Source organism: Achroia grisella, unplaced genomic scaffold (genome assembly GCF_030625045.1).
Source record: "Achroia grisella isolate CSIRO2021 unplaced genomic scaffold, CSIRO_AGI_Agris_v1 utg3701, whole genome shotgun sequence".
Lineage (NCBI taxonomy): Eukaryota > Metazoa > Arthropoda > Insecta > Lepidoptera > Pyralidae > Achroia > Achroia grisella.
Window position 1 is genome coordinate 210,814 of NW_026712824.1, and position 68,081 is coordinate 278,894.

At 35.4% G+C, this 68,081-nt stretch overlaps 1 protein-coding gene across 1 annotated transcript; it reads left to right on the plus strand.

The window, feature by feature from the left end:
- Positions 1 to 35,434: 35,434 nt before the first annotated feature.
- On the plus strand, positions 35,435 to 40,606 carry LOC131844044 (uncharacterized). Its single transcript, XM_059192829.1, has one exon. It carries the CDS (start codon positions 35,435 to 35,437, stop codon positions 40,604 to 40,606), a length of 5,172 nt encoding a protein of 1,723 aa, XP_059048812.1.
- The last annotated feature ends 27,475 nt before the right edge of the window (positions 40,607 to 68,081 follow it).

Genomic DNA, 68,081 nt, shown 5'->3' on the forward strand with positions numbered 1-68,081 from the left:
TCAAGAAATCTTGTTATATAATAATAATAATAATCCAGGACAATTGAAACAGGGATATCCAAGTCTCAAGCTGAGCAGAGCTTGTATTATGGGTACTAGACAACTGATATATATACATAGATACTTTTTTTTGCTTTATCTTATCTATTAATCAGGTCAGTTAGCTCATCGTCACATATTCACCAGAAATTTATCACTATGGTTTCCAGTTTCCAGGGGCAACCGGGTAGGAAAAGGGGATTCTTAGAATCAAAAAACTTGACTATTCAAAAGTGCTTATATTTATTTGAATAAAGATTATTTCTATTTCTTAGTAATGTAGACTGAATTGCTATTATTATTGAAATTTATTATACCATGTTGACCTCCGGTTACGGTACACCCTGGCAACTATCATCATAAATTCCTGGTGAATGAGTACAGAGTAGACACAATGAGCTAATTGACCTGGCCATTAGTCCTGGTTCAGGTCAAATTCAGATCGGGCATGAGGTCAGACAACCTCCTCGTATGTCCCAGCCATTGGGAGGTTTCCCCATCCTCGTGGATACGTCCGCGGGGAACGGTGGCCGGGCAATGGTTTGGTTCTGGTACGCTCTGGGCGGGATAGTAGTAGTTCCTTCGGGATATTGCTACTATGTCGGCCGATAGACCGGCAAATGGGGGCGGCGCAGGCTGAGATAATGGGTCCAGGTGGGGCCCGCCCCGGCCGTTAAGCATCGCGTTGGTGGCCTGCTTCTGCTATGACTCTACTCTAGTAGAGACACGTGCGAGATTAGACCTTATAGAGACTCTGTGAGGGCGGCAGTCTCAGGGGTTTAGGTCTCACACCAGGAGCTGAAATGGGGGGAAGGTGCATCCCGTATTCCGATACATCTTCCCCACGGTGGGCGAGGGCGGGGAAACTGGAAAGAGTTCCCCCCACGCGTTGAGAAGGGCCGCTTGCGGGCAACCGCCGCTGGAATCGCGGTTGATTGCCAGCTCAATCCCGTGACCCTGGTACTATGGCGGCGAGAAGGAATATCGTGGGTTTTTGTTGAGTAGGAGTCTCACAGTACCCGTCCGTCCAACCCCTGAGACGGGCTCTCGCCCGTCTCAGGGGTTGGACATGAGGGATTTTCCCCGCGTAAAAAAAAGGTCAAATTCAAATATCCTGCGTATTCTAACACTGGTGACCATTACATTATCTTCCATGAAAAAAATATATCGATAGATATGTATATACATATATTGCTAGCAATCCGTTCTCACTATATTAAGAAATAGAAACAACTCAACTCATAAATATTAAGCCGCTCATTACGACAGCTGAGGGTGAAATAACTCATTTGGTTCTACTAAGAAAATAACACGTTTACGGTTTCGTGTTCCCTTTTGGACAATTAGTAGTTTTCCGATCAGATAAATATTGTTATAGCGTTCTTTTTTCTGGTAACTGTAACTCGGCATGGTAACACTCAGACAGAGATAGTACGAATATCATTCTTTCCCTTTAGATTCAAATTCAAATTCAAAATATCTTTATTCATAGATCTACTATTACAGATTATGATATGTCAAATCTACCGTCAGTTCGGAATGATTTCCAGATGAGAAGAACTGACAAGAAACTTAGCGAATTCTTTTCAGATAAATATTGTACATGTCTACATTATAATATAACTAGGTACTCGTCCCGGTTTCGCCCGGGTGTATATGTATTATATAATACTAGCTGTCCCGGTTTTGCCTTAAAATAAAAAAAAATGAGGGGTGGACTACCCCTAACATTTAGGGGGATGAAAAATAGATGTTGGCCGATTCTCAGACCTACTCAATACGCTCACAAAATTTCATGAGAATCGGTCAAGCCGTTTCGGAGGAGTATGGGAACGAAAACTGTAACACGAGAATTTTATGTATAAGATAAACCTTCCTCTTGAATCATTTATAATAACCATCTATAATATTTAAAAAAACCGCTTCAAAATCCGTTGCATAGTTTTAAAAATTTAAGCATAGCATAGCGACGGAAGGTCAGCGACAGCGACTTTATTTTATACTATGTCATAATGATAATGTCCAAATTTATAATTTAAATTAATTAACATCGAAATTCCACTACTGGCTGACCACTACTAATGTAACAACCAATACATTGATGAGTAACGTAATTCTATATTTGTAACAATACTATATAGGCATCGTTACTTCAGGGTAAAACTGTATAAAAGCAAGAGCCACTTTCACTAAGAGTTAATAGGACTCTAAATAGTGGTACTTACAGCAAATGTGTAGTTTTTCGGTTGGTTGTTAATGGACGAGAGCGGCTGTAATTCTCATGGACGGTTGGCTAAGTATTTTAGATAGGAACCAACATTGTTAATACTGATATATGCTGATTTATTGTATACTATCTGACCCACGAACTCTTTTCCGTCTCAAAATTAAATATATAAAAGTTTTGTTGAAGTATAACTACGCAATAAATTTCTGAACGCACCCTGTTTGACAGTTTGTATGAGAAAATAAAATTGTTGTTTTTACTATTCTCCAAGCAATTTCTTCATATTTTATCACTGTTTAAACCTTTCCTGGATTTCCATGTATATTTCAAGATTAAAATTAGCCAAATCGGTTCAGCAGTTCTCGACTTTAAGTGAGACTAACGAACAGCAAATCATTTTTATATATATATATATATAAGATATGTAGCGCTAATTTGAATTATTATAAATTTTAATTAATGAGATGTTTTTATAACATAGTACTAATTATGTTATAGATAGATATGTGGTACAGCGGTTGCACTTCTCATCTCACGGCCGCTTACATTTAATAATCAGTGTGCTTTATAGCAGTAATTGGTTTCACTTATACCTCAGCTCATCCGATCGATCCCCCGTCAAATTAAAACGGGGATCGATATTACGACGGCCTGAGCCGAGGTTCGAACCCCTTGCGGGGCCTTCAGACTAAAGTCGTATCTATCATCATCATCATCGCAGCCCGGAAGACGTCCACTGCTGGACATAGGCCTCCCACAAAGATCTCCACGACGATCGGTCCTACGCTGCTCGCATCCAATGCCTTCCAGCGATCTTGACTAGATCGTCGGTCTACCTTGCTGGAGGCCACGCTGCGTCTTATCCGTCAGGCAGGAATTGGCCTTCAGCCGCTCCGTAAGCCCTTCCGCGGGTTTGGAGTGCCATCTGCACTTGCCCCCTATCGTCCGGTGAAGCTGTAAAGGCCAACTGCGGCCAACAGCATTAGAGTAGTCCGAAAAAAAATGTCCCTCGCATACACAACAAATTATAAATTTTATTAAATGTTTTAATTGATTGGTAGTAAGGTGTTTTATAGCATAATAAATAGGCGAGCCTGCAATATTGAAAAAGAGCAAAGAGAAAAGAGCTTATTCCTTATTAAAACGCCGGCAATGCACTTGCAATTCCCCAGGTATTGCGGGTGCTTATGGGCGACGGTAATCATTTAGCATCACATGAGCTGCAAGATTTCTCCCGTAAGCTAAATTTTTGGCAGTGTTCTGACCCGCTATAACATTGAGGTTATTAAACAATACAATTTCAATAATTAAATTATAAAGTAATATGTTACGATTTCAATAATCGCCCTTTTCCAATATCACGTCGCGATTCTGGTGATGCAAGTGATAATGGGCGACGATAATTACTTACCATAACATAAGCCGCAAGATTTGTACCCTAAGTTAGAAAAAAACTGTAGAAAATATCATTGAAAGTTTTGGTAGTGTACTGTGACTTGGGGGAAGAGGCTTGATAGGGCAGTAATGTGGACTAACTATTCCATTGCTAGCAATGTCCATATCAGCTCGAGCTTCACGTGTTTCTCCCTGGAAACCATCGTGATAAATTCTTGGTGAATTTTTACAATGGGTTAACTAACCTGACTGCAATAATCGCCCTTTTCCAATATCACGTTGCGACGCCGGTGATGCAAGTGCTGATGGGCGACGGTAATCATCCTCCACTGGTACCCGGCCAGTGTAAACCGTTAGCGCAGGAGAGTGCACCATTCCATTATCATCCTCTAAAAGAAATATAACTTCAATAATTAAATTATAAAGTAATACATCTGTTGCGATTTCAATAATCGCCCTTTTCCAATATCACGTAGCGGCGCCGGTGATGCAAGTGATATTGGGCGACGGTAATCAACCTCCACTGGTGCCCGGCCAGTGTAAACCGTTAGCGCAGGCGATTGCAGCATTCCATTATCATCATCTAAAAGTAATATAACTTCAATAATTAAATTATAAAGTAATACATCTGTTGCGATTTCAATAAACGCCCTTTTCCAATATCACGTAGCGGCGCCCCGGGGCAGATCAAGCGTGAATTCTTTGTTAGTGCCTTATAATATTTTATATCTATTGAGCGGGTTTTGCTTGCATAATATTTCAATCTTTTTAGTTCAATAGCTCTCAGATTAATTTCTTAAGCAATAATATTATTATCTACGACCGTTTACGTTCAATAAGTTTTTTCTTTCTTATTGCTCGTATATACCCGTGTCTTAATATTAAATTGTGACTTAAATTTATTCAAGTTCGATTCTTAACGGAGGTTTTTTGTTTCGTTTCTGTTGGCTGGCCTTCCCATTTTGTTTGGGGTCGGCCTATCTAGTCAATCCTCTAATATCTAGAAACATGAACAAGGATTAGGCATGCGAATCCACCGCCTTACTTCCGATGGTTGCAGGTTCGATTCCTCGCACAAGCATTTGTATTCATGAGTATGATTGTTTGCGTCGGTCTAGGTGTTTTCTATATGTAATATGTATGTATTTACAACAAAAATATCTATGTATGTATTTGTATCAGTTATCTAGTACTTATAAGACAAGCTTTATCTAGCTTCTTGGGTCTGGATGGCGCTGTGTGAATTGTCCTGAGATTATCCTTTTATTTTATTTTATTTTCTCTGTTTATTTTATTTAATTTTTATGTAATCAACAATTGTGTTTTTATGAAATCAAACTAAAATATCTTAATTATGTCAAATCTACTCTACACACTGATCTGTAATAGTTAATAAAAATAATAATAATCTCAGGACAATTCACACAGCGCCATCTAGACCCAAGTTAAACTAAAGCTTGTGTTATGGGTACTAGACAACTGATACAAATACATAGAATTTTTTTTCGTAAATACATACATTATATATTATACATAGAAAACACCGAGACCGATACAAACAATCATACTCATTCATGAATACAAATGTGTGTGCAGTGCGAGGAATCAAACTCGCGACCATCGGAAGTAAAGCGGTATGCTAGACCGCTAGACCACCGAGGTCGTCAATGGTTATTAATCATCTGGAAATTCTTTTGTGGACTCCCTCGATACAGATTCGCCTAGTGCGTGGTCCAATGTATAATCAACTTTATAATATTTATACGTATGAAAATAAATAAATAAATATAATATATTATATTATAATCAAAACAAAAACCGCTACGCACTCAATCTTTGTGCATTATAATTAACATATCAGATCGTAGTTATTCTAAGCACTGTTAATGTAGATGCACTTCGCTTTCTTTAACTGCATTAGTGCTAACTTATTCCTTTAATTAATAGTCTGGTAAACTGCAGTTTATAGTAACTTGATCTTTCAAACTTTTAAATTAATTGGATACAAAGTTCCTGTTAATTGGTACTAAACAAAAGCTTCCACGTATACATTTTGTGCTTTTTATTACAGGTTTTTGATCCTGTATGAATTTTTATGAACTATTTGACAGTTTTTTTTATATGGTTTAAATTTATACTAATTGTTGTCAAATGTTTGCCTCGACTTATTTGACAGTTCTTTATCTCAGACTTTACATATAGACAGACTTGTAACTTAAAATTGACAGCGCTGAAAATATTATCTGATTGAACAAAATTGGGTGCGTAGCGGTTTCTATGTTGATTATCGCATGCCTAATCCTTGTTAATGTGTATTTACATACAACAACTTTTATTTAAAAGAGCAATGCGTAAGTTTCTGCTCGTTCTTCTCGTGATGAGTCTGCGTTCCTGAATGAGTGGTAGAATAAAAAAATGTGACTATTCAAACATGCTTATTATTAAGTTTAATTGATTAAAGATTATTTCTATTTCTAATGTAATGAAATTAACAAATATTAAAATATAATAATTAAATATTATTATCATATATACGCTATATGATTCATTCATTATATTATAATTATATATTTTTATCATATTATCATTATCATATATAATCATAATAAAATTTCTATATATATACTATAATAGTTGTGCTCGCGGTTTTACCTGCATTAAATTTCGTTAAAAAAACAGCCAATATATTATTCTGATGCATAACCTACATTACTGTAAAGTTTCTTCAAAATCCGTTCAGTAGTTTTTACATGAAAGTAATAATAATAATAATGTCAGGACAACTCACACAGCGCCATCTAGTCCCAAGTTAAGCTAACTAAAGCTTGTGTTATGGGTACTAGATAACTGATACAAATACATAGATATTTTTTGTCGTAAATACATACATATTATACATAGAAAACACCCAAACCGATACAAACAATCATACTCATATCCTCATGAATCGAACCCGCGACCATCGGACGTAAAGCGGTGTGCTAAACCACTAGACCGCCGAGGTCGTCAAAAGTGTAATAAAAATCCGTACTTACAAACTTTCAAGTTTATAATATTATAAAAATATATTTATAAAAAAAAAATATGTAGATAAGTATTCTATCAGTTGTTTAGTTCAAAATTAAACATAGCTTGTTATGTTTAACTTGGGACTAGATGGCGCTGTGTGAATTGCGTAGGATTTTAATTAATACTAGTTGTTCCTGCGACTTCGAATGCGTAGAATTTAACTCAATTTTTCTAAAATAAAAGTATCCTAAGTTACTCCTTATTACATGAGCTAACTGCCAATAAAAGTCCCAGTAATATAGGTCCAAGGTCCAGCCATTCCAGAGATTAGCCGGAACAAACAGACAGACAGATAGACAAAAATTGTAAAAAATATTACTTTGGTGTATGTAACCCCCATATGTATTGTTAGCCCCGTTCATATCATAAAAATATTCAAACATCTAAATTTAAAAAATACAGAAGACCTTTGGGGCATGTCTGTAAAAGTAGTTAGTTCTTTCATAGATATTGTTGCTCCATATCTAGCTACTATTTTTAATAAATGTATTGATAATGGGACTTTTCCACAATTAATGAAATTTAGCAAATTAATCCCACTATTTAAATCAGGAGATAAATTTGAGCCAGGGAACTATAGACCTATATCTATTTTGCCAGTTCTAAGTAAGGTGTTTGAAAAGATAATGTTAAATCAAATGTTACAACACTTCAGGGATAACCGACTGCTTCACAGTCAACAATATGGTTTCACCGCCGGCAAGTCTACCACTGACGCAGGTGTAGCGCTGATAACACATATTTTCCAATCATGGGAGAAGTCACAGGATGCACTCGGAGTTTTTTGTGACCTATCAAAGGCATTTGATTGCGTGGATCATAAAACACTTTTGTACAAGCTCGAACATTATGGTATAAAAGATAATGATCTAAAATTAATGAGAACTTATTTAGAGGATAGGGTCCAAACTGTAGATATTGACGGTATAAAATCTAAGGGAGCTAATATTGGAATGGGCGTTCCACAAGGGTCAATCTTAGGCCCCTTTCTCTTTTTAATTTACATAAATGACCTTCCCTTTATGGTAGAGAAAATTGCAGATATAGTGCTGTTTGCGGATGATACTTCGTTAGTGTTTAAAATTGGACGTCAAACTAATCAATTAGACGATGTAAATTGTGCTATGTCTGCTATATTAAATTGGTTTACATGTAATAACCTATTATTAAATTCCAGCAAAACAAAGTGTATAAAATTTACACTTCCTAATGTAAGACCAATAAATACACAGTTATTGCTTAATAACGAAATAGTAAATTTTGTTAATGATACAGTTTTTTTAGGTATAACAGTGGACTCGAAATTACAATGGGGGCCCCATATTTCAAAATTGGCCAATAGACTCAGTTCAGCTGCATATGCAATTAGAAGAATTAGGCAATTAACAGACGTGGCGACGGCTAAACTTGTATACTTTAGTTATTTCCATAGCATTATGTCATATGGTATACTACTGTGGGGTAAAGCAGCCGATATAAATACTATATTTATTTTAAGAACAGAACAAAAGAGAGCCATACGTTTTATTTATGGTATGGGTTCAAGAGAGTCATTACGTCAGTGTTTTAAAGATTCAAATATCCTCACCGTTACTTCACAATACATTTATGAGAATATCATGTATACACGGAAGAATTTAGACAGTTTTAGAAAACTTAAAGACTGTACAAATAGAAACTTACGCAATAAAAATAAGCTAATTTTACCTAAATGCCGCCTGCACAAAGTCAGTAATTCATTCTATGGTAATTGCGTAAGATTTTATAATAAACTGCCAGAATCTGCACTAAATCTGACAGAGAGGCAATTCAAATCTTATATTAAACAATTTTTATGTAAGAAAGCCTATTACAGGATAGACGAATTCATAGAAGACAACATATCAAGTAAATAATTAGTTTATTAGCATACAACGTTATAATTTGTTTATCTCATTGCTTTCTTGATTCAATTATTTTAGAAATATGAAAGCGTAGCGGGTTTTGTATTAATTGCCGCATGCATTCTTATGTGAAATGTGAATACTATAAACATCAGATGGCAATTGTGAGTAGCTATGACGTGGTCTGGTGTTTTGAGTAGTCATGCTCACTAAAATGTCCAGACTTGTGGCGGCGTGGTGGGCCGGGTCATTGGGCTCCCTAAAATATGGTCGAGCGCAGTGATGGCTGGCTCATCCGTCATACTCGTGAACGGGTGCTGCTTGTAGGGACTGGTCTGCTCTAATCACTATGACTGATTTCCTCTTATTAATTGTTTAACCAGTTGGTTATGTATTCAATGTTTTTTTCTTTTTGAGTATTTAATTGAATTAGTGCTAATCGGTGGTTTGTATTCACACACTTAAACTTAAATTGTAAGTAAGAATAAATTATTTAAAAGAGCAACACACAAGTTTCTTGCTTGTTCTTCTTGTGATGAGACAGCATTCCGAATGAGCGGTAGATTAAAAAAAAAATGTTATGACTATTCAAAAGTGCTTCAATGTAAGTTTATTTGAATACATGATTTTCTATTCTATTCTATTCTATTCTATTCTAACATTTTTATATTCATATGCATGTAGTAAAAAACGGTTGTTTCAATATTACAAACAGACACTCCAATTTTATTTAGGGGATGGTGAGGTATTAAGATTGTATAAATTTGTAATAAATATTGGCCGTAATAATTTACAGTATGAAATACTAGATGGCGGTGTGTCAATTCCAAAACGCGCTATAGTTTCGTTTTGATCATTACATTTATTCATTGTAATGCAGAAATTTAATTGTAACCCCTCCGAGCGATCCCGCGTCCAATTCAAACGGGGATCGAAATTACGACGGCCTGAGCCGAGGTTCGAACCCCTACCTGTGCCCTCATACTAAAGTTTTATCCGTCAGGAGCGAGTTGGCCTTCAGCCGCTCCATAAGTCCTTCCGCGGTTTGGAGTGCCATCTGCACTCGCCCCCTAACGTCCGGTGAAGCTGTAAAGGCCAGCTACGGCCAACAGCATTAGAGTAGTCCGAAAAAAAAATTAAATTGTCAATTAACCTTGGTACGTCTTTTATTTGTATAATATTTCTAGAATCTTAAACAAAGATATTAAGGGAAAAACTTAACTGTGGCTAAAGTTGAAGGCAAAATCGCAAAATTTCTATTGTCGTAGGTAGTGAATTTACTTAACTTTGTAACTGCATACTTATTTTTTATATATGTATACATTATTTAATTTGTAAAGGCGACAGATGAAAGACGACTGCATGCAACTGACATGAGAATGTTGAGGTGGATGTGTGGTGTGACAAGAATGGATAAGATAAAGAATGAATACATTAGAGGAAGTATGAAAGTGGCGCCGGTGTCGGAGAGGTTGAAGAGTAATCGTCTATCATGGTATGGACATGTAATGCGTAGGAACGAGGATAAGATTGTAAGGAAGATGTTACAAATGAACGTGGATGGTTATAAGGGTAGAGGAAGGCCAAAAAAGAGATGGATGGACTGTGTGAAAGATGATATGGTAAGAAAGGAAGTAAATAACGCGATGACTGCGAACAGGGATGAATGGAAGAGAAAAACATATTACGCCGACCCCAAATAAATGGGATAAGGAAGAAGCTGATGATGATGTATACATTATTTAATTAAATGTTGCTTTTATTATTGTTTAATTATAATAAGTCGAACAGATAGTACTCGTATATACCGTAATTGAATTACAAACGTAATAATGTACGATGGGGCTTGAAAAATATTCATTGTGTACCACCGGCGAGCGTTTTATATGGAATTCGCGGCATGTGAACGATAAACTTAGCGTCAGATTATAGGCTCGGTCTACACACGCCAATATATAATAATAATAATCTCAGGACAATTCACACAGCGCCATCTAGATCCAAGTTAAGCTAGCTAAAGCTTGTGTTATGGGTACTAGATAACTGATACAAATACGTACATATTTTTTTTGTAAATAAATACATATTATACATAGAAAACACCCAGATCGAAACAAACAATCATACTCATGAATTGAAATGTTTGTGCCGTGCGAGGAATCGAACCCGCGACCATCGGTCGTAAAGCGGTTTGCTAGACCGCTAGACCACCGAGGTCGTAATATACTTGTAAATTTGAAAAAAAAAATTATGTAATAAAATTTTTCATACTAGCCCCGGTTTCATACGGTTCAATACTGATACTAAATATACCTAATTACCTATATTTATCAGTATTTCTATACAATATTATGCATGTATTATACATATAAACCTTCCTCTTGAATCACTCTACCTATTAAAAAAACCGCTTCAAAATCCATTGCGCAATTTTGAAGATCTAAGCATACATAGGGACGGACAGACAGCGACAGCAACTTTGTTTTATACTAGGTAATGATTTCTGTAGAGGAAACATTTATAATCTACACATTCTTCTATTCCAGAGATATATTTTTGTATTTATTTGTAGAATTTTAAGCATGTAATGTGTACCCACCTTTACAAGCAGCACTCAGTGCCCAGCCGAGCGGTGCAGCGCTTTCAGCAATTTGCTGCAATTCCAAGCGACCGTATTCTAGCCGCAATATCTACCACAGAACAATTAATTCAGCGCTACGAATATCTGATTGCTTGATTTAACAATAGGTGTGATTGTGATCGCCTTTGAAATTATGATATAGATGCATTCACGTATCATTGTGTAAATTGAATTTTATGGCCATTAACATATAGTTTATTTTTAAATCTTCTAGTTAATGTTTAACAGTATTTAATAGAAATTATGCGATAGATGCATCCTCGTATCATTGTGTAAATTGAATTTTATGTCCACTGTGATATGGTTTATTTTTAAATTTTCTAGATAATGTTTAACAGTATTTAATAGAAATTATGCGATAGATGCATCCTCGTATCATTGTGTAAATTGAATTTTATGTCCACTGTGATATAGTTTATTTTTAAATCTTCTAGATAATGTTTAACAGTATTTAATAGAAATTATGCGATAGATGCATCCTCGTATCATTGTGTAAATTGAATTTTATGTCCACTGTGATATAGTTTATTTTTAAATCTTCTAGATAATGTTTAACAGTATTTAATAGAAATTATGCGATAAATGCATCCTCGTATCATTGTGTAAATTGAATTTTATGTCCACTGTGATATAGTTTATTTTTAAATCTTCTAGCTAATGTTCAACAGTGTTTCAATTGAAATTATGCGATAGATGCATCCTCGTATCATTGTGTAAATTGAATTTTATGTCCACTGTGATATGGTTCATTTTTAAATCTTCTAGCTAATGTTTAACAGTATTTAATAGAAATTATGCGATAGATGCATCCTCGTATCATTGTGTAAATTGAATTTTATGTCCACTGTGATATGGTTTATTTTTAAATCTTCTAGATAATGTTTAACAGTTTTTCAATTAAAATTATGCGATAGATGCATCCTCGAATCATTGTGTAAATTGAATTTTATGTCCACTGTGATATAGTTTATTTTTAAATCTTCTAGATTTATGTTTGACATAATTTCAATTTATATAATATTATGTTTTCTTATGGAAATTTGTTATTTCTATACATTTATTATAATTACCATCATGATACTGTAGTTTACGAAGCTCATATATAAACTTTTAACTAATTTCGAACTTTCTAACCTCTAGCGAATCGATATCTATACATAGAAATAAAATTGGAGTGTCTGTTTGTAATATTGAAATAACCATTTTTTACTACATGCATATGAATATAAATGCAGTACATACACCAAAATAACATTTTTTACAAATTTTGTCTGTCTGTTTGTTCCTCCTAATCTCTGAAATGGCTGGACCGATTTTGACGGAACTTTTATTGGCAGGTAGCTGATATAATAAGGAGTAACTTAGGATACTTTTATTTATATACGCGGACGAAGTCGCGGGTACAGCTAGTCATATATAAAAAAATATGTAAATAGTAGTCGCACTACTGCGTTTATTTACTCTATGGTCTAATGGCATGTGACGGAACGCTGACGAGCTTTTAAACTTCCGCTGTCTATGGTTTCGCGTTACGTGCGCCAGTTGTAGAGTTTTTTGCATTACGTATGTCTCCCATTGTCTATTATTTAATAGAGTTGAATTTATGTACTAACTAATGTTAGTAATATGAAAGTGGCTTGTTTGTTACAACATTAATTATTATCTATACATTTATTTATATAAATAAAATTGGAGTGTTTGTTTGTAATACTGAAATAATTAATACATGCATATGAATATAAATATATATATGGTACATATACCAAAATAACACTTTTTACAATTTTTGTCTGTCTGTCTGTTTGTTTCGGATAATCTCTGAAATGGCTAGACCGAATTTAACGGGACTTTTTTTGGCGGGTAGCTGATATAATAAGGAGTAACTTAGGCTTCTTTTACTTTAGAAAAATAAAGTTAAATTCTAATAATAATATATAATAATAATATGTTTGGATATTCATACAGAGCCATTTAGTCCCAAGTTAAGGGACAACATAAATAGACCTCAGTGGTCTAGCGGTTTTTTTTTATTCCTATTTGGCCTACCTCCTACCTCTATGTCAGGGTGGGCCATCGTCTAGTCAGGGGTTTTAAATATATATAGGTACAAATAAGTGTCTGCGTCGAGCCACTGGTGCGCCGTGGTTAGTTCGCAGCGTAGATCTCCACCGCAACCTTAATCTGCCCTCAATCAAGCAGTTTATGAAGGAAGCGTCTCGACGATACTTCGACTCTGCCCTAACCCGCTTATAGTCAGTGCGGTCGACTACGCACCGAGTAGTAATATCCGACATACGTGACAACGTCGCCCGAGGCATGTTCTCATTGACCCCGACGACCCCATAACGGCAGGTAACCTCCCCACGGGCCCACCCGTTCCACCCCGACCACACTTTTACACACACACACGACACCGTCCTCGCCGGCGAAGACGACGACCCCAAACACACCATATCGCGCAATCAACCGGGCGCATTCGCGGACCGGGCGCTCCACGCCATCCAATTCAAACAGGGATCGGAATTACGACAGCCTGAGCCGAGGTTCGAACCGCTAGTGGTGCCCTCAGACTAAAGTCGTATACGTCAGGCAGGATGGCCTTCAGCCGCTCCATAAGTCCTTCCGCGGGTTTGGAGTGCCATCTGCACTCGCCCCCTATCGTCCGTTGTAGCTGTAAATGCCAGCTGCGGCCAACAACATTAGAGTAGTCCGAAAAAAAAACAAATAAATGCCCTGATATTAAGTTCTAGGTTTTCCACTACTACATTCTTAGACGCATATTCACTTAATTACATTTTAGTCTTAACCCTCGGTTTAGCGGTTTTCTTTTACTTTACCTTCGATGGTCACCAGTTCGATATTTCGCAGGATGCAAACATTTGTATTCACGAGTATGATTGTTTATATCGGGCAGGGTGCACCCGTAACACAATCTCTACTTAGCTTGGTGGGGCTTGATTGGGGCGTTGTGTGATTTTTTTTTAATAGAATCTGTATACAATCAAAAACATTTAAACACACTTTTGTAACTACGCCTATGATGGCATGAATAATAATTTAATCTAAATATATATATAACTCAAAGGTGACTGACATAGTGATCTATCAATACACAGCCCAAACCACTGGACGAATCGGGCTGAAATTTTGGCATACAAGTAGATGTTATGACGTAAGCATCCGCTAAGAAAGGATTTTGATTAATTCTACCCCCAAGGGGATAAAATAGGGGATGAAAGTTTATATGAAACTTTGTCAATTTTAAACCGATCGGGCTGAGACTTTGCATGCATAAATCTACTATGACGTAGGCATCCCTAAGAAAGGATTTTGATAAATTCCACCCCTGAGGAGATAAATTAACGCGAACGAAGCCGCGGGCAAAAGTTAATTTAAACATAGTTTTGTAACTACGCCTAGGATGGTATGAATAATAATTTAAAACTACCTGATGAATTATAGAATGATATTAACAAAATTCAAAAGCAGAAATTAGGTACAGTGAGCGAAATAGTGATAAATATCAAGTAAGTGAGATGCAGACGGAGTTGCGCGGGTCTACTAGTAATGTATGTAGATATTTTTTTTCGTAAATAATATATTATACATAGAAAACACCCTGACCGATATAAACAATCATACTTATGAATATAAATGTTTATGTCGTGCAAGGAATCGAACCCGCGACCATCGGATAAAGCGGTGTGCTAAACCGCTAGACCACCGAGTAAATTTGTACATATATCACTATACAAGTTCAACATAAACTCCCATACCTCAGACAATACATAAAACTGAAGCAAAACATAATACAACGTGATCACGCGTTAGTAATTCATAGGTAAGTTCGCTTTACATCGCCTCGCGCTCGTAAACACGTTTTATTGAGTTGTGTTGTGAGCGAGCGATGAATATTAAATGGACAAGCGAACTGGCGATGCATATTGAATTTTAATGTACCGTTGTGAGATCTGTTATATTTTGGTGTCAAATAATTTGTAGAATTGTATACATTTTTAATTATTTCAGTGTTCCATTCGAGATTGGATGGAAACTGTGATTGGTACAGCCTACGCTGTAAATAATGTAAATGACGTAGTGTAGTAACTTGAAACAGTCATGCTCGCTATAAAGTTCAAACTTGTGGCGGCGTGGTGGGCCGGGTCGATGTGCTCCCTCAAATATGGTTGAGTGCCAGTGGTTATGTGGTGGTGGTATGGTTCTTAACCCGTGATTTCTACTAATTATACGTATTTCTTTTTCTTTCTTCTTCTTTTATAAATTAAAAAAAAAAGTAATACATATAAATGGCCGCGTTAAATTTATAACAGTATATAAGAGAAAGAAATGATAATAATAATCTCAGGACAATTATCACAGCGCCATCTAGACCCAAGTCAAGGAAGCTAAAACTTATGTTATGTGGATAACTGATACAAATATATAGATATATATTTATTCGTAAATACATATATAGAAAATACTCAGACCGATACAAACAAACTCATGAATACAAATCGTCGGTTAAATACAGAAGATACAGTATTCAAAATGTACATTTTTGTCTTGTCTTGTAGATAAGCATTGAAAGTTTTTAAATTTATTTCAATTATTTTTCCCTTCAAATTTTTAAATTTTCACAGAAGTATTATATAACTATTTTGAGTAGAATAGAAAATCATTTATTCAAATAAACTTACATTGAAGCAATTTTGAATAGTCATCACATTTTTTTTAATCTACCGCTCATTTGGAAAGTTGTTTCATCACAAGAAGAACGAGTAAAAACTTGTGTGTTGCTCTTTTAAATAATTTTATTCTTACTTCACAATTTAAGTTTAAATGCGTGAATACAAACTACCGATTAGCACTAATTCAATTAAATAATCAAATAGAAAAAAATATTGAATACACATCAACTGGTTAAACAATTAATAAGAGGAAATCAGTCATAGTGATTAGAGCAGACCAGTCCCTACCAGCAGCACCCGTTCACGAGTATGACGGATGAGCCAGCCATCACTGCGCTCGACCATATTTTAGGGAGCCCAATGACCCGGCCCACCACGCCGCCACAAGTCTGGACATTTTAGTGAGCATGACTACTCAAAACACAAGACCATGTCATAGCTACTCACAATTGCCATCTGATAGTTATAGTATTCACATTTTACATAAGTATAATTTAAAAGTATAGTATATATATATATATATATATATAGCATCTAATTTTGAAAAATGACATTTTTCTATTCAATCGACGAAATGTTTGAACCGTGCGTAATCGAACCATCAACCATCGAAAGGCGTGAAACCGCTAGACCACCGAGGCCGTCAAAGAGAAAAATAACAAAAACATTGTTATTCAATTGTTTTTCTTGTAGCGCAGAATCTGTACGATTTGGAATTGATCCACTTCGGAAATCCGAACATGTTCTACATCTCATAAAATTCTAATCCTCTAAAAGGGCATACACATTACTAGAACAAGGACGAAGGAAAGGCTATTAATCCCTGGAGTATGAGTCCACAAACAAGCCAGTTAATTGCAAACATCGACTTAATTAACACTTGATTAATAGGGCCCCGGAAATTTACTCATTCAATTTTTAAATGAAATAAATTTACATATTAACGAGTGCCCATATATGTTTTATACGTCCATCCTTTTAACGAGCAAGCTCTGATAATGTATCTAAAAATATAACGAAAAAGATAAGATATTCATTATTATCCGGGGGCGAGTAGCTAGTATAATATAAATAATGATTTGTTACCAATATGGTAACAATTCATTATTTATATTATGCTTATTTATATATAGTGCGAATACTGTAACTACCATATAGTAATTTTTGTAGCTGTGACGTGGTCGTGTGGAATGAGTAGTCATGCTCACTAAAATGTCCAGACATGTGGCGGCGTGGTGGGCCGGGTCAATGGGCTCCCTAAAATATGGTCGAGCGCAGTGATGGCTGGCTCATCCGTCATACTGGTGAACGAGTGCTGCTTGTGCTCTGCTCTTACGACTGATTTAATCTTATTGCATGATTATATTTGATTTGAAAAAATTAGTGCTTGTTGGTAGTTTGTATTCACACGTTTCGACTTGTAAATGTAAACTTACAAGGATTATTTAAAAGAGCAACACACAAGTTTCTTGCTCGTTCTTCTTGTGATGAGACAGCTTTCCGAACGAGTGGTAGATAAAAAACAAATTGTTATGACTATTCAAAAGTGCTTAAATTAAGTTTATTTGAATAAATGATTTTCTATTCTATTCTATAGTATATTAGCTACTTGCCCTGGCTTCGCACGGGTGTACATGTATTACACATATAAATCTTCCTCATGAATCACTCTATCTATTATAAAAAAAGCTTTAAAATCCGTTGCGTAGTTTTAAAGATTTAAGCATACATAGTGACGGACAGACAGCGACAGCGACTTTGTTTTATACCATGTAATTCATAATATTAATACTAGATTTAAAAACAAACTTGGAGACAGCCCCAAGTATCGTTTAGAAAAAGTCAATAGGTCTTTTATGGGAATAGGTATAAAAATTTACAATAAGATATCAAAGAATAAAAACCGCAGAGTAAAGACGTGGAGCTGTGGCTAACGAGCCGATGTTATATCGATAACAACTAACCTACCAGGAGATACAAAAAGACATATAACAAATAAGTGAACACTATACTCCCCACTATTTTTGATTAGTAGTTTTGGTTACTTGATAGTGGTAACACTCCTATGCAATAAGTTTATTTTCTCTTTTGTTTTTCATATTTATTTTATTATATGAATTGATAATATATAGGCATAACATATATGGACAACCATATATTTTATGCCTATATGTTATACCTATTTCTAATTTTATCATAGTTTTTTTATTATTATTACTATCTATGATAATGTAATAGGGCTGATTACAAGCTGTGGTCTTGTTACATGCGTCCTCGTGTATGTCTCTAGGCAGTGCCGGAATATCAGTAGTTTGCTGCTTGTATGCAGCAAACAATATACTGAAGTGCTGCTTTTTTGCGTATGAGCTATGCACACACACTACGTTACTCATACCACAGATACACATACATACTATTACATACAGATACCATACAAGAAAACATAATATTACATACAGACACCATACAAGAAAATGGTTCCTTCCTAACTCGGGCTATTCTTCGGGCTATTTCATTTCGCCGCAGTAGGCGCTAGATGTCGCTATATCTGAAGCAGTTCGGATTACTAATGGTTTGGGCTGTGCATTGATAGATCACTATGTCAGTCACCTTTGAGTTATATATATTTAGATTGACTTACTAAGTACCTTCAGTCTCATAATATGAATAAAATTTCTTATCTATCGAATGAGTAAGAAACTTGCGTGTTGCACAATACTGTAAAAAACATTAAATTTATTTTTATATTCAGTTAATTAAAAATAGAATGAATAAATTATAACAATGGATGCATTGATATATGTAACGGTTGCATGTTTCTTTGTTCCCTCATTTCTCCTTAATTACAATAACTTTAATTAAACATGCGATTTTCATTTATATTCCACATAGCAATCCGCCCCGGCTTCGTTCAGGCTCCATATTTGAGTTTCTTCTTTTATAATAATAATAATAATAATTTATTTCATTAACATAGATGTTTTACAATTTTTTTTTTTTACATATCAACAATCACATATTCTTATTTATATATTTCCTTAAGCCGGGGCTGGGATCTCCTTGTAAGCATAATTAAATACTTGTGATAGGAGATCACGCTCTTCTAGGGTTATTTATTATTATATTAAGAATTTGTTTCTACTGTAAAAGACTGTGTGCGTATGTGTGTGTGTGTGTGTGTGTGTGTGTGTGTGTATGTAAGTGTGGAAGGGTGTTGGTTTTATTGACTGAATGACTAGAATGCGTGGACTTAATTACAATTTTAACTTTTGTTATGAGGTATATAACTTTTCCATTGACATAGATAATGTAATAAACACTAAAGAAACTTATTATAAATTTAGTAATGACATATTGTAATTTAAGTGTAATGTAAATTAAATATTGTAATGATTGGAAACTGTGATTGGTACAGTTTATGCTGTAAATAATATAAATGACGTAGTGGAGTAACTTGAAACAGTCATGCTCGCTATAAAGTTCAAACTTGTGGCGGCGTGGTGGGCCGGGTCGATGTGCTCCCTCTAATATGGTTGAGTGCAATGATGGCTGGCTCATCCGTCATACTCGTGAACGGGTGCTGCTTGTGGGGACTGGTCTGTTCAGGTTGCGAACACTGATTAGATTTTTTGATTTTTTTTATATAGCATATGCTGGTGGTCACTCTATTCTCCCAAATTTGAATTTAAATGAAATAGTATTATTGTAAATATGTACAATATAAAAAAAAAATACAAGCTGAGTTTCTTGTCAGTTCTTCTCATCTCGAAATCATTCCGAACTGACGGTAGATTTGACATATCATAAGAGTCTGTAATAGACCTACATGAATAAACATATTTTGAATTTGAATTTATTAAAACTAATTTATCTTCGAAATTGTTCGTTGAAATCGAATTAATGAAATACAATTATGTTCATAACTAAATACTTATAATAAATAACGTATTTATTGGGGAAAGGATTAATATCATGTTTAAAACACCTTCGTAAATAATACAACATTTTAGAAGATATTTAAGTACCATAAAAAACGATACGAGTAAAATTTCTTTCAAGCGAAAATTGCAGAAACATTATCTCAACATGTAACTTTGTATACCGACATATATTATCATTTATACATTTTGCTCTTTAGCCTATTATTATTCTTTAGTGTTATACTAGCTTTTGCCTGCGGCTTCGCTCGCGGTAATTTATCCCCTTAGGGGTGAAATTTATCAAAATCCTTTCTTAGAGGATGCCTACGTCATAGTAGCTTTATGCATGCAAGACTCAGCCCGATCAGTTTAAAATTGACAAAGTTTCATACAAATTTTCATCCCCTATTTTATCTCCTTGGGGGTAGAATTAATCATATACTTTTCTTATCGGATGCCTACGTCATAACATCTATCTGCATGCCAAATTTCATCCCGATCTGTCCAGTGGTTTGGGCTCTGTGTTGATAGATCACTATGTCAGTCACCTTTGAGTTATATATACTAGCTTTAGCCCGCGGCTTCGCTCGCGTTAATTTATCCCTTTGGGGGTAGATTTAATCAAAATCCTTTCTTAGCGGATGCCTACGTCATAACATCTACCTGCATGCCAAATTTCAGCCCGATCCGTCTAGTAGTTTGGGCTGTGTGTTGGTAGATCACTATGTCAGTCACCTTTGAGTTATATATTTTATATTATGTGTTGCTGGCAGCTTGTCTATCATTCTTTTTATAAACTTTATATTTTTATATCAATTTTTTATACGTCACTTTTGACTATAATATATTGTTTTGTTACTTCTCGCTGTGAGCCCTTTTGGGAAGAATACACATTTTTGCTAATATTTGGATTTTATTAAAATAGTAGTTGTGTTCCCGCTCCAGTAACATTATGTATAAACCTATTGAAGATACTGTAAGTACCAACTTGTATTGAATGGAATGGCGTCAAGTGTGTCGAATGCATTCATTCGCTTCCCGATGATTAATGGGAGAAATATCCGGCCGACAGTTAACGACAAATTAAATTAATTGCTTTCTGTCACGCCGCCACTGTAATTCTAGTGTTTGATTTGACAAATAACAGACGACCAAAGGCCAGAGATTTATAGAAGGCCTTTTGATGTATTTCAATTTGGACTTGATCATTTTCTTTGTGTCCGTTCATAAACAATTTAATGATATATTCTTTAAAATGATTACTCTGGTAAATATATTTTTATTGCACTTTGAAATACAGTAGCAAACTTAATTATACACAATGTAAGCAAAGGTTGACTTACCTCTGAAAGAGATCTCTACCAGTCAACCTAACACAGCGTTAGCCTGTCATCTGAGTCGTTGTGTCCTGTAGCCGAGACTACTACCATACACAGTTTTAAAAAACATCACCAAGAATACTTATTAAAAAAAAACAAATTTTAGGCATTCCACAGAAGTTTCTTGGCTAGCGGTTGCAATCTCATGTAATGATTTTTAATATTTTTTTTTCTATGTTACTCTTATTAATATTTTCTTTTTTTTAGTTTAATCGTTACCACTCTGTAAAAATTATATCAAATTATACTCTGAACTATTATATTTACATTATTTTTATTATACACACACCGCACAGACAGTCACCAATAATATTGCTCTTTTTATTATATATTTATTTTAATTATTATTTTCACGTACGTAAATGGGTTAAAGCTGAAAATCAGTATTTTGTTCCCTGAACAATGTTCCAACGACCTTTTTGTATTGCTACAGATCACACATAATAACACAATTTTATAAATCTTATGTTGTATTATGTATTGTCTATTCTTATGAACATGTTGTGTGTGATTAGTAACAAACAAATAAACGATATATCTATCTATCTATGTATCTACTAGAGTAGCCAGTTCCTTTCAGAAGCGCAGAAGCCTCTGGTATTTTCAGAGGTTTCACGGAGCGACAAAGAACTCCAGGATTACGTGAGTGGCCATTTCTTCGACAAAGAGGACTGTCAAGCTAAGAAGAGCTTGTTTTATACTAGGGTACTAGACAACTGATACAAATGTATAGATTTTACATATTTTTACATATAATATAAATACATAGAAAACACTTAGAGCGATACAAATAATCATACTCTTTTTAACTCTCTAAATACAAATATTTGTACCGCAACTTATTGTAAATTTTATTGTGCGAGGAATCGAATCCATGTATATCGGAATTAAAGCGATATGCTAAACCGCCAGATCATCGAGGCCTATTTATTTTTATTCTAATTATATTTATATTATTAATCTGCATACCGAATAAGCAGTAGAACAAAAAAACTTGACTATTCAAAAGTGCTTATATTAAGTTTATTTGGATAAAGATTATTTCTATTTCTATTAATTATCTCATCACAAACTTAGGTGAAACGCAATGATGAAGAAATATCATATGTGTAACTACCCTGTAACATTATAAGCACAGATTACCCTTTAAATATTAAGAAAAATAATCAATCATTTTAGCTTAAAAAGTGACGAATTTATATAGAAATTTTCATCTCCTATTTTATTTTACTCACTTAAGAGAACATTTTTACAAACGTTTAATATTTATTTATATTTAATCACCACCCTAAGAATGAGTTTCTAGCTTCAAATACATTATAGCTGAGGTAACTAAACTGCAGCATGATAAACACATCAGTTAATCTCGGAACACATATGAATGTTCATATTTACCGATACGTTTCTGAATAGCTCTGAACGGAATACAAAGCTTTGAGCTGCAGTCCCACAAACTGAGCAGGACTCTTGCAGAAATAAAACAGGTGAAAATTCAACACAGTTGCCTTGCAATATTCAGTATTTCATGAGACGAACTAGTTAAAAACTTCGAATTTGCGTAATAAAAACACATATATACTGCAAAATATGTATATTTGATGACGGTATTGTTAATAAGATGTACATATATAATATATATGTTGTATGTGGACGTTAATAATATAAATATAATTAGAATAAAAATAAATAGGTCTCGGTGATCTGGTTTAACATACCGTCGGTATGCAGATACATCACAAGAAGAATAAGCAAGAAACTTGTGTGTGTAACTCGTGTGTGTGTAATGATACAATATCAATATTGGCGCAAGGAAAGAATCTTAAAATAAAACTCACCGTTGAGGTAATAATCCTTGCTCTTATAATGACTGATGGTGATAAAGTTGTTGAAATTATGGGAATACAAATATTAAATAAGAGACAACAACGAAAAGGTTAGTCGACAACACAGAAGACCGAAGAGCTGGCAGCTACCTTGGACAAAGAATTAGTCTATCCATTCAAAGAGGGAACGCTGCCAGTACTTTGGAACTTTGCATAAAGGGACTCCTTTTGATAATATAGTTTAGTTATTTTTTAAGCTTTTTAATTTTAGGTTATATAAATAAGAGAAATTATAACCTAATATTACCATAAGTTCATTAAACCATTAAAAAAGGTTTTTCGAGAAGGATATATTAAGGTTTCTTAAGGGTCGGCAACGCGCACGTGACACCCCTGGTGTTTCAGACGTCTATAGGCTACGGTAACCATTTACCATCAGATGGGCCGTATGCCTGTTTACCACCATAGTAGTATAAATAAAAAGAAAAAAATACCTTCCGAAAGAAATCTTAAGTACACCCACCAAAATATTTAAATATTCAGAAAGTAGCTACATGATTTAAAGAAACGCATCTGCTTTGTGAAACTTCAATGTATACTGATAATACTGTAATTATTTATATAAAAAAAAACTTCAGTATCAATGTATACTGATAAAGTAGCTACTTGTGATGATTTAAAGAAACGTATCTGCTTTGTGAGATTACTTCATTTCTATTTCAATCTCAGTTAGCTTCTAGCAATGAAATGAAACTTTAGTTTAATCTTATTCTACATAGTCTATTTAAAGAATTTTAGTTCTGTTCTTAAAAACTGTATCTTCAAATTATGTATGACTTTCATACTTTATTAATAAATAACTATTAACACAGCGCCATCTAGTGTCAGAGTAAGCAGAGTCTGTGTTATGGAACAATTGATATAAATACTAAGTTTTTGTTTGTAAATACATACATAATATATATAGAAAACACCCAGACCAATACAAACGATCATACTCATGAATATAGATATTTGCACCGTACGAGGAATCGAACCTGCGACCATCGCCGTTCTTTGAATGCCTTCTACTTCTTTCTCTGCGTCTCTTCCCGTTACGCAAGGTCGGCTTTCCAAATCTTGAGTCGCCATGCATTTCGCTGGTAAGTATCGTCATCTGTCAGGCCCAACTCCTTCATGTGTCTATGGACATTAGTCTGCCAGGTGCCTGCCCCCCTTGGGGGTACCCAAGGGTATGAAACTTTGTCAATTTTAAACCGATCCGGCTGAGATTTTGCATGCATAAAGCTACCATGACGTAGGCCCATAGAAAGAATTTTGATAAATTCCACCCCTAATGACTTAACTGAACTCGAGCGAAGCCGCGGGCAAAAGCTAATTCTGTTTATAAAATTTAAACTATGTAGATTTAATGTATTCTAGTATGAATATAGATAGAATGTATTTTAACATAATTTGATTTAATGTATTTAATGCTAATGATTACCATCTATATCTTCTCATAACAAAAGAAGCAAGCAGAGCAGTGTTACGAGCTATAGAATTAGTTGAAAGAAAATGGGAGGCGTCACGCAAGTCAGATTGAATTACTTCTAATGCAGCCGACATTGATAGGCTACAACTTTTTAATATCTCGAATAATTCCCGTATTACTGATTCAAAGGCGAAAATATATATTTACAAGAAAGTTTTGTGGCGGGCCAATTTATTTTCTTTTGTCGCATTGAACCACGTTCCGGTAGAGATTTTTTACGAATAAATCCCTTAAGATTCGTTACAAAGAGTTTCATTTGCATCTCGCCTCTGACGGAAATCCCTCAGATTCAGGGTTTTAAATTAGCGGATGCATAAGCTTACCGAGTCAGCTCGTGGCCATGGGTAGTGCAACCTAGGCGAAATGTCTGGCGATGTATTATAATAAAAAACTAACTATCAATGATTTTCAGTTGAGTTTCTTGCCAGTTCTTCGCAATTGAATCTATATATTCAACTATACGGCAGTGAAAAAAATTTAATACAAAACTTGACGTTCATAAGTGGCTAAAATGTTCTAATTGAATAAAATATTTATTATTTGATTCGATTTAAGGGTACATAAATCGCTATTTAAATTCAAAATATGTTTATTCATGTATGATGATGAATGATTTCGAGATGAGAAGAATTGACAAATTTGCTATTTCGCTACTACGAGACACTTTTTCGCTAATATTATTAAACCATCAATGCAGCAAGTTTCCGCTCTCGCTCCCTGCTCAGCGGACTCTATGGCCCGACATTATCTCGCCAGATTTATTAAGGCAATTAAACTTGGCGCAAGTTGACAGTTTTTTCCTTTGTTTCGGGCACTTTAATGAGCGACTCGAGCCTGTGGAATTAACTTCGTACACGGCAACGTGAGCCGAGTCACTCAATGAACCCACGTCAAATGTCGGTGTTACCTTTGTTGATCTGAAACCCATCAAACTGCACTATATAGTACTAACACTAATAATTTAAAAGAGCTACACACAAGTTTCTTGCTCGTTCTTCTTGTGATGAGACAACTTTCAGAATGAGCTGTAGATTAAAAAAAACGTGATCCAAAAGTGCTTCAATCCTTATCCTTACTTCCTTAAATGCGAAAGTAACTCTGTCTGTCTGTCTCGCTTTAAGGAGTAAATATATATCTTTAAAGATAATAATAATAATATAACCCCTATTTCGAAAGTTGGGGTACATTTTAATGTTTACAAAATGTCCCGCAACTCGGCCTAAAAATAATTTTAAAAAAATGTCGATATACAACCCTTCATCTCCCCTTTCAACCCCTTCTCTCATAGGCCTACTCCTTTAAAAATGCTCTCTTCACTTTACTCTAACTTACGTCAATCTGTTTGCCGCTGCCCTGTTTCCGAATGGTCCCAGAGTCCGGTTACCGGTTGATATCATCTTTCCAGGAATTTTTTTTTTTTTTATAACATAGGGGACATCCGAGCATGCGGCTCACCTGATGGTAAGTGATTACCGCCGCCCATGAGCACCCGCAACACCAGGGGAATTGCAAGTACGTTGTCGGCCTTTTAAAAAGGAATAAGCTCTTTTCTTGAAAGTTTCAATATCGTATCGGTTCGGAAATACCATTGCTGGAAGGTGATTCTTTGTCGACCCTGTCTTCTGGTCCCGTCTCTAAGATACCAGAGAGTCACTTGCTTGCTCCTTTTATTTTCCACCTTACCACATACCCAGTCCAACTCCATTTTAATTGGTCTATTCTAGAGATTACATCTGTTACTTTTGTTTGTAGGGATATATAGATTAATCGTAATAATCCAAATCGGTAAATTGTACAAAATGAGTGTTGCCATGTAATGCGTAGGAATGAAGACAATATTTTAAGGAAGGTGTTACATATGAATGTGGATGGTTATAAGAGCAGAGCAAGGCCGAAAAAGAGATAGATGGACTGTGTGAAAGATGATATGGTAAGAAAGGAAGTATATAACGAGATGACTGCGAACAGGGATAAATAGAAGGGAAAAACAATTACGCCGACCCAAATAAACGTGATAAGGAAGAAGCAGATGATGATAAGTGTTGCCATGTTTTTGATCTCATCCTTTAAAATACAGTCCCGTACAACGTCAGCGGAGCGTGTCAGTAATTTATTTACCTCCTACATCACAGTCGCGAATATACAAAATTGAAAAACTTGATAAATAAAAGTTACCCGCCCAGTCTTAAATGTATACCTATGTTGGAGAAGTTCCTATCCTATAGATAACTTTTCATTTGGAGTTTCCTATCCCGAGTTTCTCCAAGTTACGTATTGTTTTACACGTCGTCTTTTATTAAAATGGAAGTTATTTTTTTTAATAATTGAAATGGAATGGTCTGACTTTATGAAGTGATAACTGTAGTCAATATAATATTTAGAAAGTCATAAATTGCATAATGAGCTGTGATAGCTCATACGTGAGTATGATTGGTATGATTGTATCGGTCTGGGTGTTTCCTATGTATAGAATAGAATAGATAATCGTTTATTCAAATTAGTTTAATTTAAGCACTTTTAGATAGTCCACGATTTTTTTTAAATCTACCGCTCATTCGGAAAGCTGTGTCATCACAAGAAGAATAAGCAAAAAACTTGTCTGTTGCTCTTTTAAACAATCCTTGTAAGTTCACATGTTACAAGTCCAAACGTGTGAATATAAACTACCAACCAGCTCTAATTTATTTAGGCTGAAATATAAACATACAATAAGATCAGTCGTAGTGATAAGAGCAGACCAGTCCCAAGCAGCACTCGTTCACGAGTATAACGGATGAGCCAGCCATCACTGCGCTCGACCATATTTTAGGGAGCCCAATGACCCGGCCCACCACGCCGCCACATGTCTGGACATTTTAGTGAGCATGACTACTCATTCCACTCGACCTCGTCATAGCTACTTAAATTTATTATATGGTAGTTACAGTATTCGCACTTTACATAAGGATGCATAAGCAGGCAAACAATATAGCACAAAAGCCGCTACGCTATATTATGTATGTATTTTAAATGACGTAGTGGAGTAACTTGAAACAGTCATGCTCGCTATAAAGTTCAAACTTGTGGCGGCGTGGTGGGCCGGGTCGATGTGCTCCCTCTAATATGGTTGAGTGCAATGATGGCTGGCTCATCCGTCATACTCATGAACGGGTGCTGCTTGTGGGGACTGGTCAGTTCAGATTGCGAACACTAATTTGATTTTTTGATTTTTTTTTATAGCATATGCTGGTGGTCACTATTCTCCCAAATTTGAATTTAAATGAAATAGTATTATTGTAAATATATACAACATTAAAAAAAAACGAGCTGAGTTTCTTGTCAGTTCTTCTCATCTCGAAATCATTCCGAACTGATGGTAGATTTGACATATCATAAGAGTCTGTAATAGACCTACATGAATAAAAATATTTTGAATTTGAATTGAATTAGAATTTAAAAAATGTATCTAAGTATATATATATCAACAGTCTAGTACCCATAACACAAGCTCCGCTTAGCTTGAGACTAGATGGCGCTGTGTGAATTATCCTAACATATTATTATTAAATCACTACCATATGTCAAGTTATTGTCATTATTTTTATAGTCGGAATGGAAAACAAGCTGACAGCTAACCTGGCAAGCTAAATGGCATGCGGTAACCGACCTAAGTATATGATAATATCACTAAGTACATCACGTTATCATGATAAACGCAGTGGTGATATCGCATTTATCATAATAACGCTAAGTAGAGCTTGTGTTATAGGTATTATAATAGATGACTGATATAAATCGAAATATATATAACTCAAAGGTGACTGACGGACATAGTGATCTATCCTCGCACAGCCCAAACCACTGGACGGATCGGGCTGAAATTTGGCATACAAGTAGATGTTATGACGTAGGCATGATTTTGATTAATTCTATCCCTAAGGAGATAAAAATTGTATGAAAGATTGTATGAAACTTTGTCAAATTTAAACCGATCAGGCTGAGATTTTGCATGCATAAAGCTCCTATGACGTAGGCATCCCCTAAGAAATGAGTTTGATAAATTCCACCTCTAAGGTGATAAAATAGGGGATGAAAGTTTTCATAAATCTTCTTAGATTTTCGACTGATTGAACTGAAATTAAAGATTGGAGCTACTATGATGAAGACGTTCGTACGTTCTCTTAAATAGGATTTTGATAAATTCAACCCCCATGGGGATGAAATAATGGATGATGCAGGATGTAAATGTATTAGTTTGAACCTAGCAGTACCTAATGGAACGAATAAATTAAGACGAACAAAATAATTTTGAGTTCTTTAGAAATTTATTTTAGAAAAATAAAAATAAATTCCACGCGGACGAAGTCGCGGGCACAGCTAGTATATATATAGAAGTATTTGATCATTTATTCTACGTTATCTTACATTACAGTCACGACTGGATGAATACATATACATTCAGACATAACTCACTTTAATATCAAGTATATAAAGTAGAATAAAACAAATTGCTATCTCAAAGTTGTCGCGACATAGTTACGATCTTTTTATGACTGTATCTTCGATAAAGGTAAAATTATTACAACAAAGTATCTTGTATTCTCTGATGGAGAAATTATTGACTTACATTATGTATCAAGTTGACATCTAGCTACCTTGTATCTACTGTGTTCACGAGTATGATTGTATGTATCGATCTGGGTATTTACTTGAATGACAATCGTGGCAATAGTTGTTCATGCACGGGAGTTTTATTTAATATCAAACATAGACACCTATATAAATATACATCATTACATAGTCGTTGTCGCCGTCTGTCCGTCCATATGTATGCTTAAATCTTTAAAACTACGCAACGGATTTTGAAGCGGTTTTTTGTAAGGATAGAGTGATTCAAGACGAAGGTTTATATATATAATACATGTACACCCGTGCGAAGGCGGGGCAAGTAGATAGTTGTAAATAAATTGGCTTTTAAAAAAAAGTAATTCAATTGAATTTCTTGCCAGTTCTTCTCAATTGGATGACTGAACTGGGTGGTAGGGAAAAAATTAAAATTATAATGTAAAAAATTTGACGTTCATAAACGGCTAATATGTCCTACATGAATAAATGATTTTTTTAATTTGAATTGGAGTATACTTTCATTCATTCATTCATAAATTTAAGAGCGACGCTCTTGTCGATGTAGCTCTTGTCACTTTCGACGATCTTCCGTCGTACTCTTTAAACCTTGACACTACACGACTCCAATTCAGTTTTTCATTTGCTTGATGTATCTGTACCTTGGTCTTCCTCTCCTCTATTTCCTTCTATCTTTCCCTCAATAATATCTTTCATAAATTCATCGCGCCATATCAAGTCTCTCTTTCTCTCTTCTATAGCATTCAATATTCATGAAAGAGGACTACTGGCCGAAAGGTGTGGTGTATCGGCGCTACCGTGGCAGATTGCCGTCTTCAGTGCCGTGATCACACAGACAATATCGTTGTATTGGTTTTTTAAATATTATATTATATGTATGTTAGTCTATAAGGTATTTATAATATGGGCCTAGTCGCCTGAAATCATCATCATCATCATCATCGCAGCCCGGAAGACGTCCACTGCTGGACATAGGCCTCCCCCAAAGATCTCCACGACGATCGGTCCTGCGCTGCTCGCATCCAATGCCTTCCCGCGATCTTGACCAGATCGTCGGTCCACCTTGCTGGAGGCCTTCCCACGCTGCGTCTTCCGGTCCGTGGTCGCCACTCGAGGACTTTACTGCCCCAACGGCCATCTGTCCTACGAGCTATGTGCCCTGCCCATGTTGCCTGAAATAAAAGAATAAATAAAAAAAAAATCTGCCTTTTTGCTTCAAAGAACAAGTATATTTTTGTTACAGCAGTAGGCTTATAGTACTATCAAAGTAGCGGTTACTGTAATTCAAGTACAGTAGTAATAAAATCTTATTGCTTGTAACGTTAAGATCTCGAGCAGTAATGGTCTGTGCATTTGCTACTTTGAAACAAAAATATTGTTATGCAACTCATAGCTGTATAATATTCGTCAATTTAATACGAGCCGAGTTTCTTGTCAGTTCATCTCATCTCGAAATCATTCCGAACTGACGGTAGATTTGACATATCATAAGAGTCGGTAATCTACATGAATGAACATATTTTGAATTTAAAAAGATAAATGTATTCGTATATGCAAGTACCTCGATACCTAATAATAATAATCTTAGGACAATTCACACAGCGCCATCTAGTCCCAACTTAAGCCAGCTAAAGGACAACTGACTTAAATACTTAGATTTTTTTATAAATACATACATAATGTACATAGAAAACACCCAGACCGATACAAGCAATCATAGTCAAGAATACAAATGTTAGTTCAGTGCAAGGAATTGAAACGGCGACCATCGGAAGTAAGGCAGTGTGCCAAACCGCTAAATCACTGAGGCCGTCATGTAGGTTATGACAATAGTGTAAATTACTGTATTGCAATTAATACTACTTACTTACTTACTAATATTATAAATGCGAAAGTGACTGTCTGTCTATCACGCTTTCACGTCAAAACTACTGAACCGCTTAAATGAAATTTGGTACACAGATAGTCTAGATCCTGAGAAAGGACATAGGCTACTTTTTAATGCGAAAAAAGGGTTGTAAGGGGTTGAAAGAGGGGATGAAAGATTGTATGGAAGAATCGTCATTTTTGAAGCTAGAAGCTTGAAACTTATTTTTAAGGCTGCTAATTAAACATAAATAAATATGACATACAGACATATACAAATTACCCACAAGGGGGTTAACTAAATTAGGGGATACATTTTTTATGTTAATTCGTTATTTTTGAAGCTATATATATATGTATACTAGCTGTACCCGCGACTTCGTCCGCGTGGAATTTAACTTTATTTTTCTAAAATAAAAATAGCCTAAGTTACTCCTTATTACATCAGCTACCTGCCAATAAAAGTCCCGTCAAAATCGGTCCAGCCATTTCAGAAATTAGCCGGAACAAACATTTGTTTTGATGTACCGTATTTATATTCATATGCATGTAGTAATTTAAAATTACAAACAGACACTCCAATTTTATTTATATGTATATGTAATATATTATTAATGACACATGTTTACTATTGGATAAAGAATGCAGAGTAGATTATAATAAAAGATACAGTATAATTTCGTTTAAACAGAAATTGCGTGAACATTATTTATATTTGTAAGTTTTTTTTACTGACCTTCTCCTTTTTTCACATCTTTCTGTTATTTCCCTATAATTCTATCTACATTTTCTTTTTTTTCTTACTTTCAATTTGAGGCTGTACTTATAATTTAATTATCGGATCATTATGTATTTATTTATACATAAAATTTGTATATATTTATCTACATGTACATTTTTTATATTTAAATATTTTGATATATATCTTTTTTTGACATTTCTCATTTATATTAGTGCACCGACAATAATCTTTCTCTGCACCACTCATGGTTGCCTGGTAGACAACGCCGCATGGTGTTAAGTCCGCTATATGTACACATTGTTTGTGTGCATTAAAGTTAAATAAATAAATTATAATGATAATAAAAACAGAGTAAATTACTGTACTTCAATTATTAATCTATGTTTTTACACTAAAATATACATATACAGTAGACCCGCGGTAATCCGGCCCCTGTCCTATCCGGCCCCCCTTGTAATCCGACATGGTCTATTATTTATTATTGAATCTTTTTTTGACAATCGTCGCTAATGCATGATTGAACAAGTTTGAACTAGTCTTGTATATGTCACCACTGTTATACTCGACGCGTAGGGTATTGTTTTGATTATGATTGCTTAGTTGAATTTGACTACTTCCATGTGATGAAGATAGTGGTGTTCATTGTTTACTGCCTTTTTTCATTGTGTATTGCCTATCAGTTCAGAAGCGAAAGCACAAAACACTGACAATTCAAGAAAAATGTGATATTTTAGACCACCTAATTCATAACGAATCTTTTAGTAGTTAACATACATAATGAAGTAATATTTGTACTTCAGAGTGCATATACATACATATATAACATAGAACCTTATCACTGGACCTGTAATTTGGCGGATTACAAGGTACTCTTTTGTAAAAAAATCCGGACTATAGGGGACCCCTAGGCCCCCTCTATGATCCGACAAATTCGATTGTGCGAACCCTGCAAAACGATTGTCGTATGACATGGTATAGTCACGTGACTTCTGTACATCAATTGGATGCAAAGCATTCAAGTTACGTCTTTAGTCAAGTATAATTCAACTAGAGCGTTATTTATAGCCAGTTAGAGCTTGAAATCAGAGGTAATACTGTTTTTGCCTAAAAGGATCAGTGTCCGTTTACACGAAAACTAACAGAATTAATGCCCCATTGAGGCTTCGAAGGCAAAAAGTGGTTTGGCAGTGACACGTCGGATTAACGGCCCTTGATGTAAATTGTAGATTGTTTCGAATCGAAACGTGAATTATGTTGTCTGTAACAATAATATATTATTTGACGACCTCAGTGGTCTAGCGGTCTAGTACATCGCTTTACGTCCGGTCGAGGGTTCGATTCCACGCACGGCACATTTGTATTAATTTTTTTTTCGGAATACTCTAATGCTGTTGGCCGCAGCTGGCCTTTACAGCTTCACCTGACGTTAGGGGGCGAGTGCAGATGGCACTTCAAACCCGTGAAAGGACTTATGGAGTGGCTGAAGGCCAACTCCTGCCTGACGGATACGACTTTAGTCTGAGGGCACCACTAGGGGTTCGAACCTCGGCTCAGGCCGTCGTAATTTCGATCCCCGTTTGAATTGGACGGGGGATCGATCGGAGGGGTACTTTGTATTCATGAATGTGATTGTTTGTATCGGTCTGGGTGTTTTCTATGTATAATATGTGATTTATGAAAAAAAAATCTATGTATTTGTATCAGTTGTCTAGTACCCATAACACAAGCTTTAGCTAGCATAATTTGGGTCTAGATGGCGCTAGATTGTTCTGAGATTATTATTATTATTATAAAATTAGTTTCAAAGTTGTAATACAGATAGTATTACATCCTTATTATTTTTTCCAAAATTTTACGGCTCAGTGGACTCCCTAAAATATGGTCGAGCGCAGTGATGGCTGGCTCATCCGTCATACTCATGAACGAGTGCTGCTTGTAGGGACTGGTCTGCTCTAATCACTACGACTGATTAAATCTTACTTAATTACTTAGATATTTAATTGTATATTTGACATTTTGACTCCAATGAATTAATGCTAATTGTGAAAAATTTTTGTGACACGAGAATTTTATATATAAGACTAGTAGTTTCGGCAACGCGATGCTGTGGCTAAGGTTCTTGAATGAAATAATATTGCGACTATAAATTGAGATCATCGCAAACCCTTCGACCCTCCATTACGAGTTTGCGAATCTGATCTATTGGTTGCGAGCTTTTCCCAGCCACGGTGGTCTATGATGCCTGGCTTCAAAGGTTAGCTGAGAGGAGACGGAAGCGCCACCTAGGCGGATCAGGACAGACTACTGCCGATAGTTTCCCTTGTCGGGTCTGTGGTAGGCCATGCCGTTCTCGTATCGTTTATACAGCCATGAAAAAAGCTGTTCACAGACGCCATAAATCGTATATAATAGACGCCATAGGCCATTATATATATATATATATATATTCAAATTCAAATTCAAAAATCATTTATTCATGTAGGACATTTTAGCCGCTTATGAACGTCAAGTTTTTACATTAGAATTTTTTTCCCTACCGTCCAGTTCGGTATATAGATCCAATTGAGAAGAACTGGCAAGAAACTCAATTGAATTACTTTTTTTTTAAATCCAGTTTTTTACAATGCATAGGTTTTTGTATAGGTGTCTATATCTAACATTAAATGAAAATCCCGAACATGAAAACTATTGCCATGCACGCTCGTCATTCAAGTAATCGTTTAGTGAGTAATAGGCCTGGCTCAGTAAATATGATTTAACAGATGTTTTGAATTTATTTAATGGTATATCCTTTGGTATCTTATTGTAAATTTTTATACCTATTCCCATAAAAGATCTATTGACTTTTTCTAAACGATACTTGGGGACAGCAAGTTTGTCTTTAAATCTAGTATTAATATTATGAATATTGCTGTTTTTTGGAAATAAGTCAAGATTTTTATGAACATATAGGATATTTGAATATATAAATTGAGAAGCAACGGTGAGAATATTTGCCTTTTTGAATTTCTCTCTTAATGAGTCACGACTCTTCATACAGTAGATCGCTCGAATGGCACGTTTTTGTAATATGAATATATTTTTAATATCTGCCGCTTTTCCCCATAATAATATTCCATAAGAGAGTAAACTATGAAAATAACTGAAATAGACCAATCTAGCAGTATCAGTATCAGTGTACTGTCTAACCTTACGCACGGCAAAAGCTGCTGAACTCAGTTTCGCTGCAAGACTTTGAATTTGTGCACCACATTATGTTTTATTATCTAATGTGATTCAATAAGCTATCCTATCTTTCAAGTTGGATCAAATTGTACACAATGTGCAAATCAAATTTGCAATCGGTTCAGTAGTTTAGGAGTCCATCGCGGATGTTACAGAACTCTTTAGAGTTGTTAGAATGAATTACTTTTTTATATTTATTTGACATGTGTTTAAAAATGAATTTATCCAGTTGTATATTGTTTTGCCTTTGTACCTTTCTATACCATTCATTATAAAATTAAATAATTTTCTATATATAGTTTTGTTTCGCCATCCTGATACCTAATCCTTCACAAAGTGGCGACCGTGAAGAAATAATCGGTGGAGGTCAATTTATAATGGAGCGGGCAATAAAAGAGAGAAAATTACTAAGAAGGCTATTCACGATCAATGCAAAAAAGCTGGACGATGCATTGGAAAATAGAGAGATTAAAGAAGCCGAAATATATTATGATAATCTCTGTGAGAAACAGACAGCGCTTAATGAAATAGATAATAAAATATGTTCGTTGTGGCTAGATGAAGATAATAGAAACGAAGCAGAATTTGAAGCGGACATAGATACGACAGAGGAATACAAAAATAGATGGTACGCACTAAAGAGAAAATATGCAGAAATAATTCGCGCAGATCGGCAAATAAGTACTTTACATGAAACCGAAAGTTCAGCATCAAATGGGACGGTAAAAAATGCAAAAAATGAACGACGTTACCGTTTACCAATTCTAGAGCTTCCAAGATACAATGGAGATGTCAAGAAATGGATTTTATTCTGGGGCCAATACAAAAAGATTCATAATGACGAGAATATAGACAACGAAGATAAATTTCAGTACCTATTACAATGTATGGAGCCTGGTTCTAGTGCCAGAGAATTAGTGGAGAGCTTTCCACCAAGTGGAGATAATTACTTTAAAGCATTAGAACACCTAAAACAGAGATTTGCTCGGGATGAGTTAATTATAGAACATTACATAAGAGAATTGCTGGATTTGATTTTACGTCAAGCAAAAGGTATGGCTAAAAATTCATTACGAAATTTATATGACAAGCTCATGACTCAAATATTAGGATTAGAGACTCTCGGTGTCACTCAAGATAAGTATGCAGCTATTTTATATCCCATGGTAGAGTCAACTATGCCTGAAGAAGTATTGAGAGCGTGGAACAGATCACAGATGCGATTAGAGAAGATTGAATTGGCTCAATTATTAATTTTTTTACAAAGAGAAGTAGAGTCAGAGGAACGTATCAGTCAAGCATGTTCCAATTTACATAAAGGAGTTAATGATAGTATTATTCCATCAACAGCTTGTTTTACAGTATCGGAGAAGAATGGTAAGAATAAGCCAGAAAACAGAGAGAAATATGTGAGCAATACTTTTAGTGACAATAAGCCATGTTGTATTTGGTGTGATAAAAACAGTCATACAAGTTCGGAGTGTATGAAAGCACAAAAGATGTCATTAGAAGAACGTAGAACACACTTGAAAGAGAAGAATTGCTGTTATATATGTATGAAGAAGGGACACAGTGCTGCCAAATGCAGAGCATATCCCAAATGTTTGATTTGCAGTCGACGACATTTTACTCTAATGTGTAATAATTTACAGAATCCTCTACAACAGTCTAGATCGACGAGTATGACGTCATCAAGTTCGGAAAATAATACAGGGACGACATCGAGTAGCGACAGAGGAGTTGTATTGAGTCAAACATCGGGTTTGTTGTCTAAATGTCAAACTGTCTTATTACCAACACTGAAGGTAAATATTGTTTTTGATAATAATATTGTGTCAGTTAGGACGTTATTGGATTCAGGAGCACAACGTTCTTTTATTAAAAAAGATATTATTGAAAATCTAAAATTAAAACCTAGTAGTACGGAGGTTGTAAAACATAATTTATTTGGTGGCATTACAAGTAAAGAAAGTTGTCGTAGTTTGTACAATTTAAATATTTCAAATATAGACTGTTCATATAGTTTACAAATAGAAGCTTTAGAGGAAAAGGTTATATGTAATTACTTGCCTAAAATTAACGACTTTGAGATTTCAAACAAGCTAAGGAGGCAGGGTATTGTAATAAATGACAATGACAATGTAACAGACATAGGTTTGTTGATAGGAGCAGACATGATAGGCACGTTGCTCATAGGCCGTGTAGTTCAAATTACTGATAAATTAGTTGCTTTAGAAACTAAATTAGGATGGACTGTACAGGGACCTATTCAAGCTACGTCATGTCTTTCTGTCATTAACAGCAATATTATAAATGTATGTCATTGTACTTTTGATATTGCCGATTTATGGAAGTTAGAGACAATGGGTATTTCTGACCCAGAAGTGGTAAAAAAGCGTAATGAAACTGATTTGGAAATATTAGAATATTTTAACAGTACAGTCAGGCTAAATAATTATGATAGGTATGAAGTGAACCTTCCTTGGAAAGATGGTGGATATAAAATGCAGCTTGTGACTAATTATGAAATTGCATTGAAACGATTAAAGTCGACTACTACTAAAATAACTCAATTGGGGATACTCAAGGAATATGATGAAGTTTTTAAAGAATGGTTGCACAGTGGTATAATTGAGAAAGTAAATAATCCGAATTCAAAACAAGGTCATTATCTGCCACATCATGCTGTTATTAAGGAATCCAGTTTAACAACAAAAATTAGACCTGTATTTAATGCATCAGCAACTCAAAAAGGTAGTATTTCTTTGAATAATTGTTTGGAAAAGGGTAATAATTTGATAGAGCTTATACCACCCTTATTGATTAAATTTCGAAAAAATGCTATCGGTATTACGGCTGATATAAAAAAGGCATTTTTACAAATTTCATTAAAACCCGATGATAGAGAGTACTTAAAATTTCTTTGGTGGAAAGACGTCAATAAAACAGATGGAGATATGGTAACGTACCGTCACTGCAGAGTAGTCTTCGGAGTAACGTGTAGTCCCTTCCTTCTTTCAGCAACCATTTTATACCATTTAAATAAGTACGATAACCATACAGCGAACGTACTGAAAAGTGCATTTTATGTCGATAATTGTGTAGTAAGCGTAGATAGTAAAAAAGAGATGGAAACCTTTATAAGCGAGTCAAAGTCAATTATGCTTAAAGGAGGTTTTGAGTTACGATGCTGGGTAACTGGACCACATATGGTAGATAAAAATGTTGAAACTATATCGGTACTAGGTTTAATGTGGGATCCAAAGCGAGATGAGACTTTTTGCAAAATTCCTCAATTCAATTCAGAATATAAAGTAACAATGAGGACTCTTTTGTCATGTACTCATAGTATATTTGATCCCTTGGGATTTTTCTGTGCTGCGACATTATTACCAAGGTTGTTAATTCAAAAGTGTTGGCAGTTAAAACTTAATTGGGATGACGAAGTACCTGATTCTATAGAAAAACCGGCAAAAGAATGGATGAATCAAATAGGTATTTTACAGGACTGTCATTTACCACGCCGTTTGAGTGACACATCATTAAAAAATAGCAACAAATCTTTACATATATTTAGCGACGCTAGCCAATTAGTATTAGCTAAAAACAGAATAACTCCACCAAAACCAACTTTAACTATACCTCGACTTGAGTTACTGTCCGCATTGATGGCAAGCAGACTTGCAGATCAAGTTAAAAAAGCAATGGAATTAGAATCGTGCAAAGAATATTACTGGTCTGACTCTAGTATAGTTTTATCCTGGTTTACTAAAAGTGATTTAAATGTTTATGTACACAATCGGGTAAAAGAAATTAAAGAGAAGACAAACGTAAATAATTGGCACCATATTCCAGGAAATTTCAACCCCGCTGATTTACCTTCGCGTGGCTGTAACCCTCAAAGTTTAATTAATAGTAAATGGTGGAATGGACCGGACTGGTTACTAAAACCAGAGTCAGAATGGCCGTTCTCAGCAATCAACCCAGATATTAATGAGGTAAACAAAGAGATTATTAAGAGGTGTCTTGTGGTTAAGAAACATGAGAACTTTACTGAAAATCTGACATACTTTTCTGATTTCAATAAAATTGTAAGAATGATAGGATGGTGTTATAGATTTGTAAATAATTCAGGAAAGAAGAATAATAAACTACATGGAAATTTAATTGCAGAAGAGTATGAATACGCGGAGATGAAATTATTACATTTAATTCAGAAAGAGACTTTTAACGAGGAATATATAAAAAGATTGAAATTAGAAACATTTAGGGACGGTGAAAATATAGTAAGAGTAAAGACACATGTGACATTGTCTGACGATACTAATAATTTTATAAGACCAATATTACTACCAGGTAAAAATATATTAATAGAACGTCTAGTAAGGCTGAAACATAAAGAAACATTACATGCTGGATCTCAAACTTTAATAAACTGCGTACGAGAACAGTACTGGATTATTGGAATTCGGCGTTTAGTAAAAAGTATTATTAGACATTGCGTTGCATGCAGAAGACATAATTCTCGACCGTACACTGTTCACAGTGCACCTCTTCCGGCCGATCGTGTTCGATGTGGTGCTGCCTTTGAAGCTACAGGAATCGATATGGCGGGACCCTTATATTTAAAATCCGGTGACAAGTGTTGGGTTGTATTGTTCACCTGCGCAACTTATAGGGCTATCCATTTAGAACTATGTACATCTTTATCTACAGAAGATTTTCTGTTGTCACTTAGGAGATTTTTAGCACGTAGAGGTAGAGTACGTACTATTTATAGTGACAATGGAACGAATTTCCGTGGAGCGCACAGTTTATTGAATAAAATCGATTGGGCAGAAATAAGCAAGAAATCTTCCATTCAAAAACTACAATGGAAATTTATACCCCCTAATGCGCCGTGGTGGGGAGGATTTTGGGAGAGACTGATTAAAATGTTAAAAGAGTTATTGCGGAGAATGTTGGGAAAAGCGGCTCTACATTATACAGAATTATTAACTATCTTGACAGAATGCGAAGCTATTTTAAACAATAGACCTCTTACATATATTACGGAAAATACGGAAAATTTGATGCCGTTAACACCTTCTATGTTTATAAATTGTTTATCATACGACGTTTCAGATTTAGATGAAGTAAATACAGAATCATTAAATAATCGTTTAAAATATATTCAGAAATTAAAGAACGATTTTAAAGTGCGTTTTAGGAATGAATATTTAGCTATATTAGCCCAAAAGACACAAAATAACAGAATACAAAAGGGATTACATGTTAAAGTCGGTGATATTGTTCTTATTGAGATCAATGATACGAAGAGAGTTAACTGGCCATTAGCGATTGTGGAAGAATTGTATCCAGGGGTTGATGGTCATGAAAGAGTAGCTCGTCTCAAGACAACATATGGAGAACGCATAAGACCATTACAAAGACTTTATCCTTTGGAAATATCCACAGTAGATCCTATTGCAAAAGAAGCAATAGCGGTACTTCCTAAAACCACAAGATCGGGGCGTGTAATTAAAATTCCGCAAAGATTACTCGTGTAAATAGTTACGTGCCTAACATGTTTGTATTTTCAAAATAAAAATTTATTTAGTTTTGTTTTTAAATGCGCAAGCGCATGTTGCGCGCCGGAGTATGTTACAGAACTCTTTAGAGTTGTTAGAATGAATTACTTTTTTATATTTATTTGACATGTGTTTAAAAATGAATTTATCCAGTTGTATATTGTTTTGCCTTTGTACCTTTCTATACCATTCATTATAAAATTAAATAATTTTCTATATATAGTTTTGTTTCGCCATCCTGATACCTAATCCTTCACAGCGGATAAACAACGTGACACGAAATCATTACATACTATAAAACAAAGTCGCTGTCGCTGTCTGTCACTATGAATGCTTAAATCTTTAAAACTACGCAATGGATTTTGAAGCGGTTTTTTTTAATAGACAGAGTGATTCAATAGGAAGGTTCATATTGAAAATTCAAAATATCTTTATTCATGTAGGTCTATTACAGACAGTCAAATCTACCGTCAGTTCGAAAATATTTCGAGATGAGAAGAACTGACAACAAACTCAGCTCGTATTCTTTTCAAATAAATGTTGTACATGTTTACAATAATACAGATTCATTTTTAAATTCAAATTTGTGAGAATAGAGTGACCACCAGCCTATGCTATTGCAAAAAAATCTAATCAGTGTTCGCAACCTGAACAGACCATTCCCCACCAGCAGCACCCGTTCACGAGTATGAACGTTTATATGTATAATACAAGTACACCCGGGGTGGGCAGTTAGTTTTTACATATAAAGATTTGTTTAGAGGCATCTATAAATTGTATTATGACCCTAAATCTCTAAAAGGTCCTCGACGGAGTTCTCTCAACACTTGTTTGATGAACTGGGGAGGGTTAGGTGATATTTATATTATAGAACTTTGTTTCCCACTTAGTTTCGCTCCGGGGCGGCCATGTTTTGTTTGCAATCACGGTTTCAAGTCGAAATTTTAAACTTCTACCAATATTTTACGGTTTCTTTGGCAGTTCCCTTTGAAGTTCCATTCCGGGTGGGCCCGTCGACGTGGCCTGACTGTTTTGACATCCAAATTAGATTATGCTAATGTTTATCGGCCTCAATTGTCTAGTGGTTTATCACACGGTCTTACTTCCGATGGTCGCGGGTTCGATTCCTCGACCGACACGAACTTTTGTATTTATGAGTATGATTGTTTGTATCGGTCTGGGTGTTTTCTATGTATAATATGTATGTATTTACGAAAGAAAAATCTATGTATTTGTATCAGTTGTCTAGTACCCATAACACAAGCTTTAACTAACTTGGGTCTAGATGGCGCTGTGTGAATTGTCCTGAGATTATATTATTATATTATATACTAGCTGTACCAGCAACTTCAGCCGCGTGGTCCAGCCGTTTCGGAGATTAGTCGGAAGAAACAGACAGACAGACAGACATAAATTGTAAAAAATGTTATTTTGATGTATGTATTATATTCATATGCATGTAGTAATAAACGGTTATTTCAATATTACAAACGGACACTCCAATTTTATTTATATGTATCGATAACTTGAAAATTTCTTGAACAGATAAATAACTAATTTGTTTTTCTATTATTGGAAGGTCACAGGATCGACCTGAATGTTAATTGAAAAAAATACTTCAATTTTGATTTGACGGCCTCGGTTTAGCGGTGTACAACACTGCTTTACTTCGAATGATCGCCGGTTCGATTCCTCGTACGGTACAAACATTTGTATACATGAGTATAATTTTTTTTTATGGATGATAATGGAATGGTGCACCCGCCTGCGCTAACGGTTTACGCTGGCGGGGCACCAGTGGAGGATGATAAGATGAGCATGAGGTCAGGTCAGTTAGCCCATCGTGACAAATTCACCAAGAATTTATCATGATGATTTCCAGGGAGAACCGCGTGGAGGTCAACCCGACATGGTACATCGCTAATAATGAGGTCATTAATCCACATTACTGACAATCTCCTTTCCCCTCTGGCCAACAGCATTAGACCGGTCCGAAAAAAAAATAGTTGTTTTTTATACTTGTATCTATATTTGAAATCCACCAATAAACTTTATATTCACGAGGGTAGTGTTTTGGTTTATAGTACTGTTCAAAATCTACCCTGTACCATCGTAAGCACAGATTATTATATTAGAGTCCGTTAGTTTTCTGTTCCCGCGCTTTGCCTTCCCCTCCCTTACCCAGTACTGAACTGACCGTACAGCGGTCTTGACGCGCGCGCGCATTGTGTTGTGAATTAAAATAAATTAGAACTGTGTTAAACCTACTGTGAAACTGGAAAGCTAGCGAAGATACCTTCGAGACCCTGAAGCCCAAGAAATCCGCAGAACCATACAGGTACGTGACAGACGCTTCCACCTATTTTTCCCTATATATATACATAGTAAATTCCCTAACATTTTGGTAGCAGAGCGTAGTTTGGAAACCTCTGATTACATTTGATCTGGCCCGTTCCGTACCCGCAACACCCTATTAATTGTTTATTCCAAATAATAATCTGTGCTTACGATGGTACAGGGTAGACTTTGAACAAGTACCCTTAGGATCATATAGTTTTAACAACGTCTGTTAACCTCCACATAATTTTATAGGATATAACTGTTTACAGTTTATTTATATTGTTAACCGGGTATTAACACGAATAATTTTATGGTAAACTATCTGTAGCAAACGTTGTTTTGCCTTAAAATAAAAAAAAAATTAGGGGTGGACTACCTCTAACATTTAGGGGGATGAAAAATAGATGTTGGCCGATTCTCAGACCTACTCAATACGCTCACTAAATTTCATGAGAATCGGTCAAGCCGTTTCGGAGGAGTATGGGAACGAAAACTGTGACACAAGAATTTTATATACAAGATAAAGGTAGATTACGTCTTACCATTAATTTAACAAGTAAGTTTATTACATTAACATCGTTGGCTCACACATTTCTAACATCGTAAATGTGATAATGAGTTTGTTAATTTTTTTGTTACCACCAGTTGCTCAGGGGTTAATCTACCCTCTCTCCATGTGGATATTCCCCAAGTAATAAAAAGAAAAAAACTGTGTAATCTTTGCATTTCCGCTAAATTGTAGTTTACGAAAATAGTATTTCTTTTTAAATAACATTCTATATTATCACTTTATTTGTTACAGTGACTTATTAAATATGTTTTATTCATTAAATCTTTATTAGAATTATCATCATCATCTGCTTCTTCCTTATCCCATTTATTTGTGGTCGGCGTAATATCTTTCTCTTCCATTCAACCCTGTTCGCAGTCATCTCGTTATTTACTTCCTTTCTTACCATATCATCTTTCACACAGTCCTTCCATCTCTTTTTCGGCCTTCCTCTGCCCTTATAACCATCCACATTCATATGTAACACCTTCCTTAAAGTATTATCTTCATTCCTACGCATTACATGTCCATACCATGGTAGACCATTACTCTTCAACCTCTCCGACACCGGCGACACCCTCATACTGCCTCTATATTAAAATTAATTGTATATAATAATTAATAATTTATAACTGACTAAATATGTGGAATCAACATTCTTTGTTATCACAACATTTGTGAAAATCAATCTAAATATATATAACTCAAAGGTGACTGACATAGTGATCTATCAACGCACAGCCCAAACCACTGGACGCATCGGGCTGAAATTTGGCATGCAGGTAGATGTTATGACGTAGGCATCCGCTAAGAAAGGATTTTGATTAATTCTAACCCCAAGGGGATAAAATAGGGGATGAAAGTTTGTATGAAACTTTGTCAATTTTAAACCGATTGGGCTGAGACTTTGCATGCATAAAGCTACTATGACGTATGCATCCCCGAAGAAAGGATTTTGATAAATTCACGCGAGCGAAGCCGCGGGCAAAAGCTAGTTATTAAATATGTTTATTCTATTAAAACAGTATTAAAATGAATTGTATGTAATAAGTAATTATTTATAACATAATAAATTTCTGTTTGTTTACAATAAAGAGATATATAATCGCGTGAAGGCTTCATTTCAATATTAAATAGTTTACAAATTTACACAAAAACAGAATGTTAAATGAAACAGACCTTAACATTGTTAGAAACAAAATGTAAAATATACGCAAATATTATTGGAAAAAGTTTGTGAGGCATAGATAAACTCGTTTGCTTCGTCTGTACGCCACAAAGCGGGGGCGTAATTTTGTTTCGGATCAATTTTATTCTGTTCATAGAGCAGTTGGATTTGTTTGCACGGTATTATATGCTTCAACATCTCTAAATCTGATTTTTATATAATACTGACTGTCCCGGCAAACGGCTGTTTTGCCATATAAATTAATAAAGCTATAAAAAATAGGGGTTGATGATAGAAGGGTGAAAATTTAGGATTGTATGTATTTTTGTATGTTGTATCATAAAAATATAAAAACTAAAAATGTTGTCTAAAAAGTAAAAAAAAAAAAAATTTGGGGTGGACTACCCCTAACATTTAGGGGATGAAAAATAGATGTTGGCCGATTCTCAGACCTACTCAATACGCTCACAAAATTTCATGAGAATCGGTCAAGCCGTTTCGGAGGAGTATGGGAACGAAAACTGTGACACGAGAATTTTATATAAAAGATTTATTTACATAGATAGGATGTGCTCTTAATTAATTATAGATTTTGCCCGCGAAGAATTGCCAGCGGCTTCGCTCACGTTAATTTATCCCCTTAAGGGTGGAATTTATCAAAATCCTTTCTTAGGAGATGACATAGTAGCTTTATGCATGCAAAGTCTCAGCCCGATCTGTTTAAACATATGACAAAGTTTCATATAAACTTTCATCCCCTATTTTATCCCTTTGGGGGTAGAATTAAACAAAATCCTTTCTTAGCGGATGCCTACATCATAACATCTACCTGCATGCCAAATTTCAGCCCGATACGTCCAGTGGTTTGGGCTGTGCGTTGATAGATCACTATGTCAGTCACCTTTGAGTTATATATATATTTAAATAGATAGGATAGGCCGAATATATAAAGTTCAAACTTGTGGCAGCGTGGTGGGCCGGGTCGATGTGCTCCCTCTAATATGGTTGAGTGCAATGATGGCTGGCTCATTCGTCAACTCGTGAACGGGTGCTGCTTGTGGGGACTGGTCTGTTCAGGTTGCGAACACTGATTAGATTTTTTGATTTTTTTTTTATTTAGCATATGCTGGTGGTCACTATTCTCCTAAATTTGAATTTAAATGAAATAGTATTATAGTAAATATGTTCAATATTAAAAAAAAATATACGAGCTGAGTTTCTTGTCAGTTTTTCTCATCTCGATATCATTCCGAACTGACGGTAGATTTGACATATCATAAGAGTCTGTAATAGACCTACATGAATAAAGATATTTTGAATTTGAATGTTTTGTATAGACAGAGTACGTTCTCATTTTTGGTGACGGATGAAAGACGACGGCATGCAATTGAAATGTGAATGTTGAGATGTGTGGTGTGACGAGAATGGACATAATGTTCTGGTGCAATAAAGTGTATAAATAAATAAAAAATAATAATAATGAAGAATTAATATATCAGAGTAGGTATGAAAAAGGTGGATGGATGTGTGGGGTTACAAGAATGGATAAGATAAGGAATGAAATAATTAGAGAAAGTATGAAAGTGGCACCAATGTCGGAGAAGTTAAAGAGTAATCATCTGTCACGGTATGGGTATGTAATGCGTAGGAATGAAGAGATAACTTTAAATAAGGTATTAGATATGAATGTGATTATAAAGGCAGAGGAAGGCCAAAAAACTTGACGACCTCGGTGGTCTAGCGGTTTAGCACACCACTTTACGTCCGATGGTCGCGGGTTCGATTCCTCGCACGGCACAAACATTTGTATTCATGAAAATGATTGTTTGTATCGGTCTGGGTGTTTTCTATATATAATATGTATGTATTTATAAAAAAAAAATATCTATGTATAATATTTGTATCAGTTATCCAGTATCCTTAACACAAGCTTTAGCTAGCTTAATTTGGGTCTAGATGGCGCTGTGTGGATTGTCCTGATATTATTATTATTATTATTTAAAAATGGAGATGGATGGATTGTGTGAAAGATGATATGGCAAGAAAGGTAATTAATGAAGAGATGACTGTGAAAGAGAATGAAAGGAAGAGAGAGCATATGCCGACCTTTAATGAATGGAAAGAAAGAAGCAGATGATCAATAGGATTTCAGCTTCCTATAGTCTATTATCCAGTTAAATATGTCACATTTTTTTTTTGTTTTGTCTCATCCCATTCGCCGCTTGAGCAATTAAGTGCTCCTCTGCTAATCGAATCCAATAATATTTGTTCAAGTTTTAAATTGGTTGAAACAATTCAGTGATTTCAGTTAGCCAAACACTCACAGGATTATAAGTTTTGTATTTTCTTCTCTGCCGAGGCTATACAACACACAACTGTAGTGTAAGATTCCTTACATTATAAAAGATTATTAGGTGAAAACACAAAGTGGAATGTGGGCTTAATTTAAACACGTTCATAATCTTTCATGTTTTTTTTGCTGTGCGCAGCATTTTAATTGATGCTACGGTTCATCTGGCGGCGCGTACCACCGGTTGCCCGCGCTAGGCTGTCTCATAGGACGGCGCATACTACTGGCGGTATGCACTAGATTGTCTTATCTGGCGGCGCGTACTCACCGGTTGCCCGCGCTAGGCTGTCTCATAAGACGGCGCATACTACTGGCGGTACGCGCTAGGTTGTCTTATTTGGCGGCACGTGCCACCGGTGCCCGCGCTAGACTGTCATTGGACGGCGCGTACCACCGGCGGTACGCACTAGATTGTCTTATTTGGCGGCGCGTACCACCGGTGGCCCCCGCTAGCTGTCTCATAGGACGCATGTACCACCGGTGGTTCTTCTTTGCCGAGGCTATACAACACGTGAGTATAATGTAAGTCTCTATCTATTTTTTTTTTTTTTTTGGAGGGTTGATAATGAAATCGTGCACCCGCCTGCGCTAACGGTTTACGCTGGCGGGGCACCAGTGGAGGATGATAAGATGAGCATGAGGTTAGGTCAGTTAGCCCATCGTGCAAATTCATCAGGAATTTAACACGATGGTTTCCAGGGGGAACCGCGTGGAAGTCAACCTGACAAGGTACATTGCTAGCAATGGGGTTATCAATCCACGTTACTAACAATCCCCTTCCCCCCCAGTCTCTATCTATTCGCCGCTTGAGCAATTAACGCTCCTCTGCTAATCGAATCCAATTAGAATGCGTAGCATCAATTAGAATGTTGCGTACAGCAAAAAAACATTAAAGTTAGCCCCGGCGTGAGCGTGTATAAAGTAAGCCCACATTCCACGTCCTATAAGACAGTCTAGCGCAGGCCACCGGTGGTACGCGCCGTCCAATGACAGTCTAGCGCGGGCACCGGTGGCACGTGCCGCCAAATAAGACAACCTAGCGCGGGCCACCGGTGACCCGCGCCCGCATGAACGTGTTAAGTCAGAACCTATTGTGCCTACACTTGTAATATTTCTGTCAACACTCGGGACCCTTTCATTAGTACCTCTCCAGATAACATAGATATAAGTTCGGTGTAAATCAGTCCACGTTACGACTTCACTTCGAATGTACGCGTAACTAATAAGACATGTATGTAGCCCACTATCAAATAAACTTACTAATGTATAATAAATAATACAATCACTTCATCGGTATACCTGACTATGTAGGATATTACAATAATTTATATATTATGTAGCGGCACCTCATTTTTTTTTATAGCACAGGGAACAAACGAGCATGCGGCTCACCTGATGGTAAGTGAGCGAGAGAGTTTTCTTGAAGGTTTCAATATCGTATCGGTTTGGAAATACCATTGCTGGAAAGTGATTCCACAATGTGGTTGTGCGTGGCAAAAAAATTCTAGAAAACCGTAATGTGGAAGACCGCTATTCATCCAGATGAGTGGTGGTGAAAGTCAGCAGCTGGTATTAACCCGAACAATTATAGAGCAAGCTGGTATAAAACAGCTACAAAAAAACTATATAAATATCCACCGAAGATATTTTAATTAAGAATTAAATTTTTCAACATATATAAATCATCCTGTATAGTATCGAGTTTGTATCGATATAAACATCGATTCATATCGATAACAGTGCTCGAGCAATTCGCGTGCGATACATCGCACCTCGCAACATTAATTTTAATTACGCACAGAGCCCACGATCTACTTCCCAACTAACTCGCTCCTTGGGGAACTATATATTAATTAAAATCCATCGGCAGCCCCCGCCGCGCGTGCTCCACCCTGTAAGCTGGCAACTTTGTGAAAGGGTGGATTATACAACTTGTATTAAGTCTTTTTGCCGGGCCCGCGACATGTAGTATTAGGGCTTCTCGTGGTATTAAAGTCTATAAAAGAAGTACCTACTTACTCACACAGTTTTAACTTTGCTTGCAGAATTGATAAGTACACTTCTTTGTATATTCACTTTTATAAAGAAGTAGAAAGAAAGAGAGCAAGAAGATATGTAAAAGAAGAATCAATACATTAATAAATAATTGAATAATTTATAATATAAATATAATACATCTATGTTCAGTGAAAGCATATTAGGTATGGCTCCTACAGTCTATACATATAAATAAAATTGGAGTGTCTGTTTGTAATATTGAATTAACAGTTTTTTACTATATGCATGTGAATATAAATACGGTACATACACCAAAATACTCGTGTTCCCCATATTTCTCTACGGTGCGGAGACGTGGACCCTGCGGGATATAGAAAAGGAAAAGATAGACGCTCTGGAAATGTGGTGCTGGAGAAGAATGCTTCGGGTATCATGGACCGAATTCAGAGCAAACGTTTCTATACTCGAAGAACTCGGCATTACACAGCGTCTATCAGCAACAACACAATCACGCATTATTTCCTTCTTCGGTCACGTTTCACGAAAAAACGACGCATCCATAGAGCGACTTGTCATACAGGGTAGAGTTGATGGTGGACGATCACCCATGCGATGGACCGACCAAATCAAAGCAGCAATAGGCGGTCCACTCCACGAGTGTACCAGAATGGCAGACAGTAGAGACAAATGGCGAGCTTGCCGTACGGTGGATGACATCAGCCTCACATCCCACTACGTAATAACCACGACCGTTCTGACAAGAACGAAGCGAACGAGAAGAAGAGAAGAACACCAAAATAACATTTTTTACAATTGTTGTCTGTCTGTCTGTCGGTCAGTTTGTTCCGGCTAATCTCTGAAATGGCTGGACCGATTTTGACGGCACTTTTTTTGGCAGGTAGCTGATGTAATAAGGAGTAACTTGGGCTACTTTTATTTTAGAAAATTAGTTATATTCCACGCGGACAAAGTCGCGGAAACAGCTAGTTTATAATAATATTGTAATGTCTTTGAACATAGCACACAGCGCCATCTAGTCTCAGAGTAGATAAACTGAGCTTGTGTTACATGTACTCGACAATTAATAGACCTACTTACCTATTTTTTTTTTGTAAATACATACATAATATACATAGACATAAAAAATAATCATTTTTTTATTATACAAAAACAGAAATAATTTATTCATGTAGGACATTTTTGCCGCTCATGTACGTCAAAGTTTTATTTTCTTAGGACAAGCGTCATCTAGACCCAAGTTAAGCTAGCTAACTTGTGTTATGAGTACTAGGTAACTGATATAAATATATTTATTTCATAAATACATACATATTGTACATAGAAAACACTCAGAGCTATACAAACAGTCATACTCATGAATACAAATGTTTATGCCGTTCGAGGAATCGAACCCGCGACCACCGGACGTAAAATACTGTGCTAAACTGCTAGACCACCGACACCGTCACATAATATATTATTGCACATCCATTAAAATATGATGAAATTAAAATCTATAAATATATACACATATATTTTTATATCATATCATATTCCAAAAAAAAATTAATGATATGTTTTTTTTATTTATGACAATGAGGGTGTACCATTCCATTGTGCCTGCGCTAACGGTTTACGCTGGCGGGGCACCAGTGGAGGATGATAAGATGAGCATGAGGTCAGGTCAGTTAGCTCATCGTGACAAATTCACCAGGAATTTATCACGATGGCTTCCAGGGGGAACCGTGTGGTCAACCTGACATGGTACATTGCTAGTAATGAGGTCATGGGTCTTACTGACAGTCCCTTTCCTTCCAGATATTTTTAGAATATAATAGAAAATCATTTATTCAAATAAACTTAATTTAAGAACTTTTGAATAGTCATAACAATGTTTTTTATCTACCGCTCATTCGGAAAGCTGTCTCATCACAAGAAGAACGAGCAAGAAACTTGTGTGTTGCTCTTTTAAATAATCCTTGTAAGTTTACATTTACAAGTCGAAACGTGTGAATACAAACTACCAACCAGCACTAATTTTTTGGGTCAAATATAATTTTACAATAAGATTAAATCAGTGGTAGTGATAAGAGCAGACCAGTCCCTACAAGTAGCACTCGTTCACGAGTATGACGGATGAATCATTATTTAATGGTCTGGTTCTAAGTCAAACATAAATACATATTAAATGTACCATTATATGTTAATAATAATAAATATTTTCGAGATCTGTGGGACAGACATTTGCCGTACCAATTGATCCAGAACAACTTACACAGCGCACGTTGTTGGCAAGCCAAGCGTATATATAATGGTAACACGGTTGAGTTATCCACGATTTGCTGACTCTACAGTCACAGAGTACACCTGCGAACTGTCGACGTTGATAAATTGAACTATGTTGAATATCGACAGTGTTATAGAGTTCCCAACCGTCCCATTTTCCCAGGACATCCATGATTTACGTAGATGTAGCTCTGGGACGTACTGTATAGTTTTTGATTCGCTCCTGGCTCATTTACGCTGTAAATATACGATTTTTTTCGGACTACTCTAATGTTCTCATTAGCTGGCCTTTACAGCCTTAATGAACGATAAGGCAAGTGCAGATGACACTCCAAACCCGTGGAAGGAGTTATGGAGCAGCGCACGGAAGGCCAACAAATAATAATAATAAAAAAACTATGGAAATCACACACCATCCATATAGTACCCATAGTTTTGTCATCCACAGGAATTATACCAAAAAGTCTTATCAAACACCTAGACACGTTGCAAATCCCCTCCTCTACAATAGACCTATTACAAAAAGCCGTCATTCTCAACACATGCCGTATTGTACGGAAATTTCTGTCGTCTTCACTTTCATCATCCACATATAACTTTTAAACTCATCCACGCTTGGCTAAGGCCCGCGTGTTTGAATGTATTACCTCTGTAAAAAGGGAGAGATATAAAATATATGTATATATAATAATAATAATAATAATAATATATTTAGTTTTCTCCACAAAATCATTCATATAAAGTGCCGCAGAGCCTTTGAGACGTTTGTGGAGAACTGGTCCCTGTGCTAGGTATCCGAAAAACCTGTGTCTCGGGTCACCAGGTCCCCCCACTAGATCTTACATCTTACATGCTAAAATTTATATGTAGGTACATTAGAAGAAGGAAACGGCTACTATATTCAATGATACAGAGAATATTATGTAATGAAAAAACAATATAATTTAGAAGTACGTTAAAAATGTAAAAGTATCCAACAGAGAAAGAAAACTTGTATGTATATAATAATAATAATAATAACCTCAGGACAATTCACACAGCGCCATCTAGACCCAAGTTAAGCTAGCTAAAGCTTGTGTTATGGGTACTAGACAACTGATACAAATACATAGATATTTTTTTTTTCGTAAATACATACATATTATATATAGAAAACACCCAGACCGATACAAACAATCATACTCATGAATACAAATGTTTGTGCCGTGCGAGGAATCGAACCCGCGACCATCGGTAGTAAGGCGGTGTGCTAAACCGCTGGACCACCGAGGCCGTCTAAAATATATTTATATCTGATTTGTAATATGTTTTCACTGACGGCTGTAATCACTATTTCATTGAGATTAGTAGGTATGTATTTATGTATTGTATGTTTTTGTATGTATATTTATAGGGAAATATATTTTTATTTGTGTATGTTTTATAAAAATATTATAATATTATTTGTACCGTCAACAATCAACATCTGCACAACTCATAGTTGCCTAGTAGAAAATGCCACTATATATTAAGCCTGCCATATGTAATTTTTACTTACATGTAACGTGCATTAAATTTATTTAAATAAAAAAAAATTAATTAAATTCTATTTCACCTATTTTCAATACATATTAATTTAACTATTACAACTCTATTACTGCGTCCTGTTTTTGTCTTGGTTTTTCCAACTTCAAATCCTGGTTTTTATAGATAAAGTTGGCTGTAATAATTTCTGCCCTACAGTACCATATATTATAATATATGATTATAATAGTGAAATGTTTAAATAAACTTTACTAATGTTATGTTATAGTTATAATTAAAAATTATGAATAGTCAGCAAATAATGTGGCAACTGTAATAATTTCTGCTGGATGATTAATATTGGAATGTATTATGAGTTAGATCAATTCGATTGGTAGCAGTAATGGAGTAATTACTCATATATTATAATATATGATTATAATAGTGAAATGTTTAAATAAACTCTATATTGTTTTATATTAATGTTATAAACGCGGAAGTTTGTGAAAACCTATATATAAACATATATATAAACTATATATATATATATATATATATGTATAGATAATAATAATAATAATCACAGGACAATTCACACAGCGCCATCTAGTCCCAATGTTAAGCTATAGCTAAAGCTTGTGTTATGGGTACTAGATAACTGATATATATATATATATATTTATATATACATACATACATATATATATTTATATGTGTACGTATAAGTCTATTTTCTTTCCCATCTCAACCGGAATACACTTCACAGGATGAATAATCGAGGCTGCCAAACAAACAAGTCGAGATAAAGTCCACAGCGTGGACCAGTTTATCATAAATCACATTTATCCGGGTCAGCCGAGTACAAGGTTCGTTTCCACACCTCCATTTATCCCGCCCTTCATACATAAGCATGCGCCTTTCCGTTCACTTATGGACGAAAAATTATTTGTTGAATACGAATATTCCATTATGCAAACATAGCTTTATTGTAGACGATCCATTGAGGTATGTTTTTGCGGTGTTCGATAAAATGTACGGTCCTACATCGAATTGAATCGATCATTTGTATGCACATACATAAGCGTTCATGATGTTATGATTTACGGTTTTTGCTTCTACGAGTAGTGAATAATCTGATAGCCAAGCATTACGAGAGTCCTTGTAATAAACGTTCCTTAGAGAGAGACCGATGATTAAATCATTATCCTTGATAGCAGTTACAGCTGCTACCGCAGAAGGCTACGGTTCTATATCACAAACTGTTTAATCAAATCAAACCTTTATACCTGTAGGTCTACTACAATTAAGTCTACTAATCTGAATATTGTTTGAATCTAATAAAACTAACGAGTACCCTAAGGCAATAATAGTTGAATATAAGATTCGCACTGAGCAGTTCGTATCGTCCTTTCTAATACGTACTGCCAAAGAGTGGAACACACTTCCAGCTTTTGTGTTCCCGGAGAAATACAACCCGGACTCTTTAAGTCTATGGTGAATAGATATCTTCTGGGTAAGCGCACTACATCCAAGGTCTTGCCATCAGATGACCAAGCGCAATTGACCAAGCCCATTATTAATAAAAAAATATAAGTGTAATGAATTCTTTAAATAAAACAATAATAATAATCCAAAACATAGTCCCAAGCTTCAGAACCGAGCAGCCAGAATCATAATGGTCATCACCCACGTGATATTGCATCTCTGTGCATTTTCTATCGCATATATCACGGGGAGTGTTCTGAGGAATTGTTCGGATTAATACCAGCTGCTGAATTTCACCACCGTACCACCCGCCAAAAACTGAAATACCATCCTGATCATCTGGATGAATGGCGGTCTTCCACCGTACGGTTTTCTAGAAACTTTTTGCCTCGCACAACCACATTATGGAATCACCTTCCAGCAATGGTATTTCCGAACCGATACGATATTGAAACCTACAAGAAAAGAGCTTATTCCTTTTTAAAAGGCCGACAACGTACTTGCAATTCCCCTGGTGTTGCGGGTGCTCATGGGCGGCGGTAATCACTTACCATCAGATGAGCCGCATGCTCGTTTGTGCCCTGTGTTATAAAAAAAAAGCTGAGCAGAGCTCGTGTAATTAGTACTAGACAATCAGTGGAAGTTAGAAATTTTTTTGTAGTTACAGATATAATAGACAAAAGAACTTTAAATACGAGCAGCGCAGGACCGATCGTCGTGGAGATCTTTGGGGGAGGTCTTTGTTCAACAGTAGACTTCTTACAGGCTGGAATGATGACGATAATGAGACATAGGAACACTTAGATACATACAATCATAAAGATAAACACAAATGTTTGCATCATGCTAGGAATCTCACTACTCTCATAAGTAACGAGACTCGAAATCGCTAAACCACTGAGGACGTCAGTAGTCAAAGTATTGCTCACGTTACTCGCTGGTTATGTAACTTTGTATATGCTGGTAATCACTCTATTCTCCCAAGTTTGAATTTAAAAAATAATCTGTATTATTGTAAACATGTACAACATTAATTTGAAAAGAATACGAGCTGAGTTCCTTTTCAGTTCTTCTCATCTCGAAATCATTCCGAACTGACGGTAGATTTGACATATCATAAGAGTCTGTAATAGACCTACATTAATAAAGATTGAATTATGAAGTTTTCGTTTTAAATATGAGAAATAATGATGATATATGAGAACAAACAGAAAATTAAATGTTACCTCTTCATAATATTAATATAGAACTATAGACAGATCTGTTAGTAGAAAGCACGTTGCCGGGGCCAGCCCGCCAATAATCCAGGGAGTTAGGAACTTTTTAATTTCGCACCGGCGCGGAGTTCCGGCGCGTTATGAGAGGCGAAACTTTGGAATTAGTTGCACCGTTACACAGGTTGGTACGGTCCGTGTTCGCGTTTTTTTTATTTTAATTAAAACCGACGTCGCTCCACCGGTGGTTCCAATGTTCCGCTAATAACTTCCCAAAGTCGCGTTGCGCGTTACCAACAAATATAAATAACAATTTCGTGGTACAAATGGTCATGTTCCAGATAAGTTTGTACAACTTTTGAACAATGCCACATAAAAATATGCCAAAAATATTGTAATCCCTGATGGCGTAGTCATCAGCATTGCCTTGCCTTTATTTGTTTTTTATTCTACAAATAGCATACGACCTATCTAATGGTAAACGGTTACCGTCACCTATGGACGTCTGAAACACGACGTGCGCAATGCCGACCCTTAAAAAAAAATAATATATTTTTATTTATTTATTAAAACTTTAATGCACAGATACACAAATAAATAATATATACCTTCATAAAGAACACCACGATCTAATCTCACAAGAAAAACCTCAGCAGGTAGTTCAAATTCAAAATATCTTCATGCATGTAGGTCTATTACAGACTCTTATGGTATGTCAAATCAACCGTCAGTTCGGAATGATTTCGAGATGAGAAGAACTGACAAGAAACTTAGCTCGTATTCTTTTCAAATAAATGCTGTACATGTTTACAATAATATACAGTCATTTAAATTCAAATTTGGGAGAATAGAGCGACCACATACATATGCTATTGCACAAAACAAAAAATCTAATCAGTGTTCGCAACCTGAACAGATCAGTCCCCACAAGCAGCACCCATTCACGACTATGACGGATGAGCCAGCCATCAGTTAGAATAGAATAGAATAGAAAATCATTTATTCAAATAAACTTACATTGAAGCACTTTTGAATAGTCATAACATATTTTTTTTTAATCTACCGCTCATTCGGAATGCTGTCTCATCACAAGAAGAACAAGCAAGAAACTTGTGTGTTGCTCTTTTAAATAATTTATTCTTACTTACAATTTAAGTTTAAGTGTGTGAATACAAACCACCGATTAGCACTAATTCAATGAAGTAATAAAATAGAAAAAACATTCAATATACAACAACTGGTTAAACAATTAATAAGAGAAAATAAGTCATAGTGATTAGAGCAGTCCACACAAGCAGCACCCGTTCACAAGTATGACGGATGAACCAGCCACCACTGCGCTCGACCATATTTTAGGGATCCCAATGACCCGGCCCACCACGCCGCCACAAGTCTCGACATTTTAGTGAGCATGACTACTCAAAACACCAGACCACATCATAACTACTCATAATTCACAAAGTTAATTCTATAATCTAAATGTATACTTTATCCCATTACTTGGGGTCTGCGCAAAGTACCCTCTTCATCCACTGATACCTATCAGCCGTCATCTCTGAGCTCACTCTCCTTTTCAACATATCATCTTTCACATATCTATCCATCTTTTTTCAGCGGTTCCTCTCCCTTTCCATCTATTCAGATCCATCTTAAACACTTTCTTTAAGACATGGTCCTCTGCATAAGATGCTCATATATATAATGTCCTATTACCTCACAACTTGTCTATAACTGGCGTAATTTTCAAACTTCCTTGTATATACACATTCCTTATTCTGTCAGTCCATTAAGTTTAGGCATTAAGTCCGCCTTTGGGCCACAATTTATTGGTGAATAACATGTATACAAAAGTAAAACAGTCCTAGCACTTTGACGGCCTCGGTGGTCTAGTGGATTAGCACATCGCCTTACTTCCGATGGATGCGGATTCGATTTCTCGCACGGCACAAACTTTTGTATTCATAAGTATGATTGTTTGTATCGGTCTGGTCATTTTCTATATATAATATCTATGTATTAATATCAGTTATCTAGCACCAATAACACAAGCTTTAGTTATCCTAACCTGTGTCTAGATAGCGCTGTGTGAATTGTCCTGAGATTATTATTTTATTATTTTATTATACATTTCAAAACATGTTCAATTCCCCGAGTATCGTCTCTAACATTTAACTTATTATTCCGTTCCGTTACACGCTATATTATGCTAACTATAAGATAACTGGTATAAGATAAACGAATTCCCAATGTTTGCTACAAGACGAAATTTTACAAATAACAACGTGGAAACTCCGTTCATTCATATAAACAGCCCGTTTCAAATATTCAATGTTTATATTAGAGATACAATAAACATGATATTATTTCGTTCCGGACTACCGGATACCCGCAAATGTACGCAGGGTATTTGAATATCTTATACCCACGTAGTGCGCCCTCACACTCGTTCCTTTCAAACATGGTTGTAGACTCGTAAAAATATACAAAATGACTTCTATTTGAATGGAGAATGAAATAATTTTTTTCTATTCGTTTACATTGCAATCTATTTCACTTTTTTATAGCGCTTTTTTATAATAATATATTTTTATATTATTTCTTTTTTTATAACTTTTTTATTATATATATAATAATAATGTTAAAGTTATAAAACAATAAATAATTAAAAAAGCCAGCAAAAGCTGAGAGAGTGAGAGGATAGTGACGGTAACTGTGAAGGATGGAGATCAAGATGACGAGCAAAAAGTAAAACGGCACCGTTGTAGTTGATAGAATATTTTTATATTAAATTGACTTATGTCATATAAAAACAATATAATATGATAAAAAATCAAACAATAAAAAAGGTATATAAAAAAGTTTCCAACAGTAACAATAATACTTTTACAGTTATTTATTTATTTAAGATAAGTTGGACTTTTTAGGAGACTTTTTTTTATATCGATTACCTAATTGATATTTTTTTCTGACAAATCTTAAGTTATATCATATTATATGATCAAAGACTTACTCTCGTAAGAATTGTAGAAGATATATATTAAACATACAGTAATTAAAATTTAAAACGCTTCTACACAAACTATTTCTTTCTAGTATCGGTGATTATATCAGTGGAAAATGCTAAGCTAAAAAAATCTTGATTGGGGATATTCTTAAATCAAATACTTTCAATACAGATAAAAGAGGGGATGAAAGTTTGTATGAAACTTTGTCAATTTTAAACCGATCGGGCTGAGACTTTGCATGCATAAAACTACTATGACGTAAGCATCCCCTAAGAAAGGATTTTGATAAATTCCACCCCTAAGGGGATAAATTAACGCGAGCGAAGCCGTGGGCAAAAGCTAGTTTATCTATATTCCTCTATCCTTGGAATCTAGCCTTCAATCCAAAAGAAAATAAAAGTAAATATGTAATGCTCAGGTAGAAATAAAATAAAATAAAAGCCATTGGCTGACTTTTATTTTATTTTATTTCTTGTGATCTCAGTATCGGAGATGTGGAGATAAAAGACTCTTTGTACGAAGCTTGGCAGAAGTTTCAGTTAGGTAGATAAGTATTAAAAATTTTGTAAAACTCCGACTGTCTACATTAAATTAACGTTAAATTCTTAAAGTCTGTAATTTTAATACTGACTAAACTTTACAAGACTTACGGTTTTAACATACTGAAAGAATGAGAGATCATACCAATGGCGATTTCTTTTATTTATAACCAGCTACTCGTACATGTATTATACGGTTTCTATGTTGATTGTCGCATCCCTAATCCTTGTTATTAATTAAATATAAGTAAATCAATATTTAATTACAAGAGCAACACACAAGTTTCTTGCTTGTTCTTCTTGTGATGAATCTGCATTCCGAATAAGCGGTAGAATAAAAAAAATTGGCTATTCAAAAGTGCTTAAGTTTATTTGAATAAAGATTATTTCCATTTCTATACATATAAACCTTCCTCTTGAATCACTCTATGTATGAAAAAAAAAACCGCATCAAAATCCGTTGCGCAGTTTTAAAGATTTAAGCATACATAGGGACAGACAGCGACAGCGATATATAGTTTATATATATAATATCTCCTTGGTTGTCTGTAAGAGATTGCTTTAAGCGATAAGGCCGCCTTTTGTTTGCATATCCTTCTTTTTTATTTCCTTTTTGTAATTATTTGTTTCTTTTAAGAACGATAAAGAGTTTTTATTATTATTATTATTACATATATACCCATGTGAAGCTGGGGCGAGTAGCTAGTATAATATAAATACTAAACTGTTTGGAGTCATTTGCACGGAGTGGATATATTGTCCATTTCTGACTACAGCCGGGCGGGGGCCATACGTTTCAAATTAATTCACTACATACCTACCATATACGTATAGGTTCTGCGACAAAACTGTGTGCACATTTCTATTAGCTATCCATTACTGTTTGCAAACAAATGACGACGTCGGCGGTCTAGCGGTCTCCGATGGTCGCGCACACCGCTTTACGTGCGATGGTCGCGGGTTCGATTCCTCGCACGGCACAAACATTTGTATTCATGATTATGATTGTTTGTATCGGTCTGGGTATTTTCTATGTATAATATGTATGTATTTACGAAAAAAAAAAATTATCTATGTATTTGTATCAGTTATCTAGTACCCATAACACAAGTTTTAGCTAGCTTAACTTGGGTCTAGATGGCTCTGTGTGAATTGTCCTGAGATTATTACACTATTAAATAGATAATCCTTCAGAGTAAGAATGTATAGGGTTTCATATTTCACCGAAATACTTGAGATTTTTTTTTCGACTCGAGATTCTGATGACTTCTGACTCTAATGCTGTTGGTCAGAGCTGGCCTTTACAGCTTCACTGGATGATACGGGGCGAATGTAGATGACACTCCAAACTAAAAGAAGGACTTATGGAGCGGCTGTAGACCAACTCCCGCCTGACGGATACGACTTTCCTCTGAGGGCACCACTAGGGGGTTCGAACCCCGGCTTGGGCCGTGGTTATATAGATCCCCGTTTGAATTGGACGGGGCATCGATTGGAGGGGAGGACGATTTATATCTTTTTCCGGACTACTCTAATGCTGTTGGCCGCATCTGGCCTTTACAGCTTCACCGGACGATAGGAGGCGAGTACTGATGGCACTGCAAACCACAGGAAGGACTTATGGAGCGGCTGAAGGCCCACTCCCGCCTGACGGATAGGACAACTTGAGAAGTGTGCAACTGCATTGATGAGCACAGGACACACTAGTAATTGTCCCACTGTTCGAGCATTGCAACTATTAAACTTATTTTTGAGTAAGGTCCAAGATGCCGGCGTGTACACAGAAGCTTTGCCTTATAAACATAATACATATAAATAAAATTGGAGTGTCTGTTTGTAATATTGAAATAACCGTTTTTTACTACATGCATATGAATATAAATACGGTACACACACCAAAATAACATTTTTTACTAATTTTGTCTGTCTGTTCCGGCTAATCTCTGAAATGGCTGGACCGATTTTGACGGTACTTTTATTAGCAGGTAGCTGATGTAGACTGTCTGTTTGTAATATTAAAATAACCGTTTTTTACTACATGCATATGAATATAAATATACGTGTAAATGTACATACACCAAAATAAATGTTTATAAGCTTTAGCTAGCTTAACTCGGGTCTAGATGGCGCTGTGTGAATTGTCCTGAGATTATTATTATTATTATCTGGTTGTTTTCTTTTATTCAATGCACACCAGTAATCACGAAAGTGAATAAAAAAAAATGGCGGCCAATGATATTTTTTAAATAATGCACACTTTTCTTTCGGGCGGGTATTACTCGTTCCCGGTCCACACGTGACCGTTTATCGTTCGCACGTGCATCGCATACGTAACGATGCAGCGCTGCCACAGAGTAAATTAGCACACTACAACAAAATAGATTTGGAGACCGTAGCCACAGACATAGAACCAGAATGCAGTACCTCAATTTATATGAAAATCACACGTTTCAGTATTTTACAATTTTTTTCATTTTTCGTAAATTTAATTTCAGAGATTTGCAAGACCAAACAGACAGATAGATTCACTACGATTCACTTCGAGCGTATATAAATTAACCAGAAATGAAAACTTATTTTTTTTATGTAAACACCGTACCTACTTTGCATTTAGATAGATAGATAAGACTTTTTATTTAATGCACTCAAGGAGCAATTACTTAGTGAAAAGTTGTTATGAAATATTAAATTATGAAAATACAAACAGACACTTCAGTTTTATTTATTTGTATATACGTATATCTTTGCAAACTGAACATATTGACGATATTCTGTTTGCAATGGATAGAGTTACCTCACGTCTTTATACATACATTTAGCTATTTAGGGTTCCGTAGTAAAACGGATTCTTGATGTTGAAATTCCCATACTTACAGCAATATATATTTATTTTTATTACTCTAGATACAAAAAAATAACTAATATAGATATGCTAATACAAAAGGCAGTCTTATCGCTAAGCAATTTCATCTTTGGGTGGATGGAGAAAGCATTCTTATCTTTAATAAAAATATATATGTAAATAAATATACATATTAATATATGTATATATTGTAAAACTTTAAGTTGGGCTAAAAAGGACTTGTATCCAGAGCCGTGAAACAAATTAATAAAAAAATATTGTCAATTTTTTTCAAATTTATATGTAAAATTTATTACTAGTATTTACATAACCTAATTGTACAACTAAGAACCTAAAATTATAAAGCTTAAAAAAAAATATAATAGGAGGACTAAAATATATTATTAAAAGAGGTCCCTTTAGGCAACGTTCCGAAGATACTGGCAGCATAATACTGTATATATTTATAAAAACAGTTTAATAATACTATTATAGTAGTTATAAAAATCGCTGACTGAGGACCCAAGAAAAAAACAATTTAATAAAGATAACAAAATTTAATTCAAAATTAATTACTACAATAAAAGGTGTGTACTGTGAAATAATCTTTATTCAAATAAAGTCAATACAAGCACATTTGAGTTGTCATATTTTTTTATTCTACAACTCATTCGGAACGCAGACTCATCACAAGAAGAATGATCAAGAAACATGTTGTTTTAAATAAATAAATAAAACAAGTTACAATAATTACAGAGAAAAACAAGTGATTCTACATAATTTCTAAAGTAAATAATGAGTATATAATGATATGAATTCGAGTGCTGGATTGTAGCTGGTGTTTTTCCTGGTACCGCCTTCTGGCGACACATATGTGGTGGTCCGTTCCGATAATTCGATATACTGCCGTTGTATTATATGGAGATGTGTCATATATCCTATGATTCTACTATAATACACTCTCCTCCGATCGATCCCCCGTCCAATTCAAGCGAGGATCGAAATTACGACGGAATGAGCCTAGCGGTGCCCTCAGACTAAAGTCGTATCCGTCAGGCGGGAGTTAGCCATCAGCCGCTCCATAAGTCTTTCCTTTGGTTTGAAGTGCCATCTGCACCCCTAACGTCCGGTGAAGCTGTAAATGCCAGCTGCAGCCAACAGCATTAGAGTAGTCCGATAAACCACTATAACACACTAGTTAGATAAATCTATATTAATAATTTCATCAAGGGGTACGGTAGACTCGAACGAAACCTTATGTGAATAACAAAACATAAAAAAATATTGATTTCGAGTCGACAACATATATCCGCAAAATTAGGATTATGGAGTATTTCGTTAAATTTTAATGACACTGATAAACAAACCGCAGTTGCCATCTTTTCATTTCACTAGCTGGAAACATGACGTTGACGTTTCCCGAAAATATTATTTTTTGACATTTTTTTATGACAAAATGGTATATCGTGTGTATGTGTTTTTTCTTTAAGGTTTAAAATTGGCCGATTCTGAGACATTTTGTCAATTTTTTTTATTAATTTGTTTTACGGCTCTGGATACATGTTCTTTTTAGCCCAACTTAATATTTACAAAAAAATTAAAAAATATTTGTATAAATACTTTTGCACTTTTTATTTACTATATTTATTAAACACAATGAACGAAGCTTTACAAATCTATGCCTTGATTACTTTATTCTACCCACATTTCACCCGAGCGAAGCCGGGTTTTCATCTAGTATTATATAATTTCTACGGAACCCGATATATTCGAGACGAAATCGCAATATCCGCGTCATTTCTACACGGAACAAAATACACTTATTCGATAGTTGGTATAAAAAGAGAAATATTCTCTCGGTAAAAATACCCAACTAAAGCGTTGTAGCATTTCATACGAACGGATCGGTCGATCGGTGCGATCATGTATCGTACGTATTGAACAGTATGTGTCACGTACACATACTGTTCAATACGTACGACGTGATCGCATATGACACGATCGTGATCGGCATATCAGCGTGACGCTACAATAAGCGTCACTTCGCTCTTTACTGCGGTCGTTCTACACTACTTCAATAGCACAATGTATAAATGTATCTTTTGTTACCTTTTTTCATTAGTTATCTTTTATCTTATATATAAAATTCTCGTGTCACAGTTTTCGTTCCCATACAACTGCGAAACGGCATGACCGATTCTCATGAAATTTTGTGAGCGTATTGAGTAAGTCTGAGAATCGGCCAACATCTATTTTTTATCCCCCTAAATGTTAGGGGTAGTCCAACTCTAAATATTATTTTTTTATTTTTAGACAAAATTTTTAGTTTCCATTTTTTTAATGATACAACATACAAAAATATCCTAAATTTTCACCCTTCTATCATCAACCCCTATTTTACTATAGCGTTATTAATTTATATGGCAAAACAACGTTTGCCGGGACAGCTAGTAATTTATAATAAGATAGCAAAGGATATACTGGACTTACCCTTAAATAAATTCAAAACATTTGTTAAATCATATTTACTGAGCAAAGCCTAACTCACTAAACGATTACTTGAATGACGAGCGTGCATGGCAATAGTTGTTCATGCACTGGATTTTCATTTAATGTTAGACATAGACACCTATATAAATATAGATTGTAAATAAACTGGCTTTAAAAAAAAGTAATTCAATTGAGTTTCTTGCCAGTTCTTCTCAATTGAATCTGTATACTGAACTGGACGGTAGGGAGAAAATATTGCTACAAAAAATTTGACGTTCATAAGCGGCTAAAATGTCCTACATGAATAAATTATTTTTGATTTGATTTAATAATGACTTATATATCCTACCACCAACTCATACGTTACCGTTGCTGTGGGCTAAGGTAGCAGGAGTTGGCCTTCGACCGCTCCAGAAATCTTTCAGCGAGTTTAAAGTGGATTCTGCACTCAACAGTATTTTTCTCCGGTGCTGCTGTAAATTCCAGATGCTGCCAACAGCATTAGAAGAGTTCTTAATATACATCAACTTATGAATAACTAATAGTAAGTATAATAATAATAATCTCAGGACAATTCACAGCGCCATCTAGATCCAAGATAGATAAAGCTTGTGTTATGGGTACTGGATACATAGATAACACGCAGACCGATACAAACAATCATACTCAAGAATACAAAAGTTTGTGCCGTGCGAGGAATCGAACCCGCGACTATCGGATGTAAGACGATGCGCTAAACATGTAGACCACCGAGGCCGTCAATATGTCTCAATTTTATCTATATAGCATCTATCTCTTTTTCTCCTACCAAATTAACTCGCAGTAAAGTGAGCAAGCTATATATATGCGACCGCTAATCAAGTCTGGATTCGATTATAGCAAACTTTTACACTTTTCCAATTGCACTCGTGCGGCGCGACGGCGGTGCTCGTTCCAACTTGTATTAGATTGCTTCAAACCAATTACGTTTTCAGACACTTTCGTGGTATAGTCGTACTATAATTGAATTGTAACTACATCATTTATAGCGCATTATAATTCATCTAGTTATCTATAGTATCTAATTGCAGAATAGAATAGAAAACTATTTATTCAAATTAACTTTAGAATAGTCATCACATTTGGAAACTGTCTCATCACAAGAAGAACGAGAAAGAAACTTGCGTGTTGCTCTTTTAAATAATTTTATTGTTACTTTACATTTTTAGGTTTAAGTATGTGAATACAAACTACCAATTAGCACTAATTCAATTAAATATTCAAATAGAAAATATATTATACAACCAACTGGTTAAATAACTAAATGAGAGGAAATCAGTCGTAGTGCTACACGCACAACGGCCCGAATGTGAGGCTAATTGCGGAGAATGGAGTCTAACATACCATACCATACCAGTCGTAGTGACAGCAGACCCTACAAGCAGCACCCGTTCACGAGTATAACGGATGAGCCAGCCACCACTGCGCTCGACCATATTTTAGGGAGCCCAATGACCCGGCCCACCACGCCGCCACATGTGAACATTTTAGTAAGCATCACTGCAGCAGTTTGTGTTTTCGGTGCTGTGTTTTTGTTTTCATTGTAACACTTAAATTAGGAAAGCGAATTACTTGGTACAATGTCATCATGATCATGATCATCATCAATCCCGGCCGATTTCGGCCACGGAGTCTGTCTTCAACTCCGGTTTTGCCGTTGATGTGCTCGCGTGTGGCTTATGTAGACAATATTGTTTGTGAAAATCCTCGCACATTGCCGGTATGAGAGCACAGCGTTCATATAATTATAGCTGATAGCCGCAGGTGGTCGGGCTTCCAGCTCGTCGCGTCTAGCATCCAGCTCAAGGAGCCGCCAGTTTTCAATAGATTTGACGCTAGATTTAACAAGCGCTCTCCACTCCGGCCATCTGGCAGCCTGCTGCTCCCACAGCGAAGGACTGATGTCATTCATGTGTCGCTTCAGCACATCTTTGTACCTGAGGAGTTGACCGCCATGCTTCCGCTTGCCTTCCTCAAGTTCTAAGTAAAAGATGCACTTATGAGCTATGTGCCCTACCCATTGCCAGTGTCGCAATTCTTCGGGCTATGTCGGTCACTCCGGTTCTTCTGCGTAATAAAATGTCCTACATGAATAAATGATTTTTGAATTCAAATTTGAATGTATTCTGTCCTACGAGCTATGTGCCCTGCCTATTGCCACTTCAGTGTCGCATTTCTACGGGCTATGTCGGTCAATCTGTTAATAAAATGTTCATGTTTAATATATTTTGAATTCAAATTTGAATGTATTCTGTCTTAACACGCTATGTGCCCTGCCCATTGCCACTTCACGTGTCGACAATTCTTCGGGCTATGTCGGTCACTCTGGTAATAAAATGTAACACATGAATAAATGATTTTTGAATTCAAATTTGAATGTATTCTGTCCTACGAGCTATTGTTTAACGCCACTTCAGTGACACACAATTCTTCGGTATCCGTCACTCTGGTAATAAAATGATGCTACATGAACTTTGCTTGAATTCAAATTTGAATGATTCGCCGATGATAATTTTAAGCCATCCTCTCTGTTGAAATTGGGATGTTCTTTAATTTCTTCGGACCTATATCGGTCACTCTGGTAATAAAATATCCTACATGAATAAATGATTTTTGAATTCAAATTTGAATGTATTCTGTCCTACGAGCTATGTGCCCTGCCTATTGCCACTTCAGTGTCGCAATTCTTAATCTATATGGGTCACTCTGGTAATAAAATGTCCTACATGAATAAATGATTTTTGAATTTAAATTTGAATGTATGTTTATTGTCACAATAAGAAAACATTAGTGTGAAATTACGATGTTGTCATATACCAACGCTAGAATACGAGATACGACGAGTAGCAGTAATGGATGTAGATGTTCATAACTCACCTACACATAACAATAAAATGTAGGAAATTAGTATGGACATTTACTTTATGACGAACCGACGTAAAGAATAGAGAATATAACGGAATTTCATATTAAAAGAGTGAAGTTTTGAACAATGTTACCAAAGGGAAACTATGCAGGAAGTCTGTAAGTGTGGGTATATCTGTGTCATCTCTTGTACCTTAGTTGCAATTCTTTTAAAACATGAGAACTTACTAGTAGTAAGTTGTAATACAATTTATAATCAAATTTTCTTTTATATTATGAAATAGTTCCACGTAACACACATTTTTATGTATGTATGTAATTCTTTACCTCAGATGGGTTGAAGCTGAAAATTAGTATTTTGTTCAGTCACTTCACGGCCTTTTTATACTGCTGTGAATGACATTTAATTAATGAGTAAACGATATTATGTCGATCAGTTTTATTCGCATTTCTATAAGTGTAATTGTGTGTGATTTTTACGAATTCAAATAAAGGATCTATCTATGAGTTTATCTGTCTATCTATTTTCTATCTAAATATATATATAACTCAAAGGTTACTGACATAGTGATCTATCAACGCACAGCCCAAACCACTGCACGGATCGGGCTGAAATTTGGCATGCAGGTAGATGTTATGACGTAGGCATCCGCTAAGAAAGGATTTTGATTGATTCTACACCCAAAGGGATAAAATAGAGGATGAAATTTATTATTTAATATTTATGATGAATATTATTATTATTATTATCCTTATAAATATATCACGATATCTGACTGA

Excerpts from the sequence above, each read along its gene's own strand:
- LOC131844044 (XM_059192829.1), top strand. The coding sequence starts at position 35,435 with ATGGAGCGGGCAATAAAAGAGAGAAAATTACTAAGAAGGCTATTCACG.